General features: G+C 42.1%; 2 protein-coding genes and 1 pseudogene across 2 annotated transcripts; 1 reads left to right on the forward strand and 2 right to left on the reverse strand.

Annotated features, from left to right (window-relative positions):
- Nucleotides 1-354: 354 nt before the first annotated feature.
- Nucleotides 355-21,561, reverse strand: DNTTIP1 (deoxynucleotidyltransferase terminal interacting protein 1). The gene is made up of 13 exons (XM_058562608.1): nt 21,450-21,561; nt 20,805-20,875; nt 19,786-19,882; nt 15,520-15,618; nt 10,459-10,527; nt 10,140-10,196; nt 9,821-9,879; nt 8,854-8,899; nt 6,792-6,850; nt 6,632-6,692; nt 2,467-2,538; nt 815-870; nt 355-702 (listed from the first exon to the last, which is right to left on the reverse strand). Exons 1-13 carry the CDS (start codon nt 21,552-21,554, stop codon nt 564-566), a joined length of 990 nt encoding a protein of 329 aa, XP_058418591.1. The 5' UTR covers nt 21,555-21,561; the 3' UTR covers nt 355-563.
- A 153-nt stretch (nt 21,562-21,714) lies between these two features.
- Nucleotides 21,715-37,142, forward strand: WFDC3 (WAP four-disulfide core domain 3). Its single transcript, XM_058562609.1, has 5 exons — nt 21,715-21,783; nt 32,043-32,131; nt 35,410-35,541; nt 36,112-36,298; nt 36,909-37,142. Exons 1-4 carry the CDS (start codon nt 21,737-21,739, stop codon nt 36,285-36,287), a joined length of 444 nt encoding a protein of 147 aa, XP_058418592.1. The 5' UTR covers nt 21,715-21,736; the 3' UTR covers nt 36,288-36,298; nt 36,909-37,142.
- A 20,630-nt stretch (nt 37,143-57,772) lies between these two features.
- Nucleotides 57,773-58,187, reverse strand: LOC131418111 (GTP-binding nuclear protein Ran-like; annotated as a pseudogene).
- Nucleotides 58,188-71,889: the final 13,702 nt, after the last annotated feature.

Below are 71,889 nucleotides of genomic sequence, written 5' to 3' on the forward strand. Positions count from 1 at the left end.
GAACATCATTTAGTGTTTTAACCTGTAAAATGGGGGTAATAAAAGCCTCTCCACATTTTTCATATGGTCTGTCATCAACCCCCTATGGTGCCAGCACGCACATTCTGCTACTTCCATACCTTAGTTGGGTATGGAAGGAAATGAGAAAGAGGGACAGGGAAGGTTGGCAAGGTACATGGTGTTCCCACCTTTGTCTCATGAAGCAGATGTGCACGGGGCAGAGGGACTTTCCTGGGTCTACCCTGGGATGGGGGAGGGGCACATGGTCCTGGTTTCCTATATCCACCTCTTCTAGAACCCTTGATGTTTTGTCAGCCCCTACAAGGCAGACGGCACAGCAGGCTCACCATCTGTGTTTATTACAAACTCTTTAATTGCTTCCTATCCCAATAACTTTACAAATGTAGAACTACATGCCAGTCTGGGAGCGCTCTGCAGTGAGTCACTACAAACTAGCCCAGGCACAGCTTAATGCTGCTGAGATCCATCCCAGTGGTGGCCTCAGCCACGTGGGTAAGAGGGCTTCAGAGGAAGGCTGCCAAATGTAGCCAGGGGACATGGCTTCAGGTCTGTGGAGGTGCTTCAACAGCACGATGCTCATTCTCTGTCCGTAGTGTCTCCATGTACTTTCGCATCTTCTCAACCATCCAGGAGGGTAGGACAAAGGATTTCAGCTCCTCTAACTTTAGGTCCAAACATCCTCTGGAACAGAAATGAGGAAGAAAGTTGCAGCAAAGGAGGATATAGGCCCAGGCTCATCCCAGGGACTACTGTGAGGCAGGGGGAAAGGTAGCAGACAGATCACTGGTTTTACCTGTAGTCATCGCTGGCAGCGAGGTCCCGGATGTCCTCCTCAATGAGGAGGTAGGCCTGGGGCAGGAGCAAAGGAGAGTAGTCATTGCCTGTGATTCATTTCAGTTCAACTTAATAACATTTTATTAAACATCTGCTTACTCTAAGGGCTGGAAGGGAGGTGGGCATAGTTACAATTTAGTAGGGGAGAGTTAGTAGGGAGACTGGGGAATTGTTCCCTGAGACAATCTTTCACTCAAATAGAAACTTTATTGGTGGGGGAGTGGGGACTGGTGACTAAATTATTTACAGCCTCCTCCTCTTCTGAAAAAGGACCCTGAAGTAGCTTAAAATAAAATGGCAAGAGAGCTAGCAAAATATACATGGAAACAGGAAATCAGGAGGAGGAAGCCATATGTTAACTCTAGGAGCTAAGATGATTTGGTTTTGAACTTTGTGGCAAAAGGGAAAACGTGATAAACTGCACGGCTGTCTACTAACTAGGCTGTATTGCCTGGGGTCTGCAGAATGGCTTTGACACAATGCCATGATCTGCAGTGGGAGAGAGCCCTCTTGTGAGCTTACCATACGGGGGATGTTGTTCCTCACATGAGCAAGTCTTCTGTGGAAGACACTTCTGTCTAGTTTTAGGGTCAGGAATAATTGTGTGTCCCTTGAGTAATCTGACTGTCTTCATCTTACGGGCATTGTGAACTATGTAACAGATCAGGTGTCCCTGAGAGGGTCCTGGAGCTGAATTTGTGTGAACCCATAGAAGTACACTCGTCTCCCAGGTCAGCAATTAGAAAAACACTTTTTTAAAACTAGTCTTGTTTGTGGCTTAATTTTAGATCCTGCCTTTCCTTTTTCCCCCTATTTCTTATTTATATTATGTTGTATTTTCTGTATCAATGGTAAGTTCCCTGAAATCTTTTTTCAAACAAAGAGTGTAGGCATAAGTAGAGTAGTAAAATAAAAGATAGCTTTCCCTGCCAGAAAGGAGAGGGCATACTGGTTTGCAAGGCCACTGAATTTTTAACAGTCCCAGCGGTGGCACTAAGTTGAGTCCTCAGCTGGGGGACACCGCATGTGATGGACAAAGCCCTCCACAACAGTTTTAGAACACATGCAACAATGATTTTCCTAGGGTTGTTGCTTGATATGAGCTGAGAACTCTTTAAGTAGAGGTGATTCTGGAAGCTGCTGCCAAATGTGGCAAACAAGTTTCATTGCATGTATTAACCCCTATGGATGAGGGGTGCCGCCTGGAGTACTGTGTTGAGAAAAGACTCTATAGCTGTGTCTGGTGGAAGAGTGTTATGACCTATGAGTGAAATCTGTTAATGGCACACAAGAGAAAAGTAGTGTTAAGTGTGTTTTGTACCTGTCATTCTTATGCAAAGCTAATACAATCTAAATAGGAGGGATGACGTGGTAGGGCGAGGGGGTGCTGTGTGGGAGACCTAGGGACAGGGAAGGGAATCCAGGGATTACAGCCTGCTCTTCAGCATGAAGGAATGGGCCCTCTCTAACCATACAAGTCTCCCTGTCCACATTCATCCTGGAGAGCTTTGAGAGTCTCTCAGATTTGGAGGTAAGCTGCCACCAATAGCCAGAACCCTGGTCCCTGGGCTGGATGGGTCTTTGGCAGTGGCACGTGCGAACAATGCTTACCATCTTCCCCCCTGTTGCCCGCATGTGATGCTGCTCAGCCAGCCAGTGCTTGTCCTGGGGGTCAGCTGCATACTGTGAGGGATGAAGTCACAGACAGGCATTAGTTTGGCGCAAGGGGCTTTTCTCATTTGGTCCCAGAGCATACTCTTGGCCCTTGAGCAGTTCTGACCAACAAGACCTTGTCCTAGCCTGGTGGCTGTAGTGGGCTCACCAACCTCTTCAGAGCTAGTGGAGCCGAGCCCAAGAGGCCAGGGTATGGGACCCAATTCCCAGAGGTTTAGTACACCTCTAATCCCCACCCCCTTCTTTTCTCGAAACACAGCATCTCTGGCAACTGGTCAGACTGGTGACTCTTATTTTAGAGCTCTACCCCTCTTTGAAATAATGGTCTGCGGTAGCTTACAACACATGTGATTATTATAGTGACCGTATTTTCTAAAACAAAAATCAGGACACTTCATGATCTGGGGGGATGTGGTATAGCATCACGGTTAAGAACCTGGCTTTGGAATTAGACAAACAAGGTTTAAATTCCAGTTTCTGCCACTTATTTTATTTTATTTTTTTGTGAGGAAGATCAGCCCTGAGCTAACATCTGCCAACCCTCCTCTTTTTGCTGAGGAAGACTGGCCCTGGGCTAATATCCGTGCCCATCTTCCTCCACTTTATATGGGACGCCGCCACAGCATGGCTTGACAAGCAGTGTGTCGGTGTGCGCCCGGGATCCGAACCTGCGAACCCTGGGCCACCGGGCTGCCACAGCGGAGCGTGCGCGCTTAACCACTTGTGCCACTGGGCCGGCCCCCTCTGCCACTTATTGACGGTGTAAACCTGGGCAATAATTTCCTTGAGACTCAGTTTCTTCATTTGTAAAACAGAGAGGATTAATACTTATCTTACAGGGTTGTTGTTAAAAATAAATGAGATAGTGGTTAAAAAGTGCTAAATATAGTATCTGACACATAATAAGTGCTTAATAAAGGTAGGTTTTATAAAATAGGCCGAGTTGGGAAATCTGGGCTATACGGTTACTACTCTTTGAGTTTAAATAATCATTTTATTTCCCAAGTAATATAAGTATCAGTCAAAGTTTTAAAATTTCTGATCCAGCAATCCCATTTCCAGGGATTTATCCTTTAGAATCACTCAAACACAAGGATGTTTGGTGCAGCACTGTTTATAATAGCAAACCTGTTGGAAAAAACTTAAATATCCATTAATAGGGGAGCGATGAAATAAATTATGGAATATCTCTTGTATGAATTCTATATAGCTGTTAAACATAAAATGAGGGAGACAATTTAATTTAATAACATGGACAAATCTCAAGGATATATATATATTTTTTATAATTTTACTTATTTATTTTTCCCCCAAAGCCCCAGTAGATAGTTGTATGTCACAGTTGCACATCCTTCTAGTTGCTGTATGTGGGATGTGGCCTCAGCATGGCCGGAGAAGCAGTGCGTCGGTGCGTGCCCGGGATCCGAACCCAGGCTGCCAGCAGCGGAGTGCGAGCACTTAACCGCTAAGCCACGGGGCCGGCCCTCAAGGATATTATGCACTAGATTTATAGTGGTCAGCACACTTTTTCTGTAAAGGGCCAGTTAGTAAATATTTTAGGCTTTTCCGGCCACACACATCTCTGTCACGTATTTTTCTTTCTTTTTTTTTTTACATCACCCTTTAAAAATCTAAAAACCCTGAGTTGGACAAAAATAGGCTGCAGGTTGGATTTGGCCTAGAGGCCACAGTTTGCCCTGCAGTACAAGTAAGCTCCGTGACGACACGGAGTTTGTGTGTCTGCTTTGTTCACTCCTTTATCTCTAGCACTTTGAGGAGGCTCAGCACTCGATAAGTATTTGTTCAATGAATGAATGAAGTTTGGGTGAAAAAAATAAAATCAGAGAACAATATATATAGTATGATCTCAGTAACATAAAATATCACTAAAGGACAAAGGATGGACACACACACAGAAGTGCATAGGGAGGGGACTGACGGATGCCACCACTGTTGTCGTTGGTGACCTCTAGGGGAGGAGAGTCAGGGTCAAGGGTGAAGGGGAACTTTGTTTTGTTCCCTATTGGCTTCTGTGTATTGTTTGAATTTTTTTACAAGAATGAGTTTATATATGATTTCTATAATTCAAAAAAGATAAAAAGGAAAATAAAAATTTGAATAATGCCTTTTGAATGACAGAAAAATGGGCAAAAGATATAACAGGCACTTTACAGAAGAAATACAGATAGATTCTGAATGAATGAAATGATGCTTATCCTCACCAATAGAGAATTAAAAGCAAAGTAAAACAACAAAAACATTTTCCCTCCACTTATCAGACTGGAAAGATTAAAATGAGAGATAATATCCAGTGGTAATGAGAGTGCGGGTTGCGGGTTTATTACAAACGGTGGGTCTAGAATTGGGCAAGTCTGCTGGTAATAGTGACGAACGTTTACCGAGCCCGTGCCACGTGCCACGCACCAGGCATTGTGCTGGGTGCTTCACTGCACTCTCTCGTAATTCTGCCAACCCTAAGTGATTGGTCTGTATCATCTCCATTTTATAGATGACAAAACAAGCTCAGAAATATGGAGCCACTTGCCCAAGGTCATGGATAGGTCATGGAATGGGGACTGAAACTATACTCTTAACCATTGTGCAACAGGAAGTCAAAGTAGGTCCAAGAGCACATCCATTGGGGGGATAATGCAAGCAAGGCTCTTGGAGGACGTGCATCTTAAAGAATAGTCAGGCAGTCATAAGGGTGAGGGAGGAAGGTCATCCAGGTAAAGGGAACAATAAGAGTGAAGACACTAAGAGAGAAAAATGAAGAAGTAGCAAGTAGTGAAATTGTCTAGGTGTTGGGAATCCCAGAAAATAAAACTGAAAAAGTAGAGGAAGCAGGTCTGCCCTTCAAAGAACTTGAACTTGCACAGAATGTAGTAGACAGAGCCCATGATTCTGGGACCCCAAAGGGGCTGTGTGGTTTTGGCAAGAGGCACCAAACTTTACATACAAGTGCAAAAAAACACGTCTTGAACACACACAGACTACTATTTTTCTAATATATTTGGATGCTTTTGTGACTGATAAAATAGAAATTCATGGGCCGGCCCCGTGGCTTAGCGGTTAAGTGCGCGTGCTCCGCTGCTGGGTTCGGATTCCGGGCGCACACCAACGCACCACTTCTCCAGCCATGCTGAGGCCGCGTCCCACATACAGCAACTAGAAGGATGTGCAGCTATGACATACAACTATCTACTGGGGCTTTGGGGGGAAAAATAAATAAATTAAAAAAAAAATTAAAAAACAAAAATAGAAATTGATTTAAGAGAGTGAGTGAATTCATGACCACCCCCCCTCCCACCCCATATTCTCAAACAGTGGAGACCAAAGCATAGCTGCTCTCAGGAGAGGAGTCCCCTCTTTGCAAAGAGTTAAAACCTCTGCTTTGTTTCAATCTCTTTTACAGATAACCAAATAAGGCTGTGGTTAAGAGCTTTGCTGAAGACAGACGTGGATTTGAATCCTAACTCACTACTTACCAGCTAAGTAACTTTGGGCAAGTCAAAGCCTGTCTCAACCTTTGTTTTTTTTTTAACTTGTAAAAGAAGGATAACAATACCTATCTTGTTTTTTGTTTGTTTTTTTTTGTGAGGAGGACTACCCCTGAGCTAACATCTGATGCCAATCCTCCTCTTTTTTGCTGAAGATTGGCCCTGGGCTAATACCCATGCCTATCTTCCTCTACTTTATATGGGATGCTGCCACAGCGTGGCTTAACAAGCGGTGCGGTGATCCGCGCCCAGGATCCCAACCTGCGAAACTCAGGCGGCTGAAGCGGAGAGCGCACACTTAACCGCTACGCCACCGGGCCGGCCCCTACAATACCTATCTCAAAGGACATTTCCATGAGATAATTAAGTGTAGCACTTAAAAATGTGTTTGATATACAATACAAGGAAAGTTGCTATTATTAGTGAGGCACCGAGGTACTGAGTGAATTACAAAAGGTAAAGGTTAATGGCAGAGAGGCCACTAGAACCCAGATGTCCTGACTCCCAGATCAGTGTTTGTTCCAAGTTTCTCTGTGCCATCTAGAGTCCAATGCGATCCACTCCCACGGCAATGGCCTGCCTAACTCCTGGCACTTACCTACCTTAAAGAGGTGCGGGTGCTTAATGTAGATTCTCCCTCTGGTGCCCCCCATTCCCAGGGCCCTGAAAAGTAACAGAGAGCGGTGAGGAATCCAGCAGTTGCAGTCCTAGTGGTAGACCCCTAAGCTTCCCCCACTTCAGCACCAAAGCTCTGAGACTTACTTGTTGGCTCGAGATCCCAACACAAAGGTGGTAGATTCATTCAGCCGAGCTGGGTCCCACTATGCAAAAAACAGAACAGCTGATGAGGGTGAGGTTTATCTGGTGGGCAGGACAGAAACACTCCTCCCTCTGCCCTCTCCTACCCCACCCTCATCCGTTATTCAATAAATCTTGATTCAAGAAATCAAGTATTTACAATATTATAGGCCCTGTGCTAGATACTGGAGATAAAGAGATGAATAAGATACAGTCTCTGTTCTCCAGGGGGCCACAGATGTAGGTACAGATAATTACACCGTCATGAGATGGGCAATGGTACAGATGAGTGCCGGGCGAGGGAGGTGCCAAAGGAAGGCTTCCTTGAAGAAGTTAATTCCCAAGTTAATTCTGATAGGGTGAGCACAAGTGAGACATGGTAGAGGTGAGGAAGAAGGCGTGGCGAGAACAAAGGCAGGTGAGCATTGGCTTGGCATGTTGGAGAAACTACAAGCAATTCTGTTTTGCAAAAGGAGAGAGCACAAATTAGGGAGCGGCATTGATGAGGCTGGAGAGAGAAGCAGAGAGGGGCTGGAGGCCACAAGTGCATTTCGTTTAGGGGTTTGCACTTTATTTATTCTGTAGGCCGTGGGGAGTCATTGAGGGCCTCTAAACAGGGAGAGCCAGATTTGCTTTAAAGATAGCTCACTCTTCTGAATGTGGCTAATGGATTTGAAGTGGCAAGATTACAGACAGGAAGAGCAGTTTAGAGGTTGCTGGAATAAAGCATTCTTGAGAGAAGATGAGGGTCTGAGCTAGCATAGCAGTAAGGATGAAGAGAAGGAATAGGAACTCTGCTACATTTAGGAGGTAGAATAATTCCAGGATTTCACTGGCTGTAGACAGGGGACGGAAAGGAAGAAGCAAAGATGAGTAAGTAGAGACTGTAAAAGAAGGTCTATGAGGAAAGATTCTGATTTCAATTTTGGATATGCTGAGTTTGAAATACATGAAAATTCCAGGCAGAGAGGTCTAGCAGACAGTAGGATATACAAGTTTTAAACTAGAAGGAGGTATGGGACGAACAAAGAGGTATGGGAACTTTAGCATGTACTGGTCCTTGAAACCACAAGAGTGGATGATGTAGATCACCCAGAGAGAAACTTTAGGTGGAGAAGTGGGCCAGAGAGAGAATTCTGGGGAATGCCCATTTACATGGGTCACTGCTGAGGAAGAACTTATAAAAGAGAGAAGGGATGTTTACAGGGGAACAGAAAGATCCAGGAGAATGCAGGATGACCCGCTCTAAGGGAGCAGAGTTTAAGAAGAAAGGTGTGGTCACCAGCGAAAAAGCAGAAAGGGCCAGTAAGAAAAAAGGTAGACCATTTCTCCTGGACACAGCCTCAACCAGGACCGTGGAGCTTTTATCTACCTTACTGGGCTTCCATATATGATTTTATTTGAAGAAAGGATTCTATTGCTAAAAGAGCTTGCAAACAACTGTTTTGGAGGCAACAGAGGCTAATGGTTAAGAGCACAGACTCTGGTGTCAATAGACCCTGGGTTTGAAACTTGGCTCTACCACTTAATAGGTATGTGACTTTGGGCAACTCTCTAAGCCTTAGCGTGCTCAGGCGTATTAAGCCTATAAGATAACTAGATAAAATAAGGTAATTTCTGCCTACAAAGGAGTTGGTAGGAAACAAAGCTCCTCAACTATAGAAGGGTAACAGAATCTTTCGCATAAGGTTGTTATAAAGATTAAATGAGATAATCCATACAAAAGATTTAGGACAGTGCCTGTCACATATTAAATACCGAATAAGTGACCACTAGCTTTTGCGAGGAGAAAGCTTCAGCAAAGACTCAAGCCCTCTCTTTGCTTTGCCCCTAATTCCAATCCCTACTTGGGATCCTTCTAGGAGGCCAGCGTGGGGGTGGGGGGTGGGGGGCAGGGGACGAGGAGAGATGGCTCTGGAATGGCGTGCCCACATCCTTCACCACCCCCAGCCCTTTCCCTCATGGTGGGCCCCAGAGCCTTGACTGAGTCTCCCTGGGATAGCGGTCACTGCTCACATAATCATACCTTAGGGCCTTCTCGGCGAATTGGTTCACAGGATTTTGGTTTCCATCTGATTGGAAGGAAAGAAGCAAGTGAATTCTCCAAGGTCAGGCCTAGGACTGGAAGAGCATATGGGATCTCCGCATATGCTCTCACTTGAGCCCTGGGCGTACTTCTTCCTGGTAACCCGGCAGAGGAGGTACATAGCAAAAAAAGCCCTGGACTAGAAGCCATTCTAGGACTAGCTCTGATATTACCTAGCAACATGGGCAAGTCCAGGAACCTCTCTCAGTTGTAGTTTTCTCATCTGTCAAAAGGAGAAAATGGCAGCATCTGCCTTACCTATCCTGTGTCTGTGAGAAATGAACTTGCTCCACGCAGGAGACAAATCTAAGGTACGATGATTAATACTATTCCATCTCCTGAGCCAATGGTTTCAAACTACCCCCATCCCTCTTAACCAGACCAGTTTGGCTTATCTGCTTTATATATTGGGCTTCCATGTAAAGTTTTGTTTGAAAAAAAGATTCTGTTGCTTAAAAATCTTTGAAAATGACCATCCTGGAGGCAACGTAGTAGAGTTTTGCCCCTTATTGGCTGTATGACCTTGGGCAAGTAATTCTTTGAGTCTGTTTCCTTATCTGCAAAATTAATTATATCTTCATTAGAGGGTGGCTGTAAGGATTAAAAGGTGAAGTATGTAAGTTGTTTAGACCAGTTACAGCACATTATAAACATTCAATAGATACTGTATTAACAATAAAAAACCTCTGGTATTTAATCACTCTGGGCTGAACTGTTCTGGGGCAAAAACAGGCTAAACCAACCTCCTCTCGCTGCCTTCTTTGCCCACCCTCAAACCAGGGTAACACTTCTCTGTGGGCACTTAAACAGATGGATCTGATTTCACCAGGCACAGAAGTCTGGCCGCTTTTCCTCCAGGCCCACACCCTCCCTGCTCCTCCCTTCGGCTCTGCTGGCCCCTACTCACACCATGCCGGCGGCTGCCCGGTCATTTGACAGGACGTGTCCAGGAGGCCGTCCCTTCCTCTGCCACAAAGAACAGCTGTCAGAGGCCTGACCCTGTGGGAAGCCCCACCCCACTCCATCCCACTGGCAGGTCCAGGGTTCCTGGTGGAGATGATTTTCCAAAGAGACCAAATGATGCTTGAGAGTAATAGGGAGAGTGACTGTTTCCAGGGTTCCTGCCTCTCATGCTAGAAAGGCTCAAAGGTGCACTGAGGAAGCCTATTATCTTCTTTTGGAGCTGCAGGGCCTTTTCTCTGCCATAAAATGAGGAGATGGCTTACCTTTTTGGGAATGGGGCTTCCTCGATGGGCACATTCCTCCTCTGTCTGCCGGCCACGCTGGAGGAGAAGGGCAGGGAGTCAGTAGAAGGCCAGTAATTGGGAGTTGCAGGTCTCCTGGGGTTGCAGAAGACAGAGCCCTGGGACTACCCACTCCAGCCCCTCCCTGAGCCAGGCCTCAGAAGCCCTCCTACCATGATGCTGTTTGGATCTGCTCCCACAAATGGATGGTATGTGAGACCTCCCTGGGCCCACAGAGTTCACCTGCCTCCCGACCTGATTGGTCTCCCCCTCCAATACCCCAGGACACAGTGACTCTGACCTTTATCCCTGGAAGCTCATGAGTCAATCTGGGTATTACTTTTTCTCCATCTGAAAACAGTAGTTTAGCCTGAAGGGAAAAGACCAAGTGTTAACAGTCACTATTTTGGTGCATAAGGCTCTCTGCTTCCATTTTTATAAACACAACTCCAAACTGGTTTAAAACTTTTTCATGGTCAGTACAAAGGCACCCCAAGATATGCATATAAATAGATACCTAATTTTTAAAAAATGGGAGTAATTAATGGTCATTGCTGAAAAATTAGAAAATGTAAACAAGCAAATAAAAAATCAAACCTGAAATCTCAGTACCTACAGAATACTGTTAATATTTCAATGTGAATTCTTCATTACTTTTTTCCACGTACATATATACTATATATTTTTCCTAAGTAAATGCATTAATATAATACATATTCCTCAGTAAGCTGCTGATCTTCATTTAATAAATATTAAGTACCTAGTGCATAAGTGTTGGGGACACAGCACTAAACAGCACAAGCAAGATCCCTGTTCTTGTGGAGCTTTCATTCTGTGGGCAAGCTGGATAATAAGCAAATAAATAAACATATAAACAAGGTAATTTTGGATCATGACAGATGTGGCAGAGAATTGCCAGAGGACTCCTTTAAGCAGGTGGTCAGGGAAGGACTTGCTGAGAAGGCAGCCTCGGAGCCGCGCTGTGAAGGAGAAGCGGCCAGCGACAAGAAAAAACTGCAGAGAAGCGTGTTTCAGCAGCACCGAAGAGCACAAAAGCCCTAAAGCGGGACCAGACTTGGCTCATTTGAAGAAGAAAAAGATGGCCTAGCAAGTGGTGGGCACAGGAGAGAGTGGTGAGCGAGCAGTGGGGTGAGGTTGGCAGAGGCCCTGGAGGCCATGCAGAGTTGTGTTCATGTGACCTCTGGGGCAGCACAGCCCTGAGCACTCCCTCTCTCTGCAAACACTCTTTTCTACTGGCTCCTTGGCCACACTTCCCTGGTTTTCCTTCTTCTTCTCTGGCAACTCTTTCTCAGCCTTTGCTGGTTCACCTTCCTCAGTCTGGTTCTTTTCATTCTATCCTCTTTCATTAGGTCTTCTACCTGCTTTCATCTATGCTCACAGCTTCAATTAACATCTCTAAACTGATGACTCCATAATTTGTATCTTCAGCTGTACCCTCTCCTTTGATCTCCAGATTTATATAACAAACGGTCTGCCCATGTCTATGCATGGATGTCTGAAATTTGCTAAGCCCCAAACTGAACTCATGATCTTCTCCTCCAAATGCTGTCCCTTTTCAGTGAAGAGTGCCCCAGTCCAGTGTGTAATTATGCACACGTCTGTGTGGTAATTTAACTCATACCTGTCTGCCTAACAAGGCTGTAAGTTCTGTGAGAGCAGGAACTTGTGTGTTCATTTGCCATTTGTTCGTTCGTTTGTTTATTCATTCATTCATTCATTCATTCACTCGATCATTCAACAGTGTACACATAGTAAGAGTCACATTCTAGGGCTAGGAACACAGCAGTGAACAACATCAGGCCTCAACTCTTGCAAAACTCAAGATTTTAGCAGAGGTGGGGGTGGGAGGGAGGCATAAAATAAACAAATGAACTATTAATAATTCCAGATTGAAATAAATGGTGTAAATAAACAAGTAAGGTGATAGAAATTAACTGGAGATGGGAAAGGGAGCCAGATGGCAGGGCTACTTTAGATGGAGGGCCAGGGGAGGCCTTTCTGATGAGGCCATATTTAAGCTAAATCTGAAGAAAAGAAGGAGCCAGCTATGTAAAGAGTTAAGGGTAGAGCATGCCAGGCAGTGAGAACAGCAAGTGCAAAGGCCCTGAGCTTGGTGTGTGGAGAAGCAGAAAGTATTCCAGTCCAGCTAGAATATAGTCAATAAGTGGGAGGTGGGATGAGACGAAGTTAAAGAAATAGGCAGGAGCCAGTCCAGGTAGGGCTCTGTGAGTCATGGTGAGGCACTAGCGTTTTGTTCTGCCTGCAACGTGAAGTCACTGAAGGGTTTTAAAGAGGAGAGTGACACAGTCCAATTGATCTTTAAAAAGAAGGGTCTGGCTGCTGTGAGAATGGACTAGAGGAAGGCAAGAGGGGAAGCAGCTCAGGGCTGTGATACACATTTGGGAATCATTAGCAGTTAAACTGGCTTCAAAGCCACAGGACTAGGTGAAATCAGCTAGAATGAGAGTGAGAAACAGAAGAGAAGAGGTCTGAGGACTGAACTCGTGAATGCACCAACAGTCAAAGCACTCGAGCCAAGAGAGGAGCGTTCCAAGAAACATGAAATGACCCACTGCAACAAATGCCACAAAGAAGCTGAGTAAGCCGAGGACAGTTAGGGTCCACAGGATCTGACAACACGGAGGTTACTGGTGACCTGTGCAGAAACATACACAGGGAAAAGAAGGAAACACATCAAAATATTAACAGAAGTTATTGTTGGTAGTGAGATTATGAGAAATTTTAATTTTCTTCCTTATAATTTTTATTTTCTGATTTTAAGATAACACTAGCAGCAGGTAACACATTGAGTCTTTGTTACTGATCTAAATGCTCTAAGAGTAGCGCCACATTTAATCCTCACAACAATCCTATGAGAGAGAACCTCGACCCCCATTTTGCAGATATGAAAACAGAGGTTTAGGTATGTGAGGTAACTTGCTGAAGGTCACACAGCTTCTCAGTGGTAAAGCCAGGACTCACATCTAGGCAGTCTAAATCAAGAGAAAACTTGCCTTCTTAACCACTATGCCAAGTGTTTCTTAATGAATGTATATTACTTGTACAAATAAAATGAACAAATAAAAATAACTATTCCGCAAAACACAATCAAACAAACAAAAAATCCAAGCAACATACTGTAGATAAGATCAGCCATTTCTCCCTAAGAAGCACCTGTAAAGGGGTAGCTAAGGAGATCAGGGAACACGACTGAGATGGTCAGGACGTGGTATCAGAAGTGAAAACAAGCAAATCAAGTCTTAACCCAACCCAAACTAAGAAAAAACCCTAGTCTAATCAAATCACATACAGTCTGAGGAGTCTTTTAATGCAATAAGAAGTTCTGCCTGCAGTTTAGACATGAGGACCCCAAAGAGCTTCCAAGTATCCTGGCCACCCGAAAGCTAGGCTCTGTTGTGAGGCAGCAATATGTATAATTGTGAATATAGCTACCATGAATTTAACATCTAGTATGTTCTGTGCTCTGCGTATTCACGCTGTGTGGTAGTTCACGTCTCTTATCCCATTCAAGCCTCACAGCAAACCACTGGTGGTGGGGAGTGGTCTTATTCTCAATTTTAGAGATGAGGAAATTGAAGGTCAGAAAGGTTAGAAGACTTGTTCAAAGTTTCTTGATTTGTGTGGTTTCAGGTTGGATGAGGATGAAACTCTGGGCCTTCCTGTGCTCTGATTCCATCTGCTCTGACCACAGACCCTTCTGTTCCCTACTCTGGCTTCCCACTTACATCAATACTGGAAAGGGGGACTTCGGAAGGTGGACATGGGGATTCAGGAGACTGGAAAGGTATAACCATTCATGGAGTTCAGGTTATGCCCAATTCACTCAACTTCATCTTCACCTTTCACTGGGACTCCTGAATAGTCTCATAAATTTCCCTTCCAATCTCCTTGGCAGCTTCCCAAACCAGTCTCCTCATGGCAGCCAGAGTGATCTTTCAAAATGCAAATCTCATTAGGCAGCTCTTCTGCTTAAAACTCCCCATCTATAATTTGGCTGGCAGTCCTGTGCTTGATCTGGTCTCTGCCTACTTCTCCGTCCTCATCATTCTCTCCCACCTCTGAAAACCAGCCACACTGGCTTCTTTCTGTCCCTTAGACATACTCCTACTCCCTTCTGCCTCTGGGCCCTGTATCCTCTAGTGTGCTCTCTCATTGCCTTCTATGCTTACAGCACTTCTAACAGTTTGTAGTTATAGATCTACTATATGATTACTGGAGTAATGTCAGGGCTCGGGGGGTAAGGACAATGTCCATCCTGAACTGGGCACAGAGTAGGCTCTCAATACATATTAGTTAAAGAGATAAAAAAACTCAAGAAAGCATTTTGGGATGCAAGTGACAGTGAAGGTTTTACCAATTTAATCTTGATTCAGCTCAAACTTATAAGAATATTATTAGCAAACTGTCATGTTTTATTATAAGCAAATGTTACAACTGATTATAACACACTACAGTCCCGGAGTGTATTAATGAATTGGCCTCTTAATGAATTGGGTTAGCTTAAATTTAATAGTCTATGAGAACCAGATTGATCGACTTTAACTGCACTGACAGGATGGAGTTCTGCCGTTTCAAAGCTGAGGTCCAGGCCCTTGTCTTGCTCTTTTCTGAGGCTGTGCCTGAGTAGCTAGTCAGCCAGCCTCCCAGAAGACGTTTCTCTCTCATCTCCTGATAATTACCCTCATAGGACTGAACTCAAACCAGCCCTGTGGCTCTGATTATGAAGAAATTTCCATCTCTGACAGCTAATGGTTTCACAGTCAAACACAGAATATGGGTGATGCTGACAATTCCTATTAATAACAGCAGCTGACACAGGCAAACAGGTTCACTACTATCTTGGGAGCATAGCCATTTATAGACCTGATGTCATGCCTCCTGACCACACTTTGAGAGGCAGAAAGGGTGACAGTCCCCATGATACCAAAAGAGCCTGTGACTACTTGAAGGATCAAGTCACAAGCACTTAGAGAGGAGAGACAGACCTTAGCTAGTCTAACTCTTCCTTGTTCTAAGCCACAATTTCTTCATCTGTAAACTAGGGGTTAAAATATACCTTCAGTACAGGGTTTCTTCTGGGATGTAAATGACCTAATGCATGTGACAGCATCTATCCCAGTACCTGGCACATAGTAGCTACTTCTCTTCCCTCTGTCAGCAACAGCTCCAAGAACTATCTGGATGTAAGTGGCTTGTTGGGCATCCCCCAAAATACCACCGACGATGGGATCACATTTCTTAGCAGTGCCAGAGGGCTAAACCTTGTGCCTCTCAATACATATTAGTTAAAGAGATAAAACTCTTTCTCCTTTGGTCTCACCTGCTCCAGGCAGCTCCGACAGGCCTCCTGGATCAGCTGCTCTGCATCCACTTCTTCCCCGATGTTGTCTCGCACATTCAGTGCTGCCTTCTGGAAGAACTAGGGAGAAGTACAATAGAGGACAAGGTCAGAAGTCCTGCTAATTTGCATCAAGTTGAAGGAAACTGAATATAAAAGAGAAGCTCTTATCCTACCCTCATACAGAGGGGAAAAGTGATTATGAGCATGGCTTTGAGATCAGACAGATTTAATTTCATATCCCAGCCTCTATTTCCCCACTCTCTCCTCTCTTAAGGAGGAGGATAATCACGGAGGTGCCCAAAGGATGGTCATTACAGTGTTAATGTGTAAACAGTGCAAAATCAAAGAAAAACCTAAATCTCCAAGTATAACTTAAATAAATTATGGAATAATTTACCATAACTAATATACCATGAAGTAATATGCAAATATTAAAAATCACAGTAAGGATGGTATAGGAGAATATAGTTTTGATGTGAAAGGTATTCATGATATACTGCCAAGTGAAGGAGGCAAGTTATAAAATAGTTTAGCACAGTATGAGCCTATTTATATATAATAGCAAAAAGCAAACACAGAGAGACAAAAGAACTGTCAGAACATATATTAGAGTAACAGCGGCGATAGGGTGGATGACTGTTTTTATAATGTATGTGTACTACTTCTGTAGAAGAAAAAAAGAATGCCAGTGCCTGAGGTGAACAGGCCAGAGTAGGCCAGAAAAGATCCAGAGAGTAGAAGGCCCTAATTGAATTGTGACTTTGCCCAATCCGAAAGAAACAATGTGGGATGGGAGCAGTGAGATCTGGCCACAGCCCCAGGATACCAGCAGCTCCAATTGCATGGAGAAAGGGAAGCAGAAGGTTCCTCCACTGTGTAAGAGGGAGAGCTTGAACCTGAAAACACTGAGGGACAAGGTTATGTGAGGTCCCCAAACCAAGGCAATGAGAACACATTCATAACGAGAGTCCAAGTTGTGTCTCTAGAAGAAAGTGTTAGTTCTCTCTGGTGTAAAGAAAAGTTCTGGAACCTATAACCAGTGCTCCTACTGTGGGAGAAACTATGGGAATGTACTGTCATTTTATATTTAGCAAGGTCAAATGCCTTTGTGGTTAACATCAAACCAAGGAGAAGAGGGTGAAAGCATTGGATTAGAGACCTCAAGAGTTTAGGAGGAAAATTCTTCAGGCCAAATTAAATGGAATGATCAGATGAGTTTGACTTTAAAACAAAAAACTAAAAACTGGAGATTAATACTGGTGTTCAGCGTTGACTACTGGCTAAGTGAAAGCTAGCTGAAATAATGATTTGGATACTTTACAACCAGTTTGTGAGGTGGGGAGTGCAATGAATATATAGGGGTGAGTGTAAGCTACCTCTGGACCTGAGAACGAAATCCAGTCATGAATAAGGCATTCTCAAACACTACTGCTAAAAATGAAAAAAGGCACAACCTTTCTGGAGAGAAATTTTCTCAAGGGAAAGGTATGTTTTCCCTTTTACCCACCAGTTCCATCTCTAGGAATTGTCCCCTAGAAATACTCTCACAAATGAACAAAGATATACATTTAAAGTGTTCAGTGTAGCACTGTCTGTAACAGAGAAAAACCGGAAACAATCCGAATGTTCTAGTGACTAACTGCGGTACAACCATATAATAGATTACTCTGCAATTATTACAAAAGAATCAAGGTGAGCTTTTATGTACTGACCTAGAAACATGACCAAAATATATCGTTAAATGAAAAAACTGAGTTGCAGAACAGGGCAGGTAAACTGATCCTATGTATTTTTTTAAACATGCATATGCGCGTGCGCGCGCACACACACGCATGCACGCACGCACACACACACACACAAATAAATATGGGTGACTATGTAGTCACTGTTAACAGTTTGGTATCTCTGGGAGGTGAGTTTTAGTGACTTCTGGTTTTTACTTTTTAGAATATCCATATTCTTTTTTCCCAATATTTTCTTATGAAAAATTTCATACAGACAAGTTGAATTATTCAATGAATATCTAATACCTACCACCTAGAGTCTATAATTAACATTTCGCTATATTTGCTATCACATATCCATTTACCCATCCCTGTATCCGTCCATCAATCCATTTTATAAGCTATATTATTAGAACATTTTTTTTAAAAAGGTGCATGCATTTAGTAATCACAGAAATAAATAATAAAGATTAACAATGTCTTGGATAGGATCAGCTGTATGTAGAAGTTATTATCCTAAACATTTTTAAGAAAATGGGTAGCTGAGATTTGGGAACGTCATCAAACCAAGTGAAAAGATGAGGTCGATCAAGAGTGTGAACTTATCTGAAGCTGTGATGTAATCACATCATTTGTACCTTGTCTGAAAACAAGTGTGATAAGGAAGTATCTTCAGAGTAAATAAGAGGGGAGCCCAGAGCCACAAATTGTGTTTCTCCAGCATTTTTCCAGGCAAGAAAGTTCCTGAATCATGGTATCCACTATTGGAACAAGCAACAAGAAAAGGGCTTTGGAGGCAGACAATCTTGGATTGAATTCTGACCTAGCCTTTTCCTAGTGGCTTAACCTCTTTATTTCCGCATATGTAAAGGTGTGGAGGTATGAGAATACATGGTGCATTCTGGGATGTGCAAAAATTAGGGGCAGTAATAACATGGTATACAGGGGGGTGTGGCTGGGGTCTGATCACAGTGCGCCACATATGCCACGTTAAGGAATTTGGATTTTACCCAGAAGGCAATGGAAAGTCGCTGAGGGATTTTAAATAGGGAAGTGACACTGTTGGATTTACATTTTAGAGATCACTGGCAGCTGTATGGAAGGTGGGTTGAAGGAGGGAAAGAGTAGAGGCAGTTAGGGATTTAGTAGGAGCCTGGGTGAGAAATAACAAAGGTCTGAACCAAGGCAGAGGCAAGGAAGAAGAGCATGCTTGACGGATTGTGAAGTGGAATGTACACGTCTCCACAATTGCATATGGAAGATGAAGGAGAAGGCAGAGACCCCTGGTTTCTAAGTGAATGGTGATCCCATTCAAACTTAACATGTCCAAAACTGAGCTCCTGATTTCCCCTGCTTGTTTCTGTCTTCTGCATCTCAAGTCAATAGCAATTCAATTTTTACAGCTTCCCAGGGCAAATAACCTGGGAATCGTTTACTTCTTTTTCTTTTACCCTGCCCATGAGAATCACTGGCAAATCTTCTTGCTGCCTTTGAAATACATACAGATACTCTTTCCCAACATCTTTACTACTAACACCCAAGCCACCTAATAGGCCTCCTGCGGTCAGAGTCACCCTTTAAAAATGTTCCGATCTGCTCAAAACTCTCCAAGAGCCCCTATTTTACCCATAATAAAACCCAAAGTCCTTACCATGGCTCCAAAGGTTCTGCATGAGCTGGGCCCTTGTTACATCTCTGATCACCTCTCCCACCACTTTCCTTCTTGCTCAGTGGGCTCCAGCCCCAGTAGCCACTTTGTTGCTTTGAATGTGCCAAGCACACTCCAGCCTCAGGGCCTTTGCCCTTGTTCTCTCCGCCTGGACTGCTCTTCCCCCAGGTATCTGCCTGCCTTGTTCTTTCCTTACTTTATTCAGGTCTCTGCTCAAATATCCTCTTATCAGAGGGCTTTCCTAGCCGCAATCTATAAAATAATACCCTGTTCCCCACTGGTCACTCTCTTCCTCTTCTCTCTGGCATTCCCTAACACAGTACATATTTGTTTAAAGAGGTCAAGGATATTGTTCATTTTGTTCACAGCTACACCTCCAGTGCCTAGAACAGTGCCTGCCATTATGGTAGGCACTCAGCAAATACTTCTTGAATGAATAAATAAACACAAGAGGAGGAGGTTTACAAAGAAAAACAGTTTAGTTCTGAAAATGCTGGGTTTGAAGCAACCATGGGACATTCAGGTAAAGCCATGTAGAAGTTTATTTAGAGGCCTAGAAAAGAATTTTAAATAACAGTAATAATGGTGATATTATTAAACAAGTAATAAAAGTAGTTGCTATGTTCCAAGCACAGTGCTGAGTACATTAAGTCACTTCATCCTCACGATAGCTGAGCAAAAAAAGAGGCATTCAAATTACCCCCAAAGAGGGCAAAAAGTTCTCAGGGGTTCAGAATTGGAAAACTTTAGACATCTCTGCATACTAGAGAGACCCGGGGAGACTGTGATGCCGGAAAAGACTGCCCATGAGTTTTTCTCCGTGTTAATTTTTTATCTTTGTGTCCCTCTCACCTTCATATACTTGTTGAAGACAGTCTGGATCTCCTCATTGATGCTAGGCTGCAAGACAGCTCGGAGGAGGTCCATGGAGATGGAAGGATCTGTGAAACTGCATTCAGGAAGGAGACACAGTCAGGAGGCATGTCCCAAACATATCCTTTTCTAGTCTGCCTAGCCAATTATTGATATAGGATCCTTAATGACAATAGATAGCTTTTACTGAAAACTAGCTATGTGCCCAAGTTGTGTGCAAACTACACAGATGCATGACTTTATTGCATTCTCATAATAACTCTATGAAATGGATAAGGCATTTTATGAACTATAATACTTACACGAAAAGTCTATACACCTTTATATATATATATATACTTTTTTTTTTTGCTGAGGAAGATTTGCCCTGAGCTGACATCTGTTGCCAATCCTCCTCTTTTTTTGCTTGAGGAAGATTAGCCCTGAGCTAACATCTGTGCCACTATTCCTCTATTTTGTATGTGGGTCACTGTCACAGCAATGCTGATGAGTGGTGTATGTCTGTGCCTGGGATCCGAACCTGCGAACCCAGGCCGCCGAAGCAGAACTTAACCACTATGCCACAGGGCCGGCTCCAACCAACACTTTTAATGAACATCCATTTAATCACTACCCAGGTCAAGAAACATAATCAGCATCCCAAAGGTCCGTCTTGTGCTCTCTCCCTTCTCTGCAATGGATGCTACTATCAGCCTCACTTTTTTCTTAACCTCCACCCTATTCTGCCTCTCTAGAGCCCTCAACCACGGAGCCAGTGAGTGTCAGGAATCTTAAGCATCGTTTAATTCAACCCTCTCCCTCATTTTGTTCATGAGTTCAGAGAGGGAAGGGATTTGCTCCAAGTCACACATAGAGTTACAGAATCTGAGACTCCTCTCTCTTAGTCCAGTGCTCTTTCTACTGGCTGACGATCTCTTCTCAGCCCTGTGCAGCGGCGACCCCAAACTGCCATCCAAGCCAGTGCCTGGGAGGTAAGTCCCACCCACGGCGAGCCTTACCTTGTCGTCATCTGTGAGCGGCGGCCCCTTCGCTGCACCTGCCGGTGCTTTATCATTATGTTCCAAGGGTTCTGTGGGGACCAAGGGAGATGTCACTGAGGCCCGTGACACTGGGGTGGGGGTGGAGGGTGGATATGAAGTTAAACCTAGACATCCCTGCTTCTCAGCTGCTTTCACCACCTCTCCCACCGTAGGGCAGGCGGGAGGGCGGTGGTTGGAAGGCCCTGCCAGGGACGAGGAACCGACGAAAAGTTTTTTGCTTCTCAAGTCCCAACCCCACTTTTTCAGGAAGGGCTGGAGGACGGGAACCAGTGTTACCGAGGGCCTACTCTGTGGGAGACGACGTGCTGGGCGCTCTACCCGCATTTATATCCCATCCCCACAACTTTATGAGGCTGGCACTGATCATCTCCATTTTATAAAAGAGGACACTGGAGCTCGGGGGTTGACAGGACCGGCCCACGTCACCTAGCCAGCAGGGCGGCACCAGAATTTGAATTCAGGTCGTCGGACCGCGAAAACACCAACCCCCTCGGCAGCACCAGCCGCCGCGTTCTCTCGCCCGCGGGCCGGGGTCTCGGGAGCCCGAGGCCCCGCCCGGCCCGAGCCTAGCCCCGGCCCTGGCCTCCCCGGGGGCGCCCTCACCGTGAGAACCAGCTGCCCCGCTGCGCCCGCGTCTCCCAGCTCGGGGCCGCCCCGCTCTGCCCCACCAGGTCCCCGCGGCTGCTCGGCGTCGCCAGTGGCCCCCATGGCGCCCCCGACCCCCACAACTTCAGCCCGACTCTGCCACCGGCCGGAAAGTGGCCCCGTGACGTCATTGGAGCGCGCCGGCCGCCCGCCCGGAAGCGCGACGCCGTGAGCTGCGGAGCTACTGTGGTGGGAACCGCCGCGTCTCGCTGGGGGCCAGGACGCTTAGAGGTCTCGTGTGTGGGATGCTAGGGGTTTCCTCCCGGGAGGGGCCGCGTCTCGGGTGTGGACTGTGAGTGTTCAGTCAACGATCGTTCTTCGGCTGGGCCAAGGCCGGTGGAGAAGTGCGGGGCAGGAGGAGAGCGGGTTTCCATGGGCTGGGGTTGGAGAGTAGAGGGGAGCGTTTCGTACAGCAGCGCCTGCAGTTCAGTCTTTGAAAACTGTAGATTTTAGTATGCCCGGCACTCAGCCCCCAGAATTGGAGTGGGCCTAATGCGGGGACCCAGAAACCCAACAAGAGGGGGTGTGACCCGTGCCATCCCAGACACTCATCCGCCGGGTGTCTCTAGGCCTTGACCCCAGGGCCACCCCTAGCGTCTGAAGGCATCAGAATGAAGGTTGGGACTTGGACCGTGGATTCCCTCAGCCCCAGGGAGCTGGGCTTGTCTCCCCAGATGGGTGATTCAGGGATGAGCTGGGGATGCAGGGGTTTAACAGCTGTGGAGTTCCCAGAGCTCCCCTTAGCTCTTAGAGGTAAGACATCCCTGAATAGAATTAGAGCGATTTATGGGTGGTAGAGAAAGTTACTGTCGACAGGGGAAAGAATCACTGCAATTTAAATAGGAGATATTTATTTGGGCAATTAGAATTGCAATTTGGGAAACACAGATTCAGGTAGAAACCCAAAATGTGCTCCGGAGAAGACAGAGAAGGCCAGGAGTTATAAAGACAAAAAGAGATAAGTCACGCAGGTTGTTTTGCAAGACTTGTGATTGCTGCTGGCAACAGCTGTTATTTCTTTGTTACACGTGATTGGCTGCTAAGGCCATCTCTAAGGCAAAAAGTTCTTATTTAGGGGAGTAAGGATTTTTCTTAAAGGAAGGTCAAGATAACAACAGGAGGTACAGTTCAAAAATTACATTCCAACTGGTTAGAGATGTGTTGTACCTGCGTAAGCCCCACTTCCTTAATGGCCTCCCAGTTCTATTTTAGAGGCCCCGACATATGTTACTCCTTTTTTTGTTATGCCATCCACATTACTTTTACCAGGTCACAGTATGAGGTAGTAGAAAGTGCATGAGTTTTGCATTTAGAAAGATCTGAGTTCAAATCCTGTATGATATGGTGATTAAGAACATTGACTCCGGAATTGGACTGCCTACCTTTGTTCTACTACTTATTAGCTGTGTGACCCACAGTTCGTTCTGTGCCTCAGTTTCCTCATCTGTAGAATGGGGATAATAGTACCTAAATCATAGGGTTGCAGTGAGGATTAAGTAAGTTAATTCATGTAAGGCACTTAGAACTGTGGCACAAGTAAACTCTAAAACAATGCTATCTGTCATTACTATTATTAAATTCCAGCAGTCACCACTTACTAACTTTATGACCTTGGACATTTTTTCCCAGCCCCTCTGAACCATTTTCTTACCTGCAAGATTATTGTGAGGATCAAAATAAATAATGTATATAAAGTGTATAGTGGGTCACCAACGAATGAATGTTAATTATCTCCATGCTTCGTTATCAGCCTTAAAACAGTAAGGTAACTTCCTGGCACCAAACGCTTTGGCCCTATTAAGGGAGTTTTTACCTTGAGCCTTGAATGTCCCCTGCCCTTTAACTTCACTGAGCTAAGCGGTGCCAGTGGACACTATTAGGTATCATGGCTGACCAAAATCATAAGCAGACACATAAAGAAAAATAAAAAGAAATAGAAAAGAAGAGAAATAAAGGGGCCATATATAGTCTAGACTACTTGAGTCATAGCAACTGTTCTTTTGAGTTCTGTCAACTAGCCTTCATATGGTCCAAGAATGGCCTGTGTGGGCTAGAGGGACCAAGATGTAGGTTTTTGCTACATTTGTATTAGTTTTGAACAAACTCAAATACTGCTTATCCACAATACTAGTTTTTTGATAGTTTCTAAGTAGTCTGTTCCCTTCTCTGTTTTCTAGGTTGCTAGGATGAACAGGCGCCACAGTGCATTTTACTAGCTTTGGTTATTTTCATATTAAGTCATACCTCTAGTCCTTCCTTCTCTCACCTCAGCTGTAGCTGTGTCCTTCCAAAGCCCTTTAAGGCTCTCTTTAATCCTTTATCCAATGGCCATCTCTCCATTTTCCCAGCTACCCACTGAGTTCCTAACCATTGTCCCTGTGTGTTGTATATATCGCATTATAGAGTTTGATTGTCCCCTGTAGGGGAGGAAGTTTTCCTCTACTCTCTTGGTTCTTCTGGCTGTCTAAGAAATTGACATGAGACAAATTAATAGGAGAAAATCAAATTTAATAAATTTCATATGTACGGGAACCCCACATACATGAGAGGGTCAGAGACCCCACATACATGAGCGATTCAGAGACAGAAAGGTAAAGTGAAGTATATATGCCATCTTGAGCTAAGGAATGGGATAGTGGCCTGAGGCTTCAGAGGTAGGAGGGTAATTCAGGGGTTGCTAAGAAGAGCAGATGTTCAGTAATTAGAGGTTTGCCCTGCCATACAGATAGGTCATAAAAAGTTATTTCTGGTAGTAGCTCTTATTATGGGCAAGGCCTCAATTTAAATTCTTTAAGGGAAAGGTAAAAGTTTCTTGAGCCTGCAGGGTCCTGATTGCCTTTACCTTGGAATACTCCATATGCCAAAGTGGCACATCTTGGGAGACCTGTTCTGAACTGCTTTCACCCTGCCTTTGAAACTTCACGAGAAGTGTCACAGTCTAGAAGTTGGGTTGGTAGATTGCTCCATCACATGGAACCAGTCTCTTGGTTTAGAGAATAGGTCAGTCCAGTTAAACAGTAGTGTTCAATTTCAGGAGGTGGTGATGCAGGTGCCCTCCCAAGGTTGGGCCTGTGGTGCAAGCAATTAGGTATTTAATAAGAGGCGTTTCTATGGAAACAAAAGAAAAACTGTGGTTAATAATTGGAGCAGATTATAATCTCAGTTTCGGAGTTCTAAAGGCAGCCAGTTGAGATTTCTCGATGTCCGGCTCAAAGCATTTTCAGATGGAGTGAGGGCGGTCTGACAGATTTTCCTAGTTTGCAGTTTGAATGTCTCTGATGATCTTTCTGAGTGGCCCATACAGCAACAGGTATAAAGATTGTGCGTACGTAAGCCATTGGGGTGATTTCTCTAAAATTCATATCAAGTTGTTCAGCTTCAGTTTGTAGGGCTTCAGGAAAAAGGGCAGTTTTAGTTCTCAATGATTCCAAGCCAAAAGGTGGAAGAAAATTGGGTACATTAGTTTGGAGGGTTGTAGCCGGCTGTTGGAGGACACTAGAAGAATTCAGAATCCAGTCTAGTTTCCAGGTGGAAAACAAAACCTCAAAGATGATAAACAGCACTAGAATCTAATATCCACAAGTGTGTTATATAGTTTCTGTTGAAACATAATTTTTTCCTCTAAAATCAACCCGATTTCTACCAAAGATAGCCAAATTAAGACTAATTTGTTTGCGAAATAAGTTGTTTCAATAAACTTGGCCCAATTATTTACATAAGTGTAATAGGAATAGCAGTTGATCAATTAGGCTCTTTTATTTATTTATTTTTTTTGTGAGGAAGATCAGCCCTGAGCTAACATCCATGCCAATCCTCCTCTTTTTTTTTTTTTTTTTACTGAGGAACACTGGCCCTGGGCTAACATCTGTGCCTGTCTTCCTCCACTTTGTATGGGATGCCGCCACAGCATGGCCTGATAAGCGGTGTATTGGTGCGCGCCTGGGATCCGAACCCGGGCCGCCAGTGGCAGAGTGTGCGCACTTAACCACTACACCATGGGGCCAGCCCCTCGTATAGACTCTTTTAAATCTGCTTTGCTGGAGCCTTTCATAAGGAATCTCCAGATTGAACTTTTAAAGACCTCTCGGGGCCAGGAAACCAGGTCAAGGACTTACCATCAGACTTCCCTGCAATACTTATAGATTTGGGTGATTTCCTCTCTTCTCGAGGTTCCCAAGATATCGAGTTTCCTGCATCTGCCAGGAAGTGACCTTCCTTACTCACCTGGTAAGGCTGCTGGGAACCATATAAGCCAGGTACCAGGCTGATATGTCTAAGGGGCTTTTTATTGGTTCCATAAAGTCAATCTTGGTTCCTTAAATGTGTCTGATCATATCTGAGTCTATGCACATTCTCTCTCAAATATGACATTCCAGTCAAAGCCTTGGTACGATAACCAATGTTTTCAATTGTGTCCTGTTATAAGGAGAACAGATTCTTCTTGAACTTATGTAAATGACTATATATTGCCATGAAAATAAGAATACTCACTAAAAGTTTCTAAATTCTAGAGGGATCAAGCAGCGAAGAAAAGATACATGTATGAATTTTTCTTACAAAGGTATAATTTACCAAACTGCTGTCATAGTTATAGTCATAGTTAGCTTAAGAGAAAAAAGATTTCCCTAAATCTGGAAAAACAAAATATTAAACAAATCAGCAATGTTTCAAATAAAAAGTCATAAAAATTATAATCATTCTTGTCAGTTCATTCAGTCCCATGTAATCAATTCTTGATCTTTTGTTAGCAGTTTATGAAGCCATAATTTTCTCCATTAGAGTTCTGTTAATTCCTTACCCAATTCGTTTTTAGGATCTGAAAGTTTATCAGAAACCTGTATTCTAGCGTATGTGTCAGAATCCTTTCCATGAATCTCTCTAAAGATGAAACATATTTGCAAAAGCATCAGAATAAAACAACTGTTTGTAAATGACAAAAGACTTAAAATGGCATGGTTAAAGATCTGATTACAATGCAATTGACAAGGAAATTTGGTTATTTCTGTAACACACATTTTAAGATAATGACTAGAATTACACCAGGACATATCAGATTTTTAGGAATTTTATATATTTTTAGAACACTTATATTAATTACATTCACCCACACAATATAACGTAAGAAGGTCTATCACCATTTATTTGACAATGCTTTCCATGTGATTAAACATACCAAATAAGCCTAATTAGTTTAATAGCTCCCTTTTTATATGAAGAGAGAACAAATTCCTTGAGAAATCCAGGGACCCTCTGGAAATTCTCCAAGTTACTTTCAGATGTAAAAAAAAAGATTTTATTTCGAATTTGAATTTTGGGAAGTTTGTCAAAAATATCAAAAGTTTGGATACTTGATTAAATAAGATCACAGATCAATATGAAACAATACTTAATTATTTAACTAAAGTGACAATAAAAGATTTAAAAAACTATAAAAGGTTATATAGCTGTTAGCAAAAGTTAGCTCTTTTTTTTTTTAATAGGAGAAAAGCATACACATTTATTTCACGTAAGTTTTACATGGCATGGGAAATGAAGACCCAAAGAAACAGAGAGACCTGTGTACTTTTGTGCTAGGTTTCATGAAGAGTGGACAATAATGGAGAAATATGATAGGTTAGGAGTATGAGGTCAGGGTAGTAAACTGAAGGAAACTTAGCAAGGCCTGTTTGTTCAGATTCTTCTTGGTGTCACTTTGTCTATGGAAATAAAGCTTCCCTCTGGATATAGGGAAGGCAACTCTCATGTGAGGGTCTTATGACCTGCTTCAGGGAAGAAGGAGGTGGTTAGGATGATCTTCCTTCTTCTGCCGTTTTCTCAAATTCCTCCAGCTTAAAATATTCAACATGCCGAGGTGCTATATTTTGGGGTAGTGTGTCCTGACCTCCATCAGAAGACAGACCAGGTTTGAGTGGGAGGCAGTGGTCCCCTAAGGGGAAATGCCATCTACCCACTCATCCACCTATCCATCCACCGGTCCACCTACCATCCACCCATTCCTCCTCCCATCCATCCAACCATCCCTCCTGTCAGCCATCCAGCCAGTGAGCCACCCATCCACACACTCATTCATCTTTCCTTTCTCCTTCTTTCCTTCCCTTCTTCCATCTACCCATCCATCTAACCATCCCTTCTTCAAGACATTTGTAGGAGGAAAAACTTAGCTCTTTTAATATTAAGAAGACTCAGTTTTCCTAAGTAATCAAGGACCTAATAAAGACAGCAAACAGGGAATTATTTTGGTAAAACATAGAATCTTCGTCTTCTAGGCAGATCACTTAAAAAGATAAAGAAACTCTCCTTCTAGCAAATGAAAGAGCCAAGTTCCAGTCCTACACAAGGACACTGTTGCAATTAAAGCCTAAGTTTAAAACCCTTATAATAATTCAATCTTTAGCTAACGTGACTACACAAAGTAAATTTCTCTCTTCAACCTTTTGTATACATTTAGTTTTGTCCTTCAGAAGTTCTAGTTTAGACAAATTACTCTCATTTCCCTTAACAAAATGTATCTTCATATTAGAATTTTTTTAACCTTTAATAGCCTTAATTTGCAGTGAAAAATAAATAAATAAACGATTATGAACTTTTACATTAGCATTCTGTGGCTTGACAAATTTATAAATACTTGTCATAATTTCTGAAAACATGCTACTTCATAGTACAATCTTTAAAAAAGCACAAGACATGTTAACTAATAAACCCAACATCTTTAGTTTTTATGTAATAAGAAGACAAAAGTAGGTAAACTTAGACTGTTTAGCAATTAATGCTTCAGTATTTTATCTTGCTTGGAAATGATCTAGACATGCAATGAATTCCCATCATTTAACTTAACTTAGCAAAACTAAGGTTTCAAGTTACCTTAACTTGAAGCTATTTTTGGAATAGATTTTGGAAGCTATTTTTAAGAACATATGCCATAACATACAATTATTGTTTAAAAAGTTCACCTAAAACCTTTTTTATCTTAATTACATCTATTTAGTTTACTTGTTCCCAATAATTATGTTTAGATTACCAACAAACACTTCAGGAGACATTAGACAAAGTCAGCCATCAATGTCTTGCTCTCAAATTTTGTAACAAAGATGACATGAATTTGTTTGACTTTTAGTAAACCTAGGTAGAACAAAAGTTTTATCATGTTAACTTGAAAAACATTTGGGTTAGTTTCTATTATATTTAGAAATCATATAAGTGCTTATTTTAAGTCAATTAAATAGAGCTCTTTTAGAAATTATATCATCCAGAGGTAGAAAAATATCACACATTTACAACATACATATATGTAGACACACATACATAGAGACTCCATAGCTATTGTTTTAAAATTACTATCATAAATCCGGTACAGTAATACAAAGCGCACTAGTTATGAAAGAATAGTTAGACTCAAATTTTGTTTCTGGCAGATGGAGTAAATTAGGGTTATCTGCTTAGATTGCTAAAGTTTTTTTCTTCTAATATTTGTGGAGAAGACATTTCAGATGCTAGATTTTGGACAAGGACACTTCTATAGCACTTTGCCTCTTTTTCCTTTTTTTTCCCCTTCGGTCTTAGAAATTGGTGATGGTCTAGATAATAGTTCCCAGAAAGGTTACAAGCCTTTCGAGATAAGGGAGATTTTTGGGATTGGTGAAAAGTAATGGGTAAAATATGAACTGCCTCTAGAGCCGCGTTTCCAGTTTTGCAAAGATTTGTAAGATAAGGCCAGTTGCTCTCAATTCCTTGGAAATCAGATTGTAACTTAAAGGACATCATAGGTTGATATAACTGCTCAACTATATCATCCCTAATTTGCTTCTTTCCCTCTGGGTACATAGTTTTATTTTAACTTAAGGAAGAAGGCCTATAAAAATATTCCTATCATGCTCTGAATATCAGCTTCCAATTTTTGACCATAGAGCTACTAAAGAATAAGTCCTTCTAAATATCTTGCCAGTTTTCAGCTGGGACAAACAGTAAATATTTCTGGCAGTATTTAAACAACTCCATGGACACAAGAGGCATCCTCAAAGGTTACTACCTTCCCAAGATCCAGAGTCACTCCCAAAGATGGCCAAAAGAAAGAACCTACAGTCTGCATGTCGCAGGCAGACAGAAAGCCAAACCAAACCCTTAGGACACAAAACAAGACAAGCAAGAAGGCAGTAGCTCCCCCTGGGAGAGAAAGGGTCAATAACCAGTGGGTCTGGATTTGGAAAGGAAGGGACAATGTGACATTTTATTTTCCTCTCTTGACTGGGCACTACAGGATGACCGTTGATCTTTCTGATTCTTTCCTGCATTTGGTAGGATCTTCTGAAAGTGGGAGTAAAAAGCCTTTGTAATTCAAAAGATCTATTGTTGTCTCATGGACATGAATTCCTAGGACATTGAACGGGAAGGCCTGAAGCTGGCAGAGCCTGATTATAGAGTCCAGCAAAGCGAGCCCTACTGCCTGTTCCAGGTTCTTCTGCTAAGTTCATTTTCTGGCCTTCAGCATTTGCGTGAGTCACCTGTATACTCTTAGGGATTAGGCTGGTGGACTTTCTGTAAATCTTGTAGGAAAAGGGAAGCTAAAACAGGAAGATGCGGCTGGATTTTAAGAAGAAGATTTTATGTTGGATATTTATTTATTTTTTATTTTTTTATTTTTAAAATTTTATTTATTTATTTATTTTCCCCCAAAGCCCCAGTAGATAGTTGTATGTCATAGCTGCACATCCTTCCAGTTGCGGTATGTGGGATGCGGCCTCAGCATGGCTGGAGAAGCGGTGCATCGGTGCGCGCCCGGGATCCGAACCCGGGCCGCCAGCAGTGGAGCTCGCGCACTCAACCGCTAAGCCACAGGGCCGGCCCTATGTTGGATATTTAAGTCTAAATGTTTTTTCTTTCATCTTGTTAGGGAGTTCCTAAGTCTAGCTGTTATATTATTTTTTCTCCTTTTTCTTCTGAACTGCTGGACAATTGTACTTCTGTTGTCCTGATTTTTTTACAATATCTGCAAATGTCCAAAGGCAAATAGGAAGGCGTCTGAGTGCGCTTTGATTTTTGTTCTAATTTCTGTCCTTCCAGTTTATTAAGGGAATCTTAATGGCTAGCCATTATACCAATACGAGAGCTCTTTCTAAAAAAATTTTTTTCAATTTAGAAGTTTTTCCAAATCAAAGGATCCATCATCTGGTGATTGATGAGTAGGATCTTAATAGTGACTCAAACCAATAAGCCTTTTTATGGCTTAATCTTGGATGCAAGAGGCATCCCCAAAGGAGATTGCGAAGGATGCAGCCCTCCCAAGATCCAAGAAGTTCACTTTTGAACTAGTCTGAGAAAGCAAAGGCCTTCATTGCACAGGCAGTAAGGATAAAATGGTGTCTCCAGTCTCCCATGAAAACGTGGGACACCTCTAGTCACAAACCCGCTAATCTGTGACACCGGGCAGGCACTACTGGAATGGGATTTTTCCAGCACTAGCAAGCAATGAAGGTTGAGATGACAAAGGCTGCTTATGGACTGGGATCCCCTTATGACTCCCCTGAGAGCTGACACAGGCAGACAAAGAGTGTCTCGGAACCCTAGTCTATTCGACTGGCCAGCAGATACACCCTGGTAAGTGCACCTTCTAGATTGGTGGAGATCAGAGAGTATTTTCTCACTGGTCAAAAAACCAAAGCTCTCAGGACATATAATAAGATGGAAGGAAAAACCTCATACCCTGAGCCAGCTCAAGCAGGGAAACCCTTCCAAATGGTAATAGCTGTGAGCTGACTTTGCCTATGGAATTTCCTTCTTATGACAAATGATACAAGTAGACAGAGGTCCAGGATCCTTCGGCTGCAGTAGTCCCAGAGCAAGCAGCATCCAGCCAGTTAAGTTTTCTCCTGTCCTTAGAGCCAACTGTAGGGGAGGAAGAAAATTTTCTCTACCCTCTAGGTTCTTCTGGCTGGTCTAAGAATTAAATTGACATGAGACAGATTGATAGGAGAAAATCAAATATAGTTAATTTCATAGGTTCAGGAACCCCACATACATGAGAGGTTCAGAGACAGAAAGGTAAAGTGAGGTATATATGCCATCCTGAGCTAAGGAATGGGATGGGGACCTGAGGCTTCAGAGGGGAGGAGGGTAACTCACAGGACGATAAGAAGAACAGATGTTCAGTAATTAGAGGTTTGCCATAGAGATAGGTCATAAAAAGTTATTTCTGGTAGTAACAGGCAGGGCCCCCAATTTAATTCTTTAAGGGAGAGGTAAAAGTTTCTCAAGCCCTCGGGGTCTTGGTTCCCTTTACCTCAAAATATTCCACATGCCAGAGTGGCATATCTTGGGAGGCCTGTTCTGATCCCCCCCCCGTCACATGTGTCTTTTGGTAGTGCCAGGAATCTTCCCCCACACCAGCAACCACTCACTTTTCTTCTTGTCAGGAGAAGACATCCTAGGGGATTATTGTGAAAGGGAAGACTTTGGGGCTGGGTTTAAGCCAGTCCCCTAGTCCTACTCTTCCCTGGGTTGATGATCTGGGCAAGGTGTCCACGGCTGGCCTGAACTGAGCTCTCATCCCAACCTCAGCAGCATCATCATGTCGAGCTGCCTATTCTTCATGAAGACATTTCTCGTTCTTGGGTTCCTGGCATCCTGGGTGACTGCAGGAAAGCCTGGTGAGCTATCATGTGGGATCCCTGGCTAACCGTAAGAGAAAGTAACTAGAGGAGAAGTCATCCCCGGCCTCCTCCCAGTGTGAGGGTCCTCATTGGTGGAGATGGTCGTCTTGGTAGGGCAGGACTGGATGCAGAGATTCTGAGGACAGTCACGGTAGGTCTTCCTGGCTTTCTCTACCTTATTTCTCGTCTTGATTCTCGGTAAGATAACCATGAGGTGGGGCCGGCCCGGTGGCGCAAGAGGTTAAGTGCGCGCGCTCCGCTGCCACTGCCCCAGCGTTCGCTGGTTCAGATCCTGGGCGCACACCGACGCACCGCTTGTCAAGCCATGCTGTGGCGGCGTCCCATATAAAGTGGAGGAAGATGGGCATGGATGTTAGCCCAGGGCCAGTCTTCCTCAGCAAAAACAGGAGGATTGGCAGATGTTAGCTCAGGGCTGATCTTCCTCACACACACACGAAAAAAATAAAAGATAAGCGTGAGGTGACTGGAAACCATGTGCTATGAGGAACTGAGCTTACCCAGCCTGGCAAAGCCGAGACAGTGAAAGGTAGAGGGTCCTGTCTAAGGGGATGGCATGAGTCATGTTTTTGCAAGGTCTCTGGGGATAGGAAAAGGACCAATGGATGGAAATAGATTTCAATTGAGTATAAAGAAGAACTTTCTTAAACTTCAGGGTGTCTAGCTTAAGTATGAGGATGGCAAAGTCTGGCTTGGAGGTCGTGAGGCCCCATTAATTCCAGGTGTTTGAGCTGGGAGTCGGGGATTGTTTGGCAGGGATTCAAGCATCAGACAGGGTGTTGGACTGGATGGCCACGCTGGGCACTGGTCAAAGGGGATGTGCTCGACCTTCAGGGCTTCAGCCTATTCTCCAAGGGTCCCTTCATTTCTTCTAATATTTGGCAAAACCCCAGGGACCTCAAGGAAACCTGGCTTGGAAGAGAGTAGAGGTTTGGTCTGTATGCCTGGTCCTGGGGATGAGGGCAGAGGGTAGCAGAGTGTTCCTGGCATTGGTCACTTCAGGGCCAAGCCCAGGAAAATGGTGAAATCTGGGAGGTGTGCTCCTCCAGGCCCCTACTTTCTAGGGAACATGGTATAACTCTATGAGAAGTTTATGTCACTGAGTTTTTTCCACCAGGGGGATTTTTTATGCCCAGCCTTCTCAACTGTGAGGTGAAAGGCTTTGTTCTTTGTTAAATGAATTTTACTGTTTGTCAGGCAGGTGGAGGAGAAGTGGGGAGGTATATCTGTGGTTACAGTGACCGTATTTTTTGAATGAAAAGTCAGGACACATAGTTTTGACGTGATCTGATAATGGCATAGAATATTTGAACTATGGGCTGTTCAGGAAAATCCTAGGACACAGGGTTATTGATTGTTTAGCTGCGCGTGTTCTCCTTGGAGTCCAACACTTGCTTTTTCCATCGTGGCAGACTTCCTGGAGCCAGCCATATGTAGTTGACTCACATGTTCCTCCTCGGAGGCACTGGGCCCGTCCTGCTTTGGTTTTCTACAAAGCCTTTAATTGCCTGTCACTTTTTTCCTCCATTAAAAAAACTTGAAATAAACACTGAGATGAATGAGTCATTGTGAGTTGGTTTGATTTGGATGTGGCTTCTTTGGGTGTGCCTGCTCCCCAGGACCTGGCCCGCTGCCTACGTGTTTTAAGGATAGTGTAGTAGAAAGAGTGCTTCATTGCAAACCAAGAGGCTGTTTTGTCCTGCTTTGCCACTGACTCACCCTGTAGTTCTGGGCAAACCCCTTCTCTTCTCTGAGTTTCATTATCTACGCAGGGGCAGTGAAGGGGCATATCAGGAATGTGTTTGGTTGGAGACAACAGAAAATTAACCAAATAGGGGTTTGTTTTTCTCGTATAACAAGAAGTCCTGACGTAGGCACCAGGGCTGGTGTGATGGCTTCCTGATGCTAACAAGGATGCGGTTATTTCTCCTTTTCTCCTTTGCAGTCCTTGACTTTGTCCTCAAGCTAGTTGCCTCATGGTTGAAAGAAAGCTACTGTACCTCCCTGGGTTATGTCTGTCTTTGCACTGGAAGAAGAAAGAAGCGAAGGGGCAGTTTGAAAGGTGTATTCTCTGTATCAGGAATGCAGAAGTTTTCTAGCTTATGTCTTAGTTTGTGGTCACCCCTAGTTACAAAGGACTATGGGAAAGAAAATCATTTTAGCTGGCTGGGCTCATTGCCTCTCAGAACAAACCTGGGGTTCTATTAACAAGAGTTTCGGTTATCTATTGCTGCCTAACAAACCATCCCCAAACTTAGTGGCTCAAAATGATAACAGTTTATTCTTTTTTTTTTTAATAATTTTATTTATTTATTTATTTTCCCCCCAAAGCCCCAGTAGATAGTTGTATGTCATAGCTGCACATCCTTCTAGTTGCTGTATGTGGGACACGGCCTCATCATGGCTGGAGAAGTGGTGTGTTGGTGCGCACCGGGATCAGAACCCGGGCCGCCAGCAGCGGAGCACGCGCACTTAACTGCTAAGCCACGGGGCCGGCCCAGATAACAGTTTATTCTTTCTCACAGTTGTGTGGGTTGGCTGGGCTTAGCTGGGCAGTTCTTATACCCACGTGGCATAGCTGAGGTCACTCATGCAGCTGCATACAGCTGAGAGCTCAGCTGGGAGCTCGGCTGTGGCTGGAATGTCCAGAATGCCTCTCCTCATCCAGGTTCTCTCTCATCATTCCGGAGTCTAGCCAGAGCTGCTCTACAGCATGGTGGCTGGTTTCCAGGGGAGTGTTCTAAGAGGACAAGCCCCGATATGCAAGTGCTTATCAAGCTTCTGCTTGCATCACACTTGCTGATGTCCTGTTGATCAAAGCAAGTCACAGGGTCAAGCCCAGAGACAGTATGGGAGGGTGCTACACAAGGTCGTGAATTCCAGGAGGTGTGGCTCATTGGGGGCCACTGGTGTAGGTGTCGACCACAATAAGAAAGGAGAGAGAATGAATATGGCGATGGCAACTAGTATGCCTGCCACGATGGGTTAGACCTCAACAGTGTTTTTCAGACTGTAAGTCTGGAAATCAATTTAGTAATTATGGCCAGCATTAAAAAAAGAAGAAACAGAAAGAATAGAAAGTGTCAGCATTGCATATACATGTACACACATAAATATGTACATTTTAACATACCTATGTATTAACATACACATGGGACACAATGAAAAATGTATTTTGTACTCAGAGTCACAATAAAAATAACTGGAAACACTGGGCTTGAGCACCTCTGAGCCTCAATGCTCTGATTCTATGGCAGAGTTTGGTGGTGGATGTCCTCCCGACCCCAACCCGTGTGAGAATCTGTGTGACGGGGACACATCCTGTCCCCAGGGGCATAAATGCTGCAGCACCGGCTGTGGCCGCATCTGCCGTGGAGACATTCAGGGAGGTAGGTTGGCTCTTTGGGGAAGAAACCCTTGAGTGCTCTTTGAGTCTCAGAGTTGGTTTGGGAGGGAGCCATCTGTGGCCTCCTTCTCTTTCTCTTCCTGGAAGGAGTCAGAATTCTCGTCCTTTCTGTCCTCCTAGCCCCCCAACCCAAAGCAACACCTCCTCCTAGGGCCAAGAAACCCATGTTGGCATTAAAAGAACTAGGGGAAGCCAGTGTGGGGTAGTAGGAAGCCCAAGCATGGGGGGAGAAGGTGGTGGTCTGGGAGCCTTGCCCCTTCTGCACTCTACCCAGCCCCACCCCCAAACTCACAGTGGTATCAAACCCTGAGGTACCTCTAGGGAACTCCCTGTGGGACATCATTTGAAAGCTGTTGGTCCAGATGCTCTCTTGGGGCCCTACAGATTCTCAGATCCTCTAGCCTCAAGGTTTCCCAGCCAGATCTTTGGTTAAGATCTAGTTAGAGTCAGGGATGGATTCACCTGGAGCCCCCTTGTCTAAGTTCCCGATGGGAACTTGGAGTCAGTGGAGCCAACCATCCTCTCTCTCTCCCTGTGCCTGTTTATCCCGCAGGGCGGGACGGTGAGTGTCCAAATGTTTTGTTGGGCCTGTGCATTGTCAGCTGCATGTCTGATGATACCTGCAAAGCTGGGGAAAAGTGCTGCAAGTCAGGCTGTGGCCGCTTCTGTGTCCCAGCAGTGCTGTCATCCCTAACTGGCCATGAACCCCAACTTGACCGTCAGGTCTGATTCTGAATTAGGTGAGTACAGTCCATCGTTATCAATAACAATGGACTTAATTGCTATGTTCAAAGCACTGGCTTAGGTGCTGGGTAGGGGACTTGGGAAGGTCAAGACAAAGTTTTTGCCTTGGAGAATCTAGTTGGAGAGAAAGATATGTCACAGATCAGAACTCTTGTTTAGACAGTATGGGCTTATAGGCGTTCAGAGCAGGTGTGGCTCCTTGGGAAGATCTTTCTGCTAGAAGTAGGATCTGAGTTGGGCCCTAAAGGCTTAGGCAGGATCTGACAAAGGGAGGAGTGCACAGAGAACATGCTGGACAGGTGGTCTGGTGATTCTTAGCAAAGGCACAGAGGGTGGAATGTATGTGACATGTTTGGGGAGCCGGGGTGGGGTGGGGTGAGAGCGGGTAAAGGAACAGACAGGCTTTTTCATAATGGGAGCTATAAGGTCAACATCTGAATGATAAGAGTCTTCAAAGCCAGTTTGTACTGGATTGTCTAGGAAGCAGGGAGCCATTTAAGGCTTTTGAGAGCGACATATGCCCAGCTTCTCTAGAGTAGAAGGGAAACACTGGGGAACTGGATCCAGGAGGGCACAGTTGTGACTTCATGTTTCTTCTTCTTGCAGAGATCCCGGTGCCCTAGCTGTCCTGATTTGTCCTCAGCTTCTCTGGTGACTCCAGGGGTCTTGTCATAGCAGCCTGGAGAGGATGATGTCCTGGGGCCTGTGACACTTCCAGGGTCTCTCATTGCTCTCTGTGCTGCTTCTGTTCCTGCTGTTGCCCTGAGCACAGGAAACATAGCCCTGGGGTTGGGCAGTGGGTGTGTGATGCTTCTTTTTCCCAATAAAGGCTGGTGCTGACCCTCTTGTTGTCTGTTTGAGGGGCTAATATGAGGAAAGAGAGCTGGTGGTCTGAGCACGGCTATGGGGTTTTGGGACTTAGTTATTTAGGAAGGATGGGTGATCCATTCTTTCTGAGAATGCTGAAAATGGGTGCTGGTTGGGTGTAGCTAGGGAAGAGATGGGTGGAAGCTAACCCTAGGGTAACTTGCCATAGTTGTCTGTCTCAAACTCCAGGAGGGGACAGTCAGGCCTCTTTTTGGGTCTGCTGACCTTTCTTTTGTTGGAGAATGTGGGTTGGAGATAGAACTGGGGTGAGTGGCTAGTTTATTGTAGTCGCTTGGATGTCCCCACCTTGGCCCTAAGACGGGCAGTTTATCCCCCGTAGGTTGCTTTACTGTAGGGAGGGGAAGTCTTTAGGTTCTTGGGACCAAGATAATTTTATTTATTTATTTTTTTCCCCCAAAGCCCCAGTAGATAGTTGTATGTCATAGTTGCACATCCTTCTAGTTGCTGTTTGTGGGACGCGGCCTCAGCATGGCCGGAGAAGCGGTGCGTTGGTGTGTGCCCGGGATCTGAACCTGGGCCGCCAGCAGCGGAGCGCGCGCACTTAACCGCTAAGCCACGGGGTGGCCCCAGAATTCTAGTTTCTTAAATAGATCCTGGCAAAAAGAAAATAGGCCCTGAATAAGTATTTGTTGAATGAAAGAATGAATGTAATTCCCGAGTCTATCGATTAGGAAACTGTTTGGCTGCAAGTAGTAGAAAACCCAGCTAACAGTGGCTTAGCCAATAGAGACATTTAGTTTTCTCACATTGGAGTCTGGAGAGAGGCGGTAAGGCTGGTGCAGCAGCTCGACTACACGCTAATGACCAGGCTGGTTTCTTTCTCTACCATCCTCAGTGTGATGGCTTTTGTTCTTGTGTTGGTCACCTCACAGGTGCAGGATGGTTGCTGCTGTTCAAGATGTCACAGCAGGAAGAAGGTGTGTGCAGAAGGCAGTGGCGAAAGACCTTTACATCAAAATTTCTGTTTAATGATGGAGGCCATCTTCCCCAGAATTGCCCCCCACCGCCACCCCCGACTTCCCTTGTCATCTCATTGGCCAGACCTGTTGCCGCAAGGGAAGCTGGGAAAGCAAATGTCTGCAGATGGGACTGGGAAAGCATGACTGTCTTAGATTAACCATGCTTCATCCCTGAGGCTGAGGGAGGGGCCCACGGGGATATAACAATCAAGGTTCTATTAGCAAGGAACAAGGAGAGAATGCTTTTTGGGTAGATAGGTGATGAACTGTATGAGTCATACTGGGTCAAAGGACATATGCATTTAAAATTTGGACAGAAATTGCTAAGTAGGCAGTGCTTTTATAATAAGAAAAAAAAGTGAGCATCAGTGCTCACCTTGAATATTGCAAAGTGCTTTTGTAATTCCCAACTTTAATGGGAAAAGGTGAGGTATAACTTAAAAATTTCCCATCACTGCTGTTTTTGTGCACCTTTCCCTCCTCTCTTTTCACACTGGCATCTGAAATTCTGGTTTCTACTGGGCTCAAAACATTAATCTCTTTGAGTAGAGTAGACATGTCAGTGTTGCCTGATCTGAAAAAGAGTGGCTGGTGTGAGCCTGGCAGTGGCCATCCTAGGGACACCCACGGCTCCAGGCTCATGTTACAGGGAACTGGGAAGGATGGGTGTCAGTGTGATAGGCTGCTGAACATTTTGGCAGATCCCCCTTCCATTGTTTTGCTTATTATTTTATTGTTTATTTAAAAAATCAAGATAATACACACATAGTTTAAAAAATCAGTACGGAAGAGCTTTCAATGAAAAAAATCAGTCTGGGAATCTTAAAATACTGTAGGATGATTTTCTGCCAAGATAGAGGGCAGGACTGGAGAGGGAGGTGTGAGCCCCGGGGGGCAGCTCAGGCTCATGGCACAGGGAGAGGATCCCTTCCAGATCTTTCCTTCTCATCTGGGGCAGCCCATCCTGTCCACATGGGAGCTGCTGACCTTTCAGCCCTGAGATTCTCTCTTCTCAGCAGAGCAGGTCCCGGTGGGAGGAGCTTGGCCCTGGATATCTCTGACCCATTCATACTTACGCTCTCATACTTTCTCATTCATACTACGGTCACTCTGCTATCCCGTTCTTACCTACTGACCATCAGATGGCAGCTCTTGAACTTTCTTCCAACAATGACCTAGGCCCCAGCTCTAGTCTGGACTAGGACGCCAGTGCACTCAGGACAGGGAAATAAAATGGAGTTTGGGGGCAGAGCCAGACACTGAAGATGGGGTGAGGGTGTTCAGTGAGGGCTCAAGACCTATTTGGAATGGCGGGAGCTCAGATGCTCCTCCCCTCGGACCCTGGGCTCAGCTTTGCTTCCGAGAGAGATGTGGGAGCCCCAACGGGCCAGGAGGTTTCAGTGGAATTTTTTGCTGGGTGCGTTTCTTCTCAGCGCCACCAGAGGGCAGCAGAGGTCTAAGTAATAGACCATTTCCAGGCAAGAGAAACAAAACGATATTCTAGAAGCCTAGTTAAGGGAAAAGTACACTATCTATTGTCTGAGTTCCTCCTGGCTTTTTCAAGCCAGTTTGAGAAAAAGTTACATAGCTGGGTCTCTACTGCAGATCCCTACTGAATTGCACTTAATTTAAGACCTAACATTATGCCCTCCCTTTTCGCATGATGTGGAATGCTTCCACAATTTGGGTAACATTTATCTTGGGGACATTATCTGTCCCCAAGATCCATGTTGTATCAATTTTCTTGTACAAAGCCACAGGGAAAATTCTTTGTGGATCTCAAGGTCAGGAAAAAGTTTCCCTCTCCTGGTGAGCTATTATAAGGATGGGCAGCGAAATAACTTATTGGGCATCACCAGAGCTGGTTTCATTTTTTGCCTTGGCTACCAGGTAGCCAAGAGCTACCTGGGTTTTGGAGTGAGACCTGGGTTTGAATCTAGACTCTTCTGCTGCTTGTTAACTCTGTGCAAAATGAACGAGGATAATAACATTATCACATTACCCACCTCACAGGCTTGTTAGGAAGAGTCAATATATAAAGAAGGCACTTAGCACAGAAGCTGACACAAAATGCACACTCAACAAATGTCAGCTATTGTTATTCAGTTTCTCTGACAAAATTAATCTCTTCTTGCTACCCTCTTTTATTACTTGTCTTTTTACTCTTAGTTTAGTGATTTTCAGTTTCATGTAATATGTTTTTTGGTATTAAGTTCCTCAAATCCTGTGTGGAGGAGGGTGGGGTATACATAAATGAGAGGTTAGTTCCAGTATAATTCTTGGGCAGAAAGAAACATCTAGAGCAGCACTCTCCAATAGAAATAGAACGTGAGCCACATGATGTAATTTCAAATTTTCTAGTAGCCACATTAAAAAAGTAACAAGCTTGGTGGTTCCTCAAAAAGTTAAACATAGAGTTAGCATATAACCCAGCAATTCCGCTCTCAGGTATATACCTCAAGGAATCGAAAACAAGTGTTCAAACAAAAACCTGTACGTGAATGTTCACAGAAACACTATTTGCAATAGCCAAAAGGTGGAAGCAACCCAAATATCCATCAATAGATAAATGGATAAACAGTGTTAAAAGGATTTGTGGCGCTGCCAAGACCGTTGGGCAAAATCCCCTCTGCCCAGAGATATCTCCATTCTGACTGTCCTCAGGTTCTTTGTGCCCTGACAGTGTCATACAGGTAGCCAAGTATGACGTGAGCCTAGGGGAAGGGCCCCCTTGGGGGTCAGTGAGATGTGTTGCAGAGAAGCCAGGCTCCTGCCCTTCCAGCTCCATGAGCTGCTGTTACTCTGCAAGCCCTCGCTGTGTGAGTGACCGGCACTGCCCTGCTGTCCACAAGCGCTGCCTCTTCAATCGCCAGCTTCGGTGCCTGGTCTTCTTGGAAGGTAGCAGCCAGGAGAGGCAGAGGACTGTTGTGAGGAGGGGACAGAGGGTTTTAAGGATGCAGAGCGCCCCATGTATCAGTTAAAATGAAATTTGCCTGCATATGTCAGGGAACCCTCCCCAAAGAGTGGCTGAAAAGAAGTTTATTTCTTGTGTAAAAGAAGTCTGGTGGTAATTAGACCAGGCTTGGTTGGGCGGCTTTGGAGTTTCAGAGACCCAGAATCCCTCTGTCTTGTTGCACCACCATCTCATCGTCTATGGTGGCTTCTTGAGCAAATCTGCAACTTCAGCCCCCAGGGAAGAGAAAGGACTGAGGAAGTCATGCCTCTTCCCTTGAAGGACATTTTCTGGAAGTTACACAGGATCCTTGCACTGCCTTGCCATGAAGGGTAGCCATAGATCTAGATTCTGGACAACTGAATGTACACCAATACTGAAACAGAAAGAGTCTCATTTGAACTTTGTTTCAATCTTTATTCCCTGGGATAGATTTCCAGAATGAAATTCCTGGGCTAAAGGATGTGCATATTTAAAATTTTGATAATTATTGCCAAATTGTCCTCTAAAAGGTTTAAATCAATATATACTCCCAATAATCTTTGAGAATTTTTGTTTCCCTACTCCTTTTATTTTTTCTATTATCTTTGTGACTTCCCAGCAGTTAACACAGTGCCTTGCACACAAGTAAGTATTTAAAAATTGTTGAATTGGATTGAATTTCCATTGCTTTTTGAATCTTCTTTTCCTCTGTTATGTGGCCTCAGAAATCTCACCAGCCCATTTTGTGGTTTACATGCTCTTGTTCTTTCATTCAGCAGTTATTTATGGAGTGTTCACTGGTTCAGGACATTGGAGATACAAAGATGAATTAGACATACTTCCTTCCCTTACCTTCTCCCTCCTACCCACTCTTAGGATTTTGCACTCTGTTGATTGACACTTTTCTCCCACACTCTACTTATTTTAAACACTCATTCCCTTCCACTTTGGATATTTCCTTTTGCAATGCTTTTTGGGTGTATTTTGCCCAACACTCAAATGAGGTTGTTCAGGCAGGGATTAATATCCCCAGGTAGCCGATGGGTACACTGAGGCTCAGGGAGGTAAAGAACCCTTCCTAAATTCACATACAACCATGCCTAGTCTTTGGAATGTGTGGACAGGGTCTAAGAAATAGGAACTGGGTCTTGGTTTTAATAACTCTGTTATTCTGCAAGGAGCTGCCACATTAATTCCCCAAAGGGAGAAGATCTCCACCTTGATGTCTGAACCCTGGTGAGAGGTGAGTGGCTGGTATGGAGGACCCCTTCCTATCTTCCTCTGGGAAACAAGTGTGGGGTATGGCCTCTGTGGTCTTTGACAGTATTGTCCTGGGGCTGAGGAAGTATCCTGCAGGGCCATGAGGCCTGCAGTGCCCAGTCCATATCTCACTAGAGGGAAGCCTGGATTTTGTCCACTGGTGTCTGTGGGCTCCATGGACCCATGGGTCCTGCATTGCCACACTGACTCTAAGCACCAAGGGACCTGGAAATGCTGCTGTTGCTGTTTTTATCATTGACAATCCCTGTCTTTGTATGTAACGTGTCTTTTTTCCCCCTCCAGCTGCTTGCAAGATTCTTTTAAAAATCCTTTGTTTTCAGCAATTTGAATATGATGTACTTAGTTATTTTCTTAGTAATTACACTACTTGGGGTTCACTGAACTTCCTGGATGCGTGGGTTGCTGTTTTTGATCAAATCTGGCAAAAAATATTGGCCAGTATGTTTTCAATATGTTCTTCACCCCATTCTTTTTCCCTTCTCCTTCTAAGACTACTATTTACATGCATTTAATCTACATGATACTGTCTACAGGTCATTGAGAATTTGTTCCTTTTTGAAACATTTTTTTTCTCTTTGTGCTTCACTTTGGATGATTTCTATTGAGCTATCTTCAATTTCACTCATAATTTCTTCTGCTGTATCAAATTTGCTGTTATTTTCATCCAACAAATTCCAGGTATTACATTTTCAGTCCTATAATTTTTTTTGTTTGTTTATTGCAGTAACATTGGTTTATAACATTGTAAAAATTTCAGGTGTACATCATTGTACTTCTATTTCTGCATAGATTACATCATGTTCACCACCAAAATACTAATTACAACCCATCACCACACACATGTACCGAATTATCCCTTTCACCCTCCTCCCTCCCTGCTTCCTCTCTGGTAACCACCAATCCAATCTCTGTCCCTATGTGTTTGTTTATTGTTATTATAATTTCTGTTGGTTTCCTTTTTTTACATTTTCCGTATGTTTCCTGAAATCCCTCAACTCTTCATCTAATATAGCCATCTTTTGCTGTAGACTTTTAAATATATTTATCATAATTATTTTAAAGTCTTATTTGCTCATTTCAACCTATAGATAACTTGTGTATCTATTTCTATGATATATCTAATAATTTTTTTTCTTGACTATGGGTTGCACTTTCCTGTTCTTTGAATATATCATAATTTTTTGATAATATAGTAATGTTGCAGATGACACATTGTAGGGACTCTGGATTGTGTCATCTTCTTCTGAAGCGTGTCGTATTTTATTCTAGCAGGCAGTAAATTATTGCGGGATCACCTCGAATTTGTGAAGACTTGGTTTTATGCTTGATTAGGGCAGCTATATTTCAATAATCCCTTAGTTCTAGGATGGGTGCTTAAGTCCTGAAGCGTAGTCTTACTCCTAAGTCATGCTTCTTCTAGGCTTTCAATTTAAAGCTCAAGTGTTTATCAAGTCCCTCTAACTCGTCAGGACTCAGACTTGCAGCTTCTTCTGCAGCTTCTGCAGTGGGCAGCGCTGAAATCTCTGCTCGGTTTTTCAGGCTTTCCAGTGCTGCTTAACTTGGATTCATGGAATCTCATCTGCATACAAGAGATTGAGGAGTCAGACAAGGATTTGAGTGTTTGTAGTGTAAAGATTTTGGAGATTTCCCCTTAGTGGTTCTCTCCTCTCTGGATTTCCCCCCTCAATATATAGCTAGTTTGGTAGTCCTTCCTGAATACTGTCCTCCGACTACCCAGGACACAAGACTGTGGTTTTCTGCTTGAGTTTTATCTGCCACATGCAGGTTGGATTTGGGATTGTCCTCAGTGGAAAAGCCAAGTAAAATGTATCTCTCCCAGTGTGGTTCTTTTTTTTTCAAGGATTAAATCTTATCCAGTTTCTGCTTAATTTTGAGTACTCTCAGTGCGTTAAAACAGTTCTTTTTTAATATTTTGTCAAGATGTTATAATTGTTATCTGTGGAATAGTTCAGTAAAAGCTATTCTGCTGTTATCAGAACCAGAATTCCATGAATGGTCTCTTAAAAACATTACTTTCCTTTTTGAAACCCTCCATTCTTATCAATCACGGTTGGAATAAATTCGAACTTCTTTCCCTGACTTATGAAGTCCTACATAACCTGGACCCTGCCAGCTTCTTTATCCTCACCGTGCCCCCAGCCCTATGGGGCACATTCAATTCTTTGAATATGTTATGCACTATCCTGCCTTAAGATTTGCACATATGTTAGCTCTGATGGGAATACCTATTCCCCTTGTGCCTAATTGTGTTTCAGATGTCAGCTCAAATAGCACTTCCTCTGGTAAGTATTTGCTGAATCTATGGATAGATTAAGTTCCCCTCCTCCACCTGCTAATAATACCCTATGCCTTTCTTATAGATCCTGTATCACAGTTTGTCATCAGATACTTGAGTGGTTTTTAGATTAATGTCTGGCTCCCCTTCAGATTGTCAATCCCATGAGGACAGCATATGGCCCTCTTTGCTCACTACATTATCGCATGCCTCATATGGTATCTGGCTTATAGTAGGAGCTCAATAAATGTGTTGAATGAATGAAGAAGTAGGAGAGGTTGCATCATGCATGGAAGAAAGTTCCCAACTGAGAGTCAAGGCACTAAGACATAAATGAAACTATGAGATACACTGGGACATATGTCAAGTCATCTCACATTTCAGACCTGCAGTTCCAGGATGTATAGATCAGAGTTGGATTAGATGATCTTTTAGGTTATTTTCCCCTCTCAAAATCCATGATGCTCAGAAAAAGATTAGTGAAATTGAGACAAAGGCACAGTATAGGAAACAGTAATAATATGGGAAAGAATATGGGGGACTTGAATATTGGGTGGAATTAAGATTTAACCACAGATACTGCATGTCCTGGATCAAGGACCTAGAAAAATAGAAATGGTGATTGAGGACAATTATTCTGGCAACAGCAGATAGAATTAAGGAGGTTTGGAAGTGGTCAGATCATGAATGAATCTGATGAGGAGACCCTAGCAGGATGGGACTGGTGTTAGGGTGCTGGGTATGGAAATGACAAGAAAGGAGTGAGCTATCAGACCCAGTGAGGGCCACACATAGGAAGGATTGGAGGTTTTCTCCTAATCTGTTTATTCTCCTTCGGGAGATGGAAAGTGGGAGATTGGATGGGGAGGAGATCAGAGTCTGTGCTGATCATGGGATTTCTCCTTCTGTACCTTTTCTCTCACATCCTGCTCTGTACCCAGAGGTGAGGGCAAAATACATTGAGTATCTCTTGAATGACCGCCAAACATGTGCTGCATTCCAAAATCTGCTCCACCAAATCCTTTCTTTTTGGGCTTCTTGAAACCAGAAACCAAATCATTCTTAAACTACTTTTAATTTCTCTGTCGTATATAATGGAATTTTCCCTTTCAGTTTCTTTAGTCACCAGATATGACTCGGGGAAGAGACTAGGGTCAGGACCATAATCTTCATTCTGTCTTTGGTGTGTACCCTAAGACTTTGTTTTATGTTTTCATCTTTCTCCTTTTTTTTTTTTTTTAATCAGTGATCATCCCCTCATAATATCTCATTCAAATTTAACGTGAAACCCATTTGGGTTTCTTGTAGATTTGTGTCCTGTGTTACTCCTTGGGCATGTACCTCTGTAGGAAGGTCTGCAAATGTCTATGGCTCTGTGCCTTTTTACTGATCTTTGTGGGCACTTGGGAATATCTTCCTTCAGCACCACAGACAGCACATATATACCTTTTTCGGAGAAGGAAATTTGGGCAATCACTCAAGCAACTAGGAGAGATCTGAATACCTGAGGCTAAAATGGACCTTGGGTAGTCATTGTCTCTAGCTCTTTGTCTCCCCAGAGTATTTGACTGATAGCAATTCTTTGGAATACTAGAATATAGATCTAAAAGACTTTTCAAGGAAATTACACTCAAGTCTTGTTTATATAACGCTGTTTTCACAACAGTCAGAGGGAGGAAAATATTCACAATCCATGAATGGGCACCAGGTAGATTATACCCATGACATCAGGCCTAGAACAAAGATTTATATGGACTCAGAATGGTCTGGGATACTAGGCTTGGACTTAATACCTAGAGGCTACCTTCTTGTTTCCTTTGCCCTTTTTTTGCACAAGAGTAATTCCTGGGAGAGGGGATAGGGTGATATCTCTAACCTATGCTTTCTGACAATTCCCAAAGTTTCTCCAAGGCTGAGCTCACAGTCTAGAGGCAGAGGTTGCCATTATTAGTATTGAGCTAGAATGCTCATGTGTGGCTTTATCCTGGGCTACGGTTCCCCCTACTATATGTGGCCCTTAGAATACTGGCATAGGCTGCTTATATCACTGGACTCATTTGTCAGGCTGAGTCCTTGGTGAGAATATGAATAGGGCAGTCGGGGCAAAGGGGAATGACCCTCCATACTCTGACTGTAGAAGGTCACCTTGTTTCAAGACTTGTAGCTCTCAGCTGTAAAGTCACAGTTTCTATATTGCAGGCACCTGGGACACCAGAGACATTTCCCTAGAATGTGAGCATTGTTGGGGGTTGAATACTCATTGATTTGGGGCAGATGAAATAACTTGATGATTCTTTACATGGAAATCCACTGGGGTCAGTGACAAAATACAGAAACAAACTCAGTTTTGGCAGGTCATGCTGAGGAGATATCAACAATGATTACTCTTAGACAGACTGACCCTGGATAGGTTGATACATAGATAGGTTGATGCCTTCAGAAACGTCATTTGTAGTTTGCATTGGAGGAATCTAGGATGGGAGAGATAAATGAATTTAGACCAGGGCTGACATACAGGAATTTTTCAGTTAAAATTTTATATATCTAATCAGCATGAAAGGCAAATATAAGCAAGGAAATTAGCGAAAATTCTGAATTCAAAAAGCTCCCAGAAATAGTCCAACTTATTAACTCAGAATAATTTTGGCATGATTTTTCGTAGAGAATATTCCTTTTTCTTTGTTTCTTCCTTCTGTCGTCTTAAGCTCTTGGTCTTCCTTCACCTCTGTCCCTGTTAATAAATAAATAAATTTAGTGATTGTTATGGTCATTGGTAGAATCAATGGGTCCTTTACATCTCAGCAGAACTTCATAGCTGTTTTTTTTGTGTGTGTTTGTGTGAGGAAGATCAGCCCTGAGCTAACATCTGTCGCCAATCTTCCTCTTTTTGCCGAGGAAGACTGGCCCTGGGCTAACATCCGTGCCCATCTTCCTCTACTTTATATGGGATGCCGCCACAGCATGACTTGACAGGCGGTGCGACGGTGAGCGCCCGGGATCCGAACCCTGGGCCGCTGCAGTGGAGTGTGCGCACTTAACCACTACGCCACCAAGCCGGCCCCCATAGCTGTTTTTAATACTAATATCGCTCCTGATCCATACATCTATCCATAAAATATTAGCGAGCAAATATGAAGCTAGACTCTGAGGATATACAAATTAATAAAGTGATGTCTCTGCTCTTGAGTGTAAGGCTGTTGTTTAGCCGTTCACTATAGATGCTGAACCATGATACTTGTCTTCCCCCACTCTCCTGACACTCGCAAGCTTCTCTTTTAGCTGTACAACAATAAGGTGATGAACAGGATCTCAAAGACCTGAGGCCGTCATGGTAGTAGCGAGATGCTGGGTGCAGAGCTAGGGGGTCTGGATCCATCCACTCCTTCTGAGTGAACTTGGCAAGTCATTAGCCTCTCTGGGCTTCAATTTTCACCATTTCAAGAGTTTTGTTGACATAAATCACCTGAGACATTGAAATTTGTGCCTATAACTGACTGTCCCCAACCTAGGTATAATTTCTTGTTTCCTCGCTCCATTTCCCCTGGGCTCTCACTTGCTTTTTCTTGAAAAACCACAGTTCCTAGTATTTGGTGTCATAAGAGGTAAGGTAAGGAGCTGAGAGACTTACTTTTCAGGAAGACACAATTTTTCACAGATATATTTATGTTTAAAGTTGTTTCTGTTGCCTCCACAGCCAGAGAAGATGAAGGGCTCACACAAAAATGTCAAGGTGTTATAGTAGAATCTGAGCAAATCTAACTTACAGGTACCATACTTCGGAGGATAGTTGCAGACATCTGTGCATGAGAATCCCAGAGTCAGGTTTTCTTTTCTGCTATCAAGTTGGTGTTCTTTTCTTCATGGACTCAGACTACTAATGCTCATCAACCCATGTAAATCAACCTGATATTTTATCTCTGAGAAAGTTCCTTGAGCCTAAATTTCACTGTATATGTGATATGGGGCAATGATTCTAGACTATAGCCTGGGTCAGTGGCTCAGATAAATAGCTGAAGAAGGACAATAAGGGGGCTCTACTATCTTAGAGCTGAAAGCTCTGCTACCTTCGACCTGAAGCTTCCTCCATTCATCACAGTATTCCTTCTTCATATTAAATATATCTCATTTCTTGGCTCTCCACATGCTTTCCCATGTCACTGGAAGTGAACATCTCATCTGCTCCCCCAAGGACAGCCCTTACTTCCACTTCCATAGCGTCTCTGCAAACACACAAGCTGAAAAGGCCTTCCACCGTCTACACCTACTCCTGAAGGATAGGTTTAAAATGCCTAGGCTGGCAGAAGGTTTTCCTTTCCTCCACCAGAGTCTGTGTCCTCTTCCATCCAGCCCTTCTTCTTGCCTTCCCATTCAGACTCACCCGATCTTACTGAGACCATGGAGATAGGTGGTTAGAGCAGGAGCGATGATGACCATATTGGAGACAAAGAAGGAGTTAATGTCAGTCTTCTTGAAGTCCAACTACAGCCCTTATCGACAATTGGGAATTTGCCCCGTTTACCCTAAGTATTTCATACATGTCCATTATAATTTGAATTGAGCAAATTAATTTAAATCAGTAGAATGTGAGTGCCCTAAGCATGTGAATGATGGCCTCTGTTTCTCTGTATCTGTGGAATGTAACATAGTGGTCCTGTACGTATGTGTTAAATAGAATTGAAACTTGTCTAACACATGCACACGAAGACACACACACACACACACATCCACACCAATAAAGGAATTTCCTAGACACTCCTGACATCAATTCAATTTTCATAATCCCCATTCCTTTTACACTGAAATGCTTTGGAAAAAACTTAATTCTACTTTCTGTCTTCCTCCTTCTCTAATCCATAGAAGGAACTCAATATAACTCCCAGAATCAGATGCTCTAGAGCCATACAGTTTGAGATAAAAGGAGGACTTGATTTCTGTTTATTGGCAGCAACATCACCCAAGCTGCCTAGACCTCCTTCTGCTTCACAGTGTCCTCCTAGGTTGCCCTTTGTATTTTGCCTTACCTCCAAGATGTCCACTGTCACACAATTGTTTTCTGAGATATTCAGGAAATATGACACCTGCAAGTGTATGGAGGGGCATGGAAAAGATGAGGAGACACAGAGAAAAGTGGATCCATTCAGCCTTCATGGTGTTGCAGATAGCAGATAGGAGAGTCCTGGACTGGGCTCAAATTACATCTTGGGGGTGGAGTTGAACCCATCTCCCTAATTTCATCTCCCCAGGGCCCAAGCCTGGGCAGGGTTCTGGTGCATCCAGAATCAGCCTAGTGAGCAGGACAGAAAGTGCTTGGGTACCCAGCCATGTAGCTTGCAAGATCATGGTTTATCAGAGCTCTACTGGTGAACCTCAGCCTTCCCCTTGCTCCCTCATCTAGTGATCATGACTACTCATGGCTCAGGACATCAGCATCTCTACAATGAACAGTTGTAAATAAATTATTATCAGTGCTTTATATATATAAGCGTAAAAATTTGAAAGTAAGTTAACATAGCCTTGAACCTAAGAAACTGGAACAAAAACAGCAAAAATAAATACAAAGAAAGTAGACAGAAGATATTGATGAACATAGTAGTTGAAATTAATGAATTAGAAGAAAGAAACACTAAAATTTCCAAATAAAATTAAAAGTTTATATTTTAAAAACACTATTTTTTTTTTTTGCTGAGGAAGATCAGCCCTGAGCTAACATCTATTGCCAATCCTCCTCCCTAAAGCCCCAGTAGATAGTTGTATGTCATAGTTGCACATCCTTCTAGTTGCTGTATGTGGGACGTGGCCTCAGCATGGCCAGAGAAGCGGTGCGTCAGTGCGCGCCCAGGATCTGAACCCCGGCCGCTAGTAGTGGAGCCCGCGCACTTAACCGCTAAGCTGCGGGGCCGGCCCCTAAAAACACTATTAAAATAGGCAAAACTTTGGCAAGAATCACCAAGAAAAACAGAGAAGAAATAAACATCTTCAATACTAGGAATGTGAAAAGGATAGAACTCAAACATGGAGGAGATGAAAAATTTAGTAGGAAATTGTGCGTTTTTATGGTTAAAACTATAAAAATCTCCATGAAATGAAATTACTCAGGCTGACTCAATATATAGCATAATGCCTGAGTTCATTAATATACATGCATGAAATTGAAATAAATACTGATTTTACTGGTGAGATGGTTATACTGGTAAGTTTTTTTTTTTTTTTGTGAGGAAGATCAGCCCTGAGCTAACATCCATGCTAATCCTCCTCTTTTGTTTTGCTGAGGAAGACTGGCTCTGAGCTAACATCTATTGCCAATCCTCCTTCTTTTTTTCCCCAAAGCCCCAGTAGATAGTTGTATGTCATAGTTGCACATCCTTCTAGTTGCTATTTGTGGGACGTGACCTCAGCATGGCCGGAGAAGCGGTGTGTCGGTGCGTGCCGGGGATCCGAACCCCGCCCGCCAGTAGTGGAGCGCGCACACTTAACTGCTAAGCCACAGGGCCGGCCCTATACTAGTAAGTTCTATTAAACATTCGGTGACAGTTTTCTGTGACTTTTAAACTGTTCTAGTAAAAATATTTAAAAATTGCAGAAAAATAAAGAGGTATCTATCCCCATTACTTTCTTTATTGAATTAGAGAAAGTAAAGAAAATTGCTTTTCTCAGTCCTTCCATCTAATCTCCAATTTTTTTCCATATGCTTAGAGACCTATCTCTAGGTATCAGTAGTCTTTGCTCCTCTAAATGCTAGAATCACCCTTTTGATGATAAATTATGTTTTAACCATCTGCTACCCATGTCTCCCGAGGTGGGAACAAATCAGTAGGTATATTTTATATAGGAAATGGAGTGCCAATTGATTCATTAAGTGGGCTTCATTAAGAGAGCTTCTAAGTTTAAAAAAACCAAAGACATAATTTAAATCATGCTATGCAGTTGGAACTGGGACTTGTTTTTATTCCTTAACATTATATTGCTGGGGTGGAAGTCAAGATGGCAGCATAGGCAGACTCAGAACTCATCTCCTCCCACGGACACAGCCAATTTACAACTACTTGTGGAAAAATTACCCCTGAGAGAGAACTCAAAACTGGATAAGAGGACCTCCTGCAAAAATGACAATCCTAATTGAGGTGGAAGAGGCAGAAACTCCCTTCTGGAGAGGAAAAATGCCACCTTCACAAGCTGCCAGCTTCACGGCCGCCCGGGAGCAGCCCCCAGGTACGCAGCCCTCCCTGGAGGAGCAGGGCCCTGAGCCGAGAGCACCCCTGCTGTGGGCATTTTGTGGACCCAGCAAAATCGAGATGAGTGGCATAATATCTGACTTTGCCTGCTACTAAAACATTGGGGAGTACCCCCAGAAAAGCTGGTTCACAAAGAAATTAAAACCAGCTCTTAAAGGGCCCACACGCAAACTCACCTGTTTCAGAAAGCAACCTAAAATCACCAGAAAGAAAGGTTCACAGTGCTTTGGTGAAAAGAGACTCACCTGATAGGCTCTGAGTGCATTGCAGTGAGAGGTGAGGCCTCTCCAGGGACTGAGACATTGGCGGCGGCCATTGTTGTGGCCTGGTGTGGGTGTGCTGACACAAACGCCATTAGAGTGCTCCCTGGGGCCTGCTAGCCCAGGGCTGTCCCACCCACTAGAGCACCAATTTCATCCAGCTCAGCCAGGGCAGGCAGCCCACCCTAGGGACTGGCCCCACCCAACAACAAGCCCTCAGGCAACTTGTGGACCTGCATAGATTGGTGACTGGATTCTCTACAGTCTGGCAACTGAGCCCACTTCAGTGGGGCAGGGAGTGCACAAGGAGCGGGTGGAGAGTGTGGAGCGGTGGTGGAGTGTGTGGGGCTCCCGCCACGGAGAGACAGAGTCAACTTAAGGAGGTCAGGGTGCGTACACGGGGCAGGACTGTGTTGACTGTGTGTGTGGACCTGTGGGCGGCAGGGCTTGTCAGATGGAGAAGACTTGTGCTTCTCAAAGACCCACATAGGGGGTTTGCCCCACCTTCCAAAGTCTGAAACAATTGGATGCTCCCATGCCTGAGGCCAGCCCCACCCAGCTGCAATCCTCAGAGAGCTGATAAGAGACCTAAAGGCTGGAGGCTTATAGCAATGGTAAGGCCCTGAGCCTAAAAACCTGCCACGCTGCGGGCCTACTCACTTAAAAGAAATAGTGCAACACAAATGTGGTATTAGAACTTGCAGCCAACTGTGCTGGGGCTCCCCACACCTGATAAAGAGACTGAAGGGCCCACAACAACTACAAGCAGCTGAGCATTACGACAGCTGGCCAGGAGCATAACTTGGCCTCCCTGGGCACCTACAGAGAGATCCAACAGGCCACAACAGAAGGACACACATAGCACACATAGGGGTCACCCCTGGAACATTGAGAACTGAGGGAAACACACTGCAGGCTTCCTAAGCCATCACTTACATAAGGTCACCTATCCAAGAGCAGGAGACGTAGCTGGCCTACCTAATACGTAGACACAAGCACAGGGAAAGAGGCAAAATGAGGAGGCAAAGGAATACATTCCAAGTAAGGAAACAGGACAAAACCCCAGAAAAGGAACTAAGTGAAACAGAAGTGAGCAACCTACCTGACAGAGAGTTCAAACAAAGAGTGTTAAGGATGCTCACTGATCTGTGGAGAAGAATAGATGAACTCAGTGGGAATGTCAACAAAGAAATGGAAGATACAAAAAAGAACCAATCAGAAATGAAGAATACAATACTGGAAATGAAAAATTCACTAGAGGGACTCAAAAGCAGAGTAGAGGATACAGAAGAATGGATCTGCAAGCTGGACACAAGACTAGAAGAAATCACCCAAGCTGAACAGGTAAAAGAAAAAAGAATTAAAAAGAGTGAGGACAGTCTAAGGGACCTCTGGGACAACATCAAGTGCACTAACATCCATGTTATAGGTGTCCCAGAAGGAGAAGAGCAAAACAAAGGGGCAGAGAATATATTTGAAGAAATAATAGATGAAAACTTTCCTAACCTAAGGAAGGAAACAGACATCCAGGTACAGGAATCACAGAGAGCCCCAAACAAGATAAACCCAAAGAGGCCCACACCAGACACATCATAATCAAAATGTCCAGAATTAAAGATAAAGAGAGAACCCTAAAAGCCACAAGAGAAAGACAAGTTACATAAAAAGGAAACCCCATGAGGCTATCAGCTGACTTCTCAGCAGAAACTTTACAGGCTAGAAGAGAGTGGCACGATATATTTAAAATGCTAAAAGGAAAAAACTTACAGCCAAGAATACCTACCCAGCAAGGTTATCATTCAAAATGGAAGGAGAGATAAAAAGTTTCCCAGATAAGCAAAAATTAAAGGAGTTTGTCACCAAGCAAAACCAGTACTACAAGAAATGTTAAAGGGACTGATTTAAGGGGAAAAGAGAAGACCACAAATAGGAAAAATCATCTATTTCCATGATAAGAGGGTAATAGATACAAATGCACAAAAAAGAGGTTAGATATATCAAAAACATAAAATGAGGGAGGAGGGGAGTTAAAGAGTAGAGCTTTCAGACAGAGGTCAAACTAAAGAGACCATCAATTCTGTATAGAAGAAGAAAGGAACAGAGAAGGACTACTAAAACACTGCGGAAAAAAAAAGTTAAAAAATGACAGTAAGTACATACTTATCAATAGCTACTTTAAGCATCAATGGACTAAATGCTCCAATTAAAGGGCATAGGGTGGCTGATTGGATAAAAAAACAAGACCCACGATGAAATCCAGCCATATGTGACAACATGGATGGACATTGAGGGTATTATGCAAAGTGAAATAAGTCAGAGGGAGAAGGTCAAATACCATATGATCTCACTCATTAAGTAGTAGATAATAACAACATCAAACAAACACATAGAGACAGAGATTGGATTAGTGGTTACCAAAGGGGTCGGAAGAGGGCGAAAGGGATAATTAGGCACGTGTGTGGGGTGATGGGTTGTAATTAGTATTTGGGTGGTGAACATGATGTAATCTATGCAGAAATAGAAGTATAATGGTGTACACCTGAAATTTGTACAATGTTATAAACCAATGTTACTGCAATAAACAAACAAACAAACAAAAGAAATCACAACCCACACTCAGAAGTCTAGTGAGAACTTGCAGCCTGAAATTAAACAGGTCAATTGCCTGCTAAAACAATAATATCAACTTTTTCCATAGGATTTAAATGAGACCCAAAGTCACATAACTTAATATTTATAATGTCCATGATACAATCCAAAATTACATATTCATAATGTCCATGATACAATCCAAAATTAGTCAGCATGCAAAGAGCCAGAAAAGTCTCAACTCAATGGGAAGAGACAATTGATATGCAAAGTCAAGAAGAAACAGATGTTGGAAATATCTGATAAAAACTTTAAAGCAGTTATTATACAAAATGCTTCAAAAAGCAATAGTGAATACTCTTGAAATGAATACAGAAATAAAAAGTCTCAGCAAAGAAAAAAGAAGATATAAAGAAGAACCATGGGAAATTTTAGAACTTGAGAAATACGAAATTGGGTAGACTTACTAGCAAAACAGAGATATCAGAGGAAAGAGTCAGCAAGCTTGAAGACAGATCAATAAAAATTATCCAACCTGAACAAAGAGAAAAATAATTGAAAATGAACAGAATCTTGGGAAAAATGGGACAATAACAAAAGGTCTAACATTGTGTCATCAGATTCCTAATAGGAGAGGAGAAAGAGTGTGGTGCTGAAAAAATTTTGAAGAAATAATGGCTAAAAACTCTCCAAATTTGGTGAAAGATAGAAATATAGAGATTTCAAGAAGCCCAGTGAACCCCAGACAGGCTAAACCCAAAGAAATTCATTCCCTGACTCATCCTAAACTGCTGAAAACTAAAGACAAATGTGAGGCAAAATAAAGACATTTTCAGACAAAGACTGAAAATGTTTACTATTAACAGACCCTCCCTGAAGAAACCACAAAGGGAGAAAAAAAAATGAGTCTAGAAGGGAGGAGAGAGTTGCAAGAAGGAAAGGTGAAAAAGAAATTTGTAAACATACAGGTAAATCTAAATAAGCCTTGACTGTATAAAATAATAACAACGATGATGATGATGATATGAAGACCAAATGTGGGGCTTTTAAAATAATGCGAAACTAAAATACTAGACAATATTAATATATAAAATGAGAGGGTGTGATCAGAAAACAAACAAACAAGCATTATATTGCTGACCTTTTAAAATAGCTACATGGATTATATCAATATATCATAATTTATTTAACTTTTTTTGTATTAATGGCCAATTAGGTTGTTTTTGATAGATAATTACAAATAATACTGTAGTGAATATTCTTGTACATGGATCTTTACATACAATTATTTTTATGGCATAAATTTTTAGAAGTGGGCTTCTAGGTCGAAAGCATATATATTATAAAATTAGGCAGATTAATATCTGCTAAATATTAATTTAGCAAATTAATATTCATCACAGCCTTGCCAACACCTATTTTTTTGTAAATGTAATGAGTGAAAAATGGCAGGCCAATCTTGTTTTAATTTACATTTCCCCAGGGGGCCGGCCCTGTGGCGTAGTGGTTAAGTGCACGCACTCGGCTACTGGCAGCCCGGGTTCGGATCCTGGGCGAGCACTGACGCACCGCTTGCCAGGCCATGCTGTGGTGGCGTCCCATATAAAGTGGAGGAAGATGGGCATGGATGCTGGCCCAGGGCCAGTCTTCCTCAGCAAAAAAGAGGAGGATTGGCATGGATGTTAGCTCAGAGCTGATCTTCTTCACAAAAAAACAAACAAACCAATAATTTACATTTCCCTGACTACTAGTGGGGATGAGAATATTTTAGCATGGTTATTGACATTTTGAATTTGTGAATTGCCTCTTCTTACACTTTGTTTTTTTTTTTATCTTGGGATATCTTTTTTCTTAGTGATTTACAAGATACTTTATAAATTATGAGTCTTAATAGTTACAGTGTTTTCTTCCGGGGTATTATTTGCCCTCTCATCCTGTTGTGGTTTCTTCAACTGAGTACTTTTAATATTTATACAATTATATACATTATTTATATAATTAAATCTGCCATTCATAAACACACAAACAAACAAATTTAGGGGCTTCTGAGTTTTCTGTCTTTCTTAGAAAGTCCTCCATCACCCCAAATTTAGAAAAATGTTTTCTTATATTTTCTTCTATTAGTTTATCATTTTATTTTTTTACATTTACAACCTTAATATATTTGAAATTTATTTCTGTATATGATGTGGGGAAGAGATCATCTGACTATCATGTCAAATAAATAGCAAATTGTCCTATCATTTATTGAAGAATATATCAAATTGCCCTTGATTTGAAATGGTAACTTCATTATATTCTCAGTTATACTTGGATCTATTTCTGGATTTTCTATTTGATTTATCTATGAATGTTTCTATTCCTGTCCAACTACTACACTGGTTTTTTTTAACTGAAATATAATTTACATACTCTAAAATTCACAAATTTAAAGGAGTTTTTATTATATTCACAAAATTGTGCAACCATCATCACTATCTAATTCCAGAACATTTTCATCACTCCAAAAAGAAACCCCATACCATCCTCCCATTGCCCTAGCCCCTGGAAACCACTAATCTACTTTCTGTCTCCATAAATTTGCCTTCTCTGTACATTTCACATAAATGGAATCATACAATCTGGGGCCTTTTGTGTCTGGATCCTTTCACTTAACATAATATTTTCTTCTTTTTCAGTATTTGAAATACAACTTTATTCTGATTCTAAATGAAAAGGAATGGGAATGACAGTAACAAACAAGATTACACCAGTGAATATTGTGATATGACTGTAGCAGCTTTATATTTGAAACTCGAGAAGGAAACAGCTACATTCTAAAACAGCTAAATATGCAGGTCCAAAAAGTGAAGATTTTTTTTTAACTGCCACATTCACTTCGAAGCCCATTCATTTCCTTCAGCATCCCAAAGATTAAGCACATGTTCTACTCAGGTATATAATAAAGTGACAAACATCCTGCACCACTCACATCACAAAACAGTTGTCTATAGAACTAGAATCCTGACGCTGGGCTCCAACTTCATTTTTTCACAGGTCATCCTCCGCATTTGGGAGAGCAGTTGTCTGAGCAACCTCTAAATCATGCTCATACTGCACTGCTGAAGCTGGGTCCACGACAGCTTCTGGGAGGGCAGGAGCAGGCATTCAACAAACTCCAAGTTATGGTGTCTGAACAGTTTTCTGGCAAGCCAGAGGAAGGGCTTTTTAAAGTTGTGGTTACTTTTGACAGAAATGTCGTAGTACTGAGGATTCCTGTTTCAGTGGAAGACAATGGATTTTCCCTTAACTTTCCTGTCCTTAATATCCACTTTCTTGCCACACTGCACAGTGGGGATGTGTTCACATACTCATACCAGATATCTATGCCAGTTAGGCACATTCTTGTAAGTCACTCTTGATGTTACATCAAACATTATAATGCACACTGGGCTTGGATAGAATAGCCATCTCTTAGCCCACCAAATTTCTTCTGACCAGCTGTATTCCATACATTGAACTTAATAGGTCCTCAGTTGGTATGGAACTCAAGGGGATGGACCTCAACACCTAAGGCAGCTACATACTTCTTCTCAAATTCACCCGTCAAATGACGCATCGTGAATATAGTTTTTGTAGTTCTACCGTTACCAAGCAATACAAGTTTGAACTGAACTTGGGGTTCTCCTTGGGTGATGTTTCTTTCTTTTTTTTTTTTTTTGTGAGGAAGATCAGCCCTGAGCTAACATCCATGCTAATCCTCCTCTTTTTGCTGAGGAAGACTGGCTCTGAGCTAACACCTATTGCCAATCCTCCTCCTTTTTTTTTTTTCCCCCAAAGCCCCAGTAGATAGTTGTATGTCATAGTTGCACATCCTTCTAGTTGCTGTATGTGGGATGCGGCCTCAGCATGGCCGGAGAAGCGGTGCGTCCGTGCGCGCCTGGGATCCGAACCCGGGCCACCAATAGCAGAGCGCACTCACTTAACTGCTAAGCCACGGGGCCGGCCCTGGGTGATGTTTCTTCCAGAAGCATCTCTGTGCCCCATCTTAGCATAATATTTTCAAAGTTCATCCATGTTGTAACATGTATCATCACTTCATTCCTTTTTATTGCTGAATAATATTCCATTGTATGAATATACCGCATTTTGTTTATCCATTCACCAATTGATGAACATCTGGGTTATTACCATTTTTTGGCTATTATTAATAATACTTATGTGAACATTCATGTACCAGTTTTTGTGTAGAAATGTGTTTTCATTTCTCTTGAGTATACACCTGGAAGTGGAATTGCTGGATCATATAGTAACTATGAGTTTAACTTTTTTTTTTTTCGGTGAGGAAGATCAGCCCTGAGCTAACATCTGTTGCCAATCCTCCTCTTTTTGCTGAGGAAGGTTGGCCCTGAGCTAATATCCGTGCCTATCATCCTCTACTTTATATGGGACGCTGCCACACTGTGGCTTGACAAGTGGTGTGTTGGTCCATGCCCGGGATCCAAACCTGCCAACCCTGGGCCGCCAAAGCAGAGCGCGCGAACTTAACCGCTATGCCACCGGGTCAGCCCCTGTGTTTAACTTTTTAAGGAAGTGCCAAACTGCTTTCCAAAGCAGCTTCTCCATTTTACAATCTCACTAGCAATATATGAAGGTTCCAATTTCTCCATATTCTTGTTAACACGTTATTTATTTTTTATTAAAGTAACATTGGTTTATAACATATAAATTTCAAGTGTACATCATTATATTTTGACTTCTGTATAGACTACGGCGTGTTCACCGCCAAAAGTCTAGTTGCCATCCATCACCATACACATGTGCCCCTTTACCTCTTTCGCCCTCCCCTCACCCCCCCTGCCCCTCTGGTAACCGCCAATCTAATCTCTGTATCTATGTGTTTGTTTATTGTTGTTGTTTTTTATCTTCCACACATGAGTGAACTCATATGGTATTTGGCTTTCTCTGTCTGACTTATTTTACTTAGCATAATACCCTCGCGGAACATCCACGTTGTCACAAATGGAAAGATTTCACCTTTTTTTACGGCTGAGTGGTATTCCATTGTGTATGTATATATGTGTTACATCTTCTTTATCCATTCATCCATTGATGGGCACTTAGGTTGTTTCCAAGTATTGTGAATGATGCTTCAATGAACATAGGAGTGTGTATATCTTTTCAAATTAGTATCTTCATGTTGTTTGGATAAATACCTGAAAGTGGAATAGCTACATCATATGGTAGTTCTATTTTTAATTTTTTGAGGAATCTCCATACTGTTTTCCATAGTGGCTGCACCAGTTTACGTTCCCACCAGCAGCGTATGAGGGTTGCCTTTTCCCCACATCCTCTCTAATACTTGTTATTTCTTGTCTTTTTAATAATAGCCATTCTGACGGGAGTGAGGTGATATCTCATTCAACACTTGTTAGTGTCTAATGTTTTTATTATAGCCATCCTAGTGGATGTGAAGCGATATCTCACTGTGATTTTGATTTGCATTTCTGTAATGATTAATGGTGTTGAGCATCTTTTCACGTACTTATTGTCTATTTGTACATCTTTGGAGAAATGTCTATTTAAACCCTTTGCCAATTTTGAAATTGGATTGTTTTAATTAATTTATTGTGTTCTTATTTTATTTTATTTTTTTAAATAAACATCTTACAGTTTCTGTTTTTGTGTTTTTTGAGGAAGATTGGCCCTGCACTAGCATCTGTTGCCAATCTTCCTCTTTTTTCTCCCCAAAGCCCCAGTACATGGTTGTGTATCATAGTTGTAGAGTTGTGGCTCTTCTATATGGGACGCCGCTTCAGAATGGCTTGATGAGTGGTGAGTAGGTCCATGCCCAGGATCCAAACCAGTGAACCTTGGGCCGCAGAAGCAGAATGCGCGAACTTAATATATTCTGGATACTAGTCCCTTATCAAATATATGATTTGCAAATATTTTCTCCCATTCTGTGGGTTGCCTTTTCACTTCATTGATAGCGCCCAGTGAAGCACAAAAGGTTTTAATTTTGATGAAGTCCAATGTATCTGTTTTTTCATTTGTCATTTGCACTTTTGGTGTCATTCTAAGAAACAATTCCCTAACCCAAGACCACAAAGACTTTCCCCTATGTTTTCTTCTAAGAGTTTTATAGATTTAGCTCTTACGTTTAGGTCTTTGATGCATTTTGAGTTAGTTTTTGTGTATGATGTGAGGTGGATGTCCAACTTTGCTCTTTTGTGTGTGTGTATCCAATTGTCTCAGCACCATTTGTTGAAAAGATTATTGAACTCCTCACTGAGTTATCTTGGCCCCCTTGTTGAAAATCAGTTGATCAAAAAGATAAGGATTTATTTCTGAACTCTCAATTTTATTCAATCGACCCTGACTATCAGGGGAAAACAGGGTTAATGTACCACAATAGGGCAAGTGAAGGATATGAGTGGGGTTCCTGGAGCACCTAAATGTACCACTTATTAAGTAGTAGAGTTTAATAGAAGATAGAAAGCTTGAAATATAGAAACATGAAGTGACTAGTCAGGCCTACCTGTCCCCCCCCAGTTTTACTGAGGTATAATTGATAAGTAAAAATTGTGTATATTTAAAGTGTACAATGTGATGTTTTGATATACCTATACATTGTAAAATGATTACCACAATCAAGTTAATTAACACACATCCATCACCTCACACAGTTACCATTTTCTTTTTTTTTTGTGGTACAAATACTTAAGATCTACTCTCTTAGCAAATTTCAAGTATTTCAGTACAGTATTATTAGCTTTAATCACCATCTTGTACATTAGATCCCCAGAACTTATTTATCTTATCACTAAAAATTTATACTTTTTGACCAATATCTCCCCATTTCCCCCATCTCTCACCCCAGGCAACAACCGTCTACCTCTGTTTCTACGAGTTTGAATTTTTTAGATTTTACATATAAGTGAGATCATATAGTATTTTTCTTTCCGCATCTGGCTTATTTCACTTAGCATAATGTCCTCCAGTTCATCCATGTTGTCACAGATGGCAGGACTTCCATTTTTTGTGGCTGAATAATATTCCATTGTGTATATATCTCTATCTATCTATCTATCTATCTATCTATCTATCTATCTATCTATCTATCTATCTAATGTCATGTTCCTTTATCCATTCATCCATTGATGGACACTTAGGTTGTTTCCGTTAGGGTTACCTCTTATTCTTCAGGAATGAAGGTTTGGTTCGTGACAGGTAAAAAACCCAAATTGTTTGAAGTGCTGGTTGAAGGCAGGGAAATATGGTAAACAATGGAGGAGGGATGGCACAAAGATCAGCTATAGACTTATATTGAATAGCAAAAAGCTACCTATATTTCCTTGTTTGTTGTATTATAAAATTGAAAGAAAAAAATCTCCTAATGTGTTTTATTTAGAGTGTGAATATTTATTTATTTATTTAGGTTGTTCGAATGGTAAAATTTACCATTTAGTCCAGATGTTGCCAAGTTTTTGTCAGCATTCATAAGGTCCTATAAGACCTCAGGTCTGAGAGCTGGACACCTTACATCTGGAAATGCTTGAAAGAACAGATGGAGATTTGTTTGTCTCTCTTTGGGATGTGGGCAGGTGCTTTTGGTTATTTTAGAAAGAGGCAAAAGTAAGGTGTGTGGTCATCAGCACTGGTTGCATTAGCAACCCGAAATGACCACTTGGAGTAAACTGCAGCTCATTATATACCAGTGTAGAGGGTCTAATTAGTGCCTGTGCAGGGAGCCAGACTATACTGGAGAGAAGGCAGCAAGCAAAGGGGTCAATGCACAAAGTCCAGTGTGAGGCCAGTGATGGCTAGACACCTCTTTTTTTTGATACAGTATAACATATAAGCCCCCAAATAGCATAACTGAACACTTAGAAAGGAAAAATGGAGAGGGAACAATAAGAAAAGAAGGGAAAGAAACTGAAGGCCTGAATATCCAAAAGTGAATAAAGTCTAGGAAGACTGCGAGTTTGGAAGCAAAGCGTAGTTCAGTTACAGAAAATAAAGTGACACTTTAGCATATCTGAGTTCTAGTATCTTAGTTCTGATAGGGCTCCTCTTTGTTAATACAGTCGATACATGATTACCAAATTACACCTCCATGCCATATTTCGTTCTGGGTTCTAGGTATAGGGAGAGAAGATCTGTATGGTTCCTATTTTTAAGTCTTTCATGGTGAATTTATGTAAGGGTATTTAAACTTGATCCAACAGGTAAAAGGTAAGGCTAAATTCTTTTTTCTTTTTCCCACTGTTCCAAGGTGTGTTAGTTCTTAGAAAACGTTACCTTTCATTTATTTTTTTAGGTTTCACTGATCTTTTCAACTTTATTGAGGTATAACTGACAATAGAAATTGTATATGCTTAAAGTATACAACTTGATGTTTGAGTATACATTGCGAAATGATCACCACGATAAAGTAAATTAACATATCTATCACCTCATATAGTTACCATTATTTTTGCGTGTGTGGTGATAACACTTAAGATCTATCCGGTAGAAACTAAATTCTTGATGTTTATTCCTCCCTGTGGGCCAGGTGGGAGGGCGTCTGGAGGTGCCTTGCTCCATGGTTCCAACAGAGTCAACATTTTTGTTTAACCTGCTTACCAGCCCAGCTCCCAATAAGAAGGCCGGGTAATAGCAAAACTGAATGGGAGAGGGCCTAGGCTATGACAAGTTGAATAAATGTCTCCCAGGATGCTGGATACCTTGGTATTTTACATGAAGTGTCTCTCCATTGTCATGTGTAAACATGGCAGTGAATGTCCTGCACTGCATGTCTCTGGGGGGAGAAAGTGAGATGTTCTATTTCAGTGGAAGGCATAGAGCGCAAAACTTGAGATGAAAGAGATGTGAGACAGAAAACAGTGAGGGTCATTAACTTTCCTTTATTTTTTTTATCATTACGTTTTCTGCTCTGTCTGGTAGAAAACTAACAATGGAAGGTTCTTGAGAAATCTTTGAGGCACCCACGTATCCCGTAGCATTCCAGTGGAGAGAAGAAGGAGTCTGCATTGGACCAGGCAATTTCGTTGTAGGTATATTTCACTCTCACTTATGCCTCTTTTTGCTGTGTTGTCGCAGCTTCCTTAACTCACACTTATGGCCTCAATGGGAATTCCCATGAACCTGGTAAAGCAGGGAAAGAACGGTTATATTTTTGTCTAAAGTGAATGAGCCTGACTATAAAGGGGGATATCGTTAATGCTTCACTGAAGGGACTCTGAAGCCCTAGAGCCTGTACTGTGCGTCACCCTTAGTGGTAAAGGTTCGTGGAAGTTAGAAGGATGAAAGCCCGAAAGATGGAAAGACTAAAAAACTATCCAGGAAGTCCCACCATGAGCTCACATTTCTTCTGTCTAAAATGTTAATTTGGCTTACCCAGTGTGTAAAGAACCCAGTTAAACAGAGGTTCTGGCCAAATATGGGGGAATATGGAATGTATTTGGAGGAGGGATGTTATTAAAACTAGCTACAACTGTGTTAGGTATAGTACAAATATGCTTCCTATTTTTCCATGCTTATGTTATAGAATTAACTGAAATTCCCCCTTTTTAATTTTACCTACTGTTTTATTTAAGGTTTGTTGGTTGGTGTAGAAACTTGCCATTTGATACACTGGTTGCAGAATTTCCTGGCAGGATTCAGATAGTGCTAAAAGAGAAAGGACTTTACCTGTGAGACCCTAGCCCTGAAGCTAGTTGAGGTAGCGAATGGGACTTTTGATAGTCTCTTTTTGAGTTATGGGGAAGTGCTTTGGCTATGCTAATCAGAAGACTTCAAAAAGTTTATGAATGGAAAGCAGTGCATATGAGTTGAAGAGTTAAGGGATGGAATGTAGTGAATATTTTTGGTTTTGTCTGTTTGACATTATATCCTCCATCTGGTAATAGCATCCCAATTTTTCTTTGCAGAACTATCCCTCCACGTATTAGACTCTCAATCATAGTGTCCTTTCTTTCCTATAAGTATGGGCAGGAACAACTCATGAATGGGAGAACTGGGAGCTGTCAGTATTTGGGTAAGAGTTAGGGACTCCAGGCCTTTAATATTCAGAGATTTTGGTTCATATTGTGCAAATCTTAATTCTATTCTCTTATTGGTGCCAGACTATTTTCTTTTTGCTAAGGAAATAAATTATTATTTTGTATTTGGACATTATAAGTGAGAAGGGATTTAAAAAGTCCAGCTTGTATATATGGACTATATCAATTCTGTTACTTATTATGACTCCAAATCTCTGTATGATTAATAACATAAATTCTATGGGCAAGAAATCTAAGTAACCTGAATATGGATATAGGTGGGACATTATTTTTGAAAAATGTTAAACATATTTTAAAATTTCTGATAACGTCTACATGTTTGTGCATATTTGAGTTCTATTGTGTTAATTATGTCCTGCCCTGCATTGAAAATGTAATCAATATACAATTACTTAGTTTCTCTGCTGTGCTAGGTCATGCATTGTTAGAGGGAGCCAAATGAGACATGAATCCTTTTTTTAAGGCTTTCATAATGATGTTGTGTAAAGGACTTAAAACCTGATTTAATAGTCAATGGATAGAAGCTAAGTGTCTGGTGTTGGCTGGAGTACATTCTCCACAGTGTGAAGAAAAGTCAGGGCCAGAGGTTGGAGAAAAAGGAATCTGAAGGTGCTGGTTCCATGTTTCCAACATCTTTGCTTCGCCTGATCACCAGCTCCATTGTCCCTATTAGGACAAGGCTGAGTGGTGGCAGGGCGGAGTGGGAGAGTCCCTAGGCTATGATGGAGGAATAAATATGTTCCAGAGTGCTTGATCTTTGTATTCTTTCCCTGTGTGTTCAGAAGAAGGGCTACCTGATGACACTATTATTTAAATACTGGGTTCCTGAAGTTCCTGTATGGTCATGTGCGAGCACAGGAGTGAATGTTCTGAACTGCAGGTCCGCAGGGAGAGAAGATGAAATGTTCCATTCCAGTGTGTGGGGTCTAAGACATTGGGTGAAAATGTTATGGGGTGGAAAACAGTGAGGGTCATTAACCCCCTGCTTTGTCTGATAAAAAACTATGAAAGAAAGATGCTTGAGAAAAGCTTGGAGTACCTAAAGAACCCATTAACAGTCCATCAAAACAAGGAAGAATCTACTTTAGACCAGGTATGAGAAGGCCCCAGAGGCACAGGTAAATTTTATGAACAGGCAAATTATACTCTCAACCCATGAAATATATTCTTTTTGTTGTGTTGTGTTGTCACAGAATTTGAAATCCACACTGATGGCTTCTTCAGGAATTCTCAAAGACCAGATGACTAACTAAATTGTCCGGTTTGCATAACTCTTCTGAGATATTTGTGTTAGGACCAGTGGGAAATGAACTGCTTCAACATTTATAGCTCCATTGCCCTGAAGGACAGTGAGGAATGGAAATTTTCCCATGGGCATAACTTGAAGAAATATCCATCCTTGTCCACTTTACCTGGAAGAAAAGATAGCCTAATTAATGGATTTGTGGGCAGTTGTAATGTCCTGCCTGAATTGCAAGGGCAGTAGAATAAGTAAGATTAAAAAATTGGTGAGAACAAGTTTTAGAGAAAGAAAATGTGAATGGAACTTTTATTATGGCACATAATTGTTGCTCAAGAATAATTTCTTGAATAAATGGACCCATGACGTGAGACTATCTATGTTCCATGTAACTGTTCATTAGAGATCCTCAATACAGAAGATATTACTAATAATCAAATGGGCCAGATATGTCACTTTGTAAATGTCATCATTTGGCTTGAGCAGTCCATCACTTGTCAATAGACTCATGATAATCGTAGCCATAGTCTGAGACATGAAAGCTATGCATAAATTTAACCAAGGAGAATTCTAACTTCTAAGTGTCCTGTTTGCTATGATACCAATTTATTACCATTCTACAATAGGACCAAATAGATCATTTGGGACATTTGTTATATGTATACAGTAATAATGAACTTCGACTTTTTAAATTGTTTTAAAATATGCATAACGTAAAATTTACCATTTTAACCACTTCTAAGTGTCCAGTTCAGTGAATTAAGTACATTCACACTGTTGTGCAACCATCACCACTATCCATCTCCAGAACTTTTTTGTCATTCCATTAGACTTGCTTTTTTTGTCCATTATATCTTTGTCAATACCAACACTAATGGACTTACTGAATGCCTTATAGTCATCTTAGTAAATAGTATTGTTATGTTCCTGACCGTTTTAGGAATTTACTTCCCAGCACAAGAAGTAAGGAAATATATTAATGCCTGTATATTCACTTGTCTTACATTTTTCCATCTCTAGACGCATCTTGTCTTGCTCAAAGCTTACTCCTACACTTCCACCTACACTTCCATCTCCTACCTTATGGAATTTATGTTATACCCATCTCTTTCCTTTCAACCACAGGGTTTTTATCCATGGTATTCTCTCTGCCTGGATTGTTCTTCCTTTATCTCATCATTCCTCTGCCTGATCCATTAGGTTTTGGCTCAATTGTCATTTCTTCTGTGAACCTTTCCATGGCTTCCCCGATCAGGTCAAGCCCTCTTTTCTATATTCTTATAGCATTATGTACCTGTCATTGGTAACACTTATAAAAATTGTACTTTTATTTATATTTACTTACATACTGCTTGATTAATTGTATCTGATTAATCATTTGATTATTTGATTCAGTCTCATCTACTAGAATAAAACTCTGAAGGGTTATGATGGTATCACTAGCTAAAAGTCTTTGCAACTGAGGATGTATTTCCTGGTCTTTACCAGCCTCAGAACATGGAAGGATTCCTTCCAGACATACCAATTATTATGATTTAATCTCTGATGGGTTAGGTACGTCCTAGCTTTAGAGGAATGGAGAATAGGTAGAGAAACACAGAGGACTTAGATGACATGGTCTCATCCCTCATGGACTCAAAATTTGGCTAGGGAGAAAAAATTTATATTTATCTGCAAGAGACATGCAGTGCTAGGAAAACATCCTGTTAAGGTTGCTTAATAAGTTCATCTGTGGTGCAATTCTTGTATTCCAAACGTATAACAATAATAGATTAAAATATTAAAAAAGGACATTGAAAGGATTGTAAATGTCTCTGTGCACCACAAATGGGATAGAAATACAAAGAAATACAGAGCAAGGCTCATGTCCCAGGCCTGAAGACACTGGGTCTGGAAACAGGCAGTGGTGCAAGAATTTGGATTCTTTTGGAGGTACTAGAGACTAAAAGACTCCTGTCTTATACTGGGCATCAGTCCTAGGAACACTGATTAGATCCAGGGTTTTGGGTCATATTTGTTTCCATGAAAGAAAACTATAAAACTGCTGCAGACCAGTTGACCAGGTGGGGGAAATACTAAGAAAGAGACTCAGGACCAGAAAATAAGCAAAGTCATCTGCTTGATCATTATTACCTCCAGGCTATTATTTAAACCCTGGATGGTTCAGGGGAGGTACCACTGTGTCACTGGTCAAGAAAGGGGTAAGAACATAGGAAAAGAGGATGAAAACCTAAAACGTACCATAAACCTCCAACTCAAAAAAACCTTAGGCTGCCCCGTGGCTTAGCGGTTAAGTGCGTGCACTCCGCTACTGGCGGCCCGGGTTCCGATCCTGGGCGCACACCGACGCACTGCTTCTCCAGCCATGCTGAGGCCGCGTCCCACATACAGCAACTAGAAGGATGTGCAACTATGACATACAACTATCTACTGGGGGTTTGGGGGAAAAAAGAAGGAGGAGGAGTGGCGATAGATGTTAGCTCAGAGCCGGTCTTCCTCAGCAAAAAGAGGAGGATTAGCAAGGATGTTAGCTCAGGGCTGATCTTCCTCACACACAAAAAAAACCTTAGAGTCAAAACTCCAAAATATATAAAGATATCTGTTGCTGATAACAGCTAGTAAAATCAACCAGTGAAATGTAAATTCATGTCAGATGAATTATCATTATTTTCTTTGAACAGTCTGAACAAGACTAAACGCTAAGTATTTTAGGAGGCTTAAAATGATAAATGAAGGAATAAGAATTATTTAGGAGGAATAGAAATTAAGGGAAAAAATTCCCAGAGGATATGAAAAAGAGCCAATTGTAAAATCTTGAAAATGCTAAATGACACTGAAATAAAATAAAAACAACTGAATGGGCTTGGCAAACTGAAAAATGTTCACAGTCAAAAAGATTATTGAATTTGAGGAATTAATCCAGATTTCTACAGGGAGAGAGAAAAAGAAATTTAGAAAAAAATCTGAGTAGTTAGGATCCATGTATGCTGAAAATCTAAGAGACATGTGGTCATAGTTCCTAATAAAAGAGAATGTAGTGAACTACAGAGAAATGATATTTGAAGTGATAGTAGCTGAGACTTATCCAAAAATAAAGGACATAAGTTCTTAGATCAAAAGTGAACAATTACTGACCAGTATAATTAAAAACAAATCCATATAAATAGGAGAACATCAAGGAAGAAGAACATGCTAGAAACTACTAGAGAGGAAGGGTAGATTGCCCTTCAAAGAATGGCAATTAGTCTGCCACAGAACAGTAGATTCAAAAAGTAATGGAGTAATGTTTTCAAATGATGAAAAATTAATCTTTACACAGAATTGATATCCAGCTGAGCTATTATTTAAGAATGAGAACCAATAAAGATATTTTAAGTCCTATCAAGAATAAAAGATTTTTCTGCTTCATAGATCATCACTTAATTGCCTAACAACAGACACATTTTGGCATAAAAAGGAACCCAGATGGATTCCATGACAAGGAACAACAGTAAGTGTGGTTGTTAATAAGATGTTGGCATATTTAATGAATGACTATAAAATTAATAATATAACTAATTTCTACTAGTTAAAAAAATCTAAAATTCTAGACAAAGATAGCAAGATGGAAGCGCTCAATTAGATGTGCAATTAGAGTGCATTAAGGTCTCTGTTGTATTGGAAAGGATGTTAGAAACAATAAATAATGGTATATTCTGTTAGAAGACTGTGGTTAATTGTGTATTGTACTAAAGATATTTCCAAAATAATAGAAATGAAATTTATAGGTTTAAGACTAGCAGAGGAAAAAAGCGAGACCACAGAAACGTTCATCAAATTAATATGAGGCCAAAAGGTGGAAAGAACCTAAGAAAAGTGATGATAAATGGAAATCACAAATAAGGTAGTATAAATAAACCCAAATATAGGGATGCAAATAGCCATGCTGAACAAATAATAAAAGAAAGAGATATGTCTGTATTATTTTCAGACAAAATAGAATTCAAGGCTAAAAAAATGCATTAACAAGGATAGTGAATGACATTACATCATAATAAAACAAATAATCCAGAGGAATACAAAATAGTTGAGAATGTGTATGTTCCTAACCATATAGCCCTAAGATAAACAAACAGAATACTGACAGAATTGGACTAATTGGCAATCCAAATCAGAAATGTGAGATTTTTAATATATCTTTACGAGAAACTGAGATCAAGCAGACAAAAATTCTAAATAATATAAACAGTTTTATTTTACACATGTATACAAAGCAGGTATTCAAAAATAGATAACATAGATTATTTTAAATGTATTCAAGTTGGAAGAAAACACAAACTCTCCTCTGAGCTCCAAGCCTGTATGTTAAACTATCTATTGAGCACATCCACTTGCATGTATCAGACAAGCCTTAAACCCTCATGCCCCAAACCACACTCATGATTTTACACCCTTCCTCTGCCTCCTACCAGACCTTTCCTCCTCTGTTTGTTCATATATTAGTGAATGACACATCCACCTACTTCACCAAGCTCACCTAGGAGTCATCCATACCTCCCTCTACTGCATATCCCCATAATCCTGTCTGTCTTCAAATCCTCTTATTGTTATCTGAAAATATGTCTCTACTAGGTTCAATTCTCTCATCTCTACTGCCCCTCGCTAGCCCATGCTGCAGTCATTCTGCACTTAGATGTCTATCAGAGCTCTCAGCTGGTCTCCCTCCTTCTACTCTTGGTCTGCTTTAGTTTATTCTCCATATAGAAGCCAGAGTGGTTTTTAAAAAACTAATATTTTGTTTTAAAACAGTTTTGCACTCACAGAAGAATGGTAAGAATAGTATGGAGAACCCTCTTATGCCCTTTGCTCAGAGATTCCATTCAAGTTTTGCCAATTGTCCCAGGATCTTCCTTTTTAATAGAAACAATCAATCCAGGATCATGTGTTGCATCTAGTTGTCATGTCACTCTAGTTTTTCAATCTGAATCAGTTTCTTGACTTTTATGACCTTGAAGTTTTGTAGACTATAGGCCAGGCATTTTGTACAATGTCCCTCAATTTTAGTTTTTCCAATGTTTCCTCATGATTAGACCTAGGATATGAATTTTGACAGGAATATTACAGATGCTGTGTTCTTGTCACTGCATCATATTAGGTGATTCACAATGTTTATTTGTCTCATTATGGGTGGTAGTAATTTTAGTCACTTGATTAAAATGATGTCTACTAGGTTTCTCTACTGTAAAATTGCTCTTTTTCCTTTGTTAATAATAAATATTTTGGGCTGGCCCTGTGGCTTAGCGGTTAAGTGCGTGCACTCCACTACTGGCGGCCCGGGTTCGGATCCTGGGTGCGCACTGACGCACCGCTTCTCTGGCCATGCTGAGGCCGCATCCCACATACAGCAACTAGAAGGATGTGCAACTATGACATACAACTATCTACTGGGGTTTTGGGGAGAAAAAAAGGAGGAGGATTGGCAATAGATGTTAGCTCAGAGCCGGTCTTCCTCAGCAAAAAGAGGGGGATTAGCATGGATGTTAGCTCAGGGCTGATCTTCCTCACACACACACACAAAAATATTTTGTGGAGGGAGGTTTAGAGTCTATGCAAACATTAAATTTCTCATTGCACTTGTGCTAACAATAAGATTTTCTCTCCATGACCTCATCTATCCGGTTTTGTCCTGCATCCAAATGTGAGTGTGTAGACATGACAAGAGTATCTCTTGAGTCTAGACAACTAGACTTTGTGCAATGTTCCATGACCCTGGCCCTATCAAATCCTTTCCCTTGGGAGCTCTTGGAACGATCGTCATTCTTTTTTTTAAATTGAGATATAATTGACATATAACATTGGGCAAGTTTAGGGTGTACAATGTG

This window comes from Diceros bicornis, chromosome 19 (genome assembly GCF_020826845.1).
Source record: "Diceros bicornis minor isolate mBicDic1 chromosome 19, mDicBic1.mat.cur, whole genome shotgun sequence".
NCBI lineage: Eukaryota > Metazoa > Chordata > Mammalia > Perissodactyla > Rhinocerotidae > Diceros > Diceros bicornis.

What these genes read in the sequence shown, in the direction of transcription:
- WFDC3 (XM_058562609.1), top strand. Translation starts at nt 21,737, where the DNA reads ATGCTAGGGGTTTCCTCCCGGGAGGGGCCGCGTCTCGGGTGTGGACT. An exon ending in CCGCGTCTCGGGTGTGGACT is followed by an intron (nt 21,784 to 32,042) that starts GTGAGTGTTCAG and finishes TCCCAACCTCAG; the next exon opens with CAGCATCATCATGTCGAGCT. An exon ending in CCGTGGAGACATTCAGGGAG is followed by an intron (nt 35,542 to 36,111) that starts GTAGGTTGGCTC and finishes TTTATCCCGCAG; the next exon opens with GGCGGGACGGTGAGTGTCCA.
- DNTTIP1 (XM_058562608.1), bottom strand. Translation starts at nt 21,554, where the DNA reads ATGGGGGCCACTGGCGACGCCGAGCAGCCGCGGGGACCTGGTGGGGCA. An exon ending in TCTTCAACAAGTATATGAAG is followed by an intron (nt 15,619 to 19,785) that starts GTGAGAGGGACA and finishes ACTTCTCCCTAG; the next exon opens with TTCTTCCAGAAGGCAGCACT. An exon ending in GTCGGAGCTGCCTGGAGCAG is followed by an intron (nt 10,528 to 15,519) that starts GTGAGACCAAAG and finishes TTTTCCCTTCAG; the next exon opens with GCTAAACTACTGTTTTCAGA.